The sequence below is a fragment of the Copadichromis virginalis genome, linkage group LG3, assembly GCF_057382275.1.
Source record: "Copadichromis virginalis isolate Kocher_CV1m ecotype Utaka linkage group LG3, C_Virginalis_male_GT1.1, whole genome shotgun sequence".
Classification (NCBI taxonomy): Eukaryota; Metazoa; Chordata; class Actinopteri; order Cichliformes; family Cichlidae; genus Copadichromis; species Copadichromis virginalis.
The window spans coordinates 8,101,608-8,173,696 of NC_140620.1; the positions used below are offsets into that span (position 1 = coordinate 8,101,608).

At 41.8% G+C, this 72,089-nt stretch overlaps 4 protein-coding genes and 1 long non-coding RNA gene across 6 annotated transcripts in view; 1 reads left to right on the plus strand and 4 right to left on the minus strand.

Moving 5' to 3' along the window:
• Positions 1 to 15,350: 15,350 nt before the first annotated feature.
• Positions 15,351 to 20,082, plus strand: LOC146712564 (zinc finger BED domain-containing protein 4-like). The gene is made up of 8 exons (XM_085436653.1): positions 15,351 to 15,433; positions 15,520 to 15,649; positions 15,774 to 15,907; positions 16,050 to 16,212; positions 16,635 to 16,945; positions 17,052 to 17,649; positions 17,845 to 18,063; positions 20,012 to 20,082. The coding sequence occupies exons 1-8, from the start codon at positions 15,362 to 15,364 to the stop codon at positions 20,080 to 20,082; spliced, it is 1,698 nt and encodes a 565-aa protein (XP_085292779.1). The 5' UTR covers positions 15,351 to 15,361.
• A 10,463-nt stretch (positions 20,083 to 30,545) lies between these two features.
• LOC146712565 (uncharacterized) lies at positions 30,546 to 43,762 on the minus strand. Its single transcript, XM_085436662.1, has 9 exons — positions 43,726 to 43,762; positions 41,862 to 42,218; positions 38,949 to 39,065; positions 38,268 to 38,612; positions 37,189 to 37,527; positions 31,757 to 32,098; positions 31,347 to 31,682; positions 30,931 to 31,015; positions 30,546 to 30,601 (listed from the first exon to the last, which is right to left on the minus strand). Exons 1-9 carry the CDS (start codon positions 43,760 to 43,762, stop codon positions 30,559 to 30,561), a joined length of 2,001 nt encoding a protein of 666 aa, XP_085292788.1. The 3' UTR covers positions 30,546 to 30,558.
• Positions 43,763 to 47,605: 3,843 nt separating this feature from the next.
• Positions 47,606 to 48,532, minus strand: LOC146712566 (uncharacterized; the record flags this gene model as incomplete). The annotated part of the gene is made up of 2 exons (XM_085436672.1): positions 47,606 to 48,133; positions 48,253 to 48,532. Coding segments are annotated over 2 exons (564 nt in total), but the record flags the coding sequence as incomplete, so codon positions are not given.
• Positions 48,533 to 56,673: 8,141 nt separating this feature from the next.
• Positions 56,674 to 58,401, minus strand: LOC146712567 (uncharacterized). The gene is made up of 3 exons (XR_014919066.1): positions 57,481 to 58,401; positions 56,908 to 57,303; positions 56,674 to 56,824 (listed from the first exon to the last, which is right to left on the minus strand). It is a non-coding gene; the product is annotated as an uncharacterized LOC146712567 (long non-coding RNA).
• An 8,278-nt stretch (positions 58,402 to 66,679) lies between these two features.
• The window catches only part of LOC146712568 (uncharacterized), a 12,872-nt gene continuing 7,462 nt past the window's right edge, over positions 66,680 to 72,089 (minus strand). The window contains exons 2-6 of one of the 2 annotated variants that reach the window (XM_085452205.1): positions 69,004 to 69,045; positions 68,646 to 68,915; positions 68,315 to 68,554; positions 67,134 to 67,409; positions 66,680 to 67,027 (exon numbers count right to left, since the gene is read on the minus strand). In XM_085452205.1, coding sequence (XP_085308331.1) covers positions 67,162 to 67,409; positions 68,315 to 68,554; positions 68,646 to 68,915; positions 69,004 to 69,045 — 800 coding nt within the window. In that variant the 3' untranslated portion in view covers positions 66,680 to 67,027; positions 67,134 to 67,161. Of the gene's footprint in view, positions 67,028 to 67,133; positions 67,410 to 68,314; positions 68,558 to 68,645; positions 68,916 to 69,003; positions 69,046 to 72,089 lie in introns of both variants that reach the window. The other variant, XM_085452204.1, reaches the window with a different exon arrangement.

Below are 72,089 nucleotides of genomic sequence, written 5' to 3' on the forward strand. Positions count from 1 at the left end.
GTGTATAAAATGTTTTGTTTTTAAGAGTAGCTGGCAAAGAAGTTGGTAAGAATTGCAACAAATATTACATCAGTTTTGTGAATATATTTTAGGACTAGACTGATTATACCCTAGGTACAATAACGCGACTACTTCCTGATAAAACGTGTTGTAGAAAATGTAAATAATTATCATGCTGATGATAAATGTTTTAACCCTCATATATACCTCTGTGACACTGTTTCTGAATTTCCCAGTTTAGCTCACTACCACTGGCGCCACTTTGAGTCTCACCTGCTCGATTTTGTTGTTGAGGTCTTGAAAGAATTTCTTTTAGAAATAAAATGGTATAAGCAGCGATAGCCTTCAAGTTCCAATCCCCACCTCTCTTTCGCTCTTTCTGTTTGCTCTCTGTTTGTGCCAGCACTCGGCAAAGCACCTCCCCCTCCACCCCCCAGCTAAACATTTAATCACTTTTAGTACGCAAGTTAGTGGGTGTCAGGTTTCTTAGTAGGCAGGGCAGAGCAAAATGAAACTGCAAATCTATTTCGTCAAAATCACACTGACTCGTGAGATAATTAACAACTAATAAATACATCTGTATTTGTACAGTCAGTGGGAGACTCCTTGCTCTAAACAGTTTCAGTCTTGTAGAGAAGTTTCTCTCTCTGTGAGCCTGTCTGCTGCATAGGAGGACCTGTGTCTGTCAGACCTAACACAAAGCACCGCCCCAGCTTTCAACTCTGCGCTTAGCAGGTTCCTCATTTCAGATACTGATGTAATCACAACAATTTTAGTAAAGTTCTTTCACTTTCGTTACATATAAGAAAGAGGAATGTGCTGATCTTGGCCCATGAGAAGTCCGTTATATAAACCATGAATGTATCAGTTAAGATAGATTTTATGTTGTTGGTTGTTAAGATTAGGATTGTGAGTTTAATTGAATACTTTGACCTCAGAAGTTTCCACCTTTCACGTGACCGAGACTTTCCCACTGACGGGAATCCTGCAGGGATGTATGCCAGGCAGGTACGTCAGAGCAAGGCATACCTGAGGCGTTGTAGCAGGAAGTTCTGTGCCGATAACTCAGCTAAAGGGATAGGTTTGTAAGACCAGCCTTTACTTTGAATCAGTGCAGTAATTTAAGCTTCTTACTGTGGAGATTAACGTGGTAAAAGGTACATGTCTGTGCCTCTTACAATTATCGGCTTGCAATTTTATCTGTGAACGAGGGGTTAATGAAGACAGAGTTTTATCACATGGATTTATAATTTATAACCTGGTGTAGCTGCTAAAATGATGACTCAATATGTTCTTTTGCCTGAACTGTCTGTATTTTGAGTGGTTGCAGGGCTCTGAGACAGAACCTGCCACTGTGTGCATGGATGAAGTTTTTATGTGTAATGGTTTACTCTCTCACTACCACTCACTTAACCTTTTCTCCCCACTAAAACAGTGTGATTCCCAAATTTTGGCTCAATAAACAAACAAAGACTCTAAAGTCAGAACAGAAAGATAGAGCAGGATCATTAAAGATTAATGATTGTGTTTTATGATGTGTAGTAAACTATCCTCTTTTTCTCTGTCCTGGTGTGTGTGTGAGTGTGTGTGTTTGTGTACCTTAGACAAAGGTCAAACTAGGAAAAGTTGCATTTCCTGTGAAAATGCAGTCTGAATGCCGTGTAATGGAATGTGCTAAAAAACAGATGAAGAAGCAGAAATATCTGCTGAAAAGAGTTATAGAAGCTGAAGTGTTTGCTTAAGACAGCTTTATTTGAAAGGGTACACTGAAGAGTAAAACCGTATTATAGATAGCAGATAGTTGGTTTCGTAAACCAACAACACCAACTGTCTCCTATCTATAATCCAGTTTTGAGATCCTTCCCAGACGCCTTAACGCCCACTCACATCCTGGGCCATCTGATCTCAGGAATTCGCATGATAAGGTGGGGCCAGGTTTCACAATGAACTCACCCGAAACTCTGGCTGATTGGGACCCACACCCGGTTTCACACCTTGGCTCAGGCGATTAGAGGATCATCAGGGGGTCCTTTTGTCCCTCTGTGGGGGGGTCACTCCCACTAGGTTTATATCTGGGACTCTCCACCATTTGACCTTAGAACTGAAGAAGCTTCTCGGATGAGAGGTGAAACGTCTTCAAGTAACTTAGAGAAGTCCAGACGCTTTTCTTTCCAAGCTCCCTTAGACTGTTGGATCTGTATGTGTTGTGATTCAATATTGTGAAATGCCTTGCAAAACAAAGTAAGGTACACTTATTTCATGTTCTTTAAATAATAATGAAAGTACACGGTAAAAATGCTTCAGAAAGTCCTTCCTACTGTTCTCTACATATCTGGATGATGACTCTTGTCCCGAATTCTTTGATGTTGGGCTGAGAACAAACAACCAATACTCAGAGCAGGTCCAGTCAACAACAGTTATTTATTAAGCACATATATGTGGGCGATCCACACGACACCACCCAAAGCGCAGTCCGGTAGATCTCAAAGAGCAAGCACTTTGATACACAGTTTTATATGTCAGGGTTCATGCGTAAGCAGATAACATAACATGCATCAGTTACAATTAGTGACAACTAGATACGATTCCTTTTTTGGTGATCTTCTACAAGTACTTAGAAATGTATTTTCCTAACACTCTTCAGTCTGTCGCAGGTGAACTCACCTGTCAGCCACAATAACCCAAACACTCTTTGTATTTTCCCTTCATGCAGCTGTATTTAAAGTGTTCATATTATTCATTAATGCACTCTGCACTTGTCTCTTATATCAGTCTGACCTAGGGATGGGTACCGGTATCCGGTGCCATGATGGCACCGGTTCTGACACAAACTGTAGTAAACAGACAGAAAAGCAGCGCACATTTCGGTGCTTTATTTCGGTGCTTTTTTTTTTCCTGAGCTGTGATACACTTTAGATTTTAGCCAATCATTTTACATTTCCAAGGATAGTAGGCGGGTCCAGGTACGTACGTTCTTTTAGAGCAGAGCAACAGATTAAAAATGCCCAAGGCTAAGCAGTCAAAAGTCTGACTATTTCACAGCAAAAGATGCAAACTCAGCAGCCTGCAACAAGTGCTTTAAGCTGATACTGTGCAAAGGAGCTAACACCTCGAATCTGATGAAACACCTGGCGACGCATAGCGTTTTGTTTTTTTTTTTAAAGCCGAGAAATGCACCATATTTGATGGCAGCAGCAGCCGTTCTTCTCTGCGTGAGTAGCTTAATGTTATTCGTGTGTAATTTACGTTTAGTAGGCTAACCACATTATTACATTAATGCATGTAAGATGAACTAGCAAACATCATCATAGCTACATGAGGCTGTCTTCTTGTTTGATGGCAGATACTCCCTTCACCCTGGCCAAAAAGGCTAAAATGACCAAAGAAAAAGTGGAAAACAGTTAAACATGAGAGGCTTTTGGACAAAGTTTGTGTTTTTTCCATTGTTTAAGCACTGCTTCCAGCCAAGAGTGATACCATATATGCCCCATAGCTGCAGAAAAGGCTAACATTGTTATCTTTTTACCAAAAACAGCTGAACATGAGAGGTTTTTGGACCAATTTTGTGTTCTCCATTCTTTAAGCACCGGCACCGTTTCAAAAGTACCGGTTTGGCACCGGTATCGGATAAAACCTAAATGATACCCATCCCTAGTCTGACCCTTATTGTTCTTACCAACTTAATTTTTACATTTGTTTTTTTTTTATTAACTGTTTATTGTAGACTGAACTGTTTTTACTCTTCATCATGCTGCTGTAACACAAACATTTCCTTTGTGGGATCAATAAAGTATCTATCTATCCATCTGCAGTGACTGTCGTGTTCATGGGCTTTAGTGAGATAAATGTATTAGATCAGGGTCTTAGCATAATTTATACTTTTTGAGTTTGCCAAAGTAAGAATTTACCAGTTGTAATGTGAAAATTGAATGTGAAGATAACTAAATTATTACTATTACAACAATTACCTACCAGGACATTCTCCGTCATAGATGCAGTGCTGAGCAGGCCTGGTCTTGCCTGAAACCGAGCAAAAAAACAACACACACAAAAAAATCAAACCCCAGTCGAAAAATAGCTTTGAAGGTTCAAGGCACAACGTTTATGTATTTGGGCTGATACATGAGTTACAAAACCAAAAAGCAACAACTAAGACCAGACTATGAAAGTGAATATAACTACACTCAACAAAAATATAAACGCAACACCTTTGTTACTGCTCCCATTCCCCATGGGATGGACGTAGAGACCTAAAATTCATTCCAGATACACAATATAACCATCCCTCCCAAACAGTGGTCACAAATCAGTCCAAATGTGTGGTAGTGGGCACATCTGCTATATTGAGATAATCCATCCCACCTCACAGGTGTGCCACATCAGGATGCTGATCTGACATCATGAGTAGTGCACAGGTGTACCTCAGACTGCCCACAACAAAAGGCCACCCTGGAATGTGCAGTTTTGTCTCACAGCAAGATGCCACAAGCAATGAGGGAGCGTGCAACTGGCATGCTGACAGCAGGAATGTCAACCAGATCTGTCGCCCGTGCATTGAATGTTCATTTCTCAACCATAAGCCGTCTCCACAGGCGTTTCAGAGAATATGGCAGCACATCCAACCGGCCTCACAACCGCAGACCTCGTGTAACCACACCAGCCCAGGACCTCCACATCCAGCAGGTTCACCTCCAAGATCGTCTGAGACCAGCCACCCAGACAGCTGCTGGAACAATTGGTTTGCACAACCAAACAATTTCTGCACAAACTGTCAGAAACCGTCTCAGGGACGCTCAACTGCATGCCCATCGTCCTCATCGGGGTCTTGACCTGACTCCAGCTCGTCGCCGTAACAGACTTGTGTGGGCAAATGCTCACATTCGATGGCGTCTGGCACGTTGGAGAGGTGTGCGCTTCACGGATGAATCATGGTTCACATTGTTCAGGGCAGATGGCAGCTGAGAATGTCCCAGTTCTTGCATGGCCAGCATACTCACCGGACATGTCACCCATTGAGCATGTTCGGGATGTGCTTGACCGGCGTATACGACAGCGTGTACCAGTTCCCACGAATATCCAACAACCTCGCACAGCCATTGAAGTGGAGTGGACCAACATTCCACAGGCCACAATTGACAATCTGATAGACTCCATGCGACGATGTGTTGCACTGCATGAGGCAAATGGTGGTCACACCAGATACTGACCGGTTCTGGGTCCCCAGACCCCCAATAGCGCAAAAAACTGCACATTCCAGGGTGGCCTTTTGTTGTGGGCAGTCTGAGGTACACCTGTGCACTACTCATGATGTCAGATCAGCATCCTGATGTGGCACACCTGTGAGGTGGGATGGATTATCTCAATATAGCAGATGTGCCCACTACCACACATTTGGACTGATTTGTGACCACTGTTTGGGAGGGATGGTTATATTGTGTATCTGGAATGAATTTTAGGTCTCTACGTTCATCCCATGGGGAATGGGAGCAGTAACAAAGGTGTTGCGTTTATATTTTTGTTGAGTGTATGTGTTGCCCCCCTGGTGTGACAGGTGCCTGGGAGGGGTGCGATCCTAGATCCTGCAGCTGTGTATTGAAATAAAGAGGCACAGATCATGAACTTGTTTACGTTTCAACTGCAGGATTTATTCTGCAGATTTGCCTCCCAGGGGGGTTTACGCTCCTCCTGGCCGCTATGCGCCACCTAGTGGTATTTTTAAGTAATGCCATGGAAGATGTAAAGTGTAATTAGAAAATACTGATTTAACACTGAACGATATAACAAAGACCAAAATATAACTGGGGTGTTCCCTTTATTTCCTTGTATGAAGACATAAACTGAACTAACATCCCCATAAGTCTTTTTATCTCTTAATTTTTTAACTATTAGTGTAATCCAGATTTACCAGCCACACATTTCAACTTAAACACATATGTTAACCTTTTACATATGATTATAACTATGACCAAAACTGTGAGCTGTCACGGTCCTGGGTCGGTGACCCAGTGTTTTGGTTTTTGTAATGTTATTGTTCTTTGTTTTTATTTTTGGTTTGATTTTGTTTCTGTTTTGCATTTCTAGTTCTTAGGTTTTGGTCATTGTACGCAGGAAACACAGAACACAGGGATCATCCCTGTGTTCTGTGTTTCCTGTTTTACTTTGAAGGTCCATGTCTTCCTTACTGTCTTGTCATGTTTAATTGGGTTCAGCTGTGTCTTCCTGTGCCATTTTCTTGTTACCTTGTGTTTATATTTAGATTGCGGTTATCTCTGTTCTTCTTCGGAGCATCTACATGTCATTCTGCATATCATGCCTGTTTGTCATTCCCAGTGTTTCGTCTGCCACCCTCCCGTTTTTCAGATTTTGTTCATTGTGTTATCATATCTAGCTTCACCCAGTTTAGGTTTAGTTGACTTCTCTTGGTTTTGCCATGCTTTTGTTTCTCTGGTGTTTCATCAGCCAAAATAAAGGTTTGTTTTCTGTTTAATTATTTAATTAGTTTTCTGTTTAATGCATCTATGTCTGCATTTGGGTTCAGGTCCAAGTCACAAAGTTTATAGGAAAGCAGTTCTGGAGGTCGACCTGGAGTTCAGCAGCACAAAAGTCCATAATCTGTGTTCAAGGGACCTGGAGTTTGGCCAACCAGGCATCCAATATTCCTTGGTTCAGGAGGTCAACCCCGAGACTGACAACATAACCGGAGCCGGTGTAGGCTTGAGTGAGAAAACTCAGTAGGCTGGTGGCCGGCAGTGACATTGGTGTGTGTGAAGACCCTCCGTGCAGGCCTGGACTTGGTTTGGCAGGCACGCTAGACATGGCCATGCAGGACCAGACAAGGCAGGACCACCCGACTGCTGGAGCGAGTCCTTGGACCATCCAATAAGGACAGAAGACAGCTGAAGTGATCCTTCAGATCCAGCAGGAAACGACGGCTGGAGCATATCTCCAGAACCTCCACTGGAAACACGAGGAGGCTGTATGAGCTCAGCTCATTTCACAACTGACGCAAGTAGTTGCTGGCTGGGTCGTCCTAAACCCCCAGCTGAAGCAGAGCCAGGAGATGCAGAGACCTCAGGATGCACTGAAGGCTGAGCTGCAGGCTGCACTAATGATTGAGCTGCAGGCTTTGATAATGGCTGAGTGGACATGGAGTAAGTGGTAGAGTCAAAGCCTGAACAGGTGGCTGAGCTGGCTGAGATGGAAGCTGAGCTGAAGCCTAAGAAAAAAAGAGTCGCTTGAGGCATAATTCCACGCTCTGAGAAGGCAGGTGAAAAACAGTCCTTAGTGCCCAGAGCTTTTAAACAAGTGTCCATGAAGTGAACAGTCTTAATGATCCAGATCCAGCAGTTTTTGAGTTTTCAGAGTCTGAGTCAACAGTCTTAGACTTTTCAAAACCAGAGTTCATTGTCTCAGACTTAATATGAGTTAAGATGGCTATATGAAAGACATTTACATTGTTGCCCATGAAAACATTTTCTAGAGGTACATTAGTGGTTTCAAGTTCAGTATCACATACAGTGTATAAAAGGTTAAAATAACTCTTGCTGTAAATAAGAGTTATGAAAAGGGGAATACATGAGCACTGTGTCTGCAGGCAGATCATAATCTCTCTGCCCGCCTCCACTGCCCAAAAGTGGTGAAAACCTCTTCCTTAACAGATACAGTAGCCCACTTCTGTCAGCAAAACACGATAGGTTGTCAGGAGGATTAATTGTGTTTACTCTGCAGTCTGTTTGATACCTGTAGTTTTGTGTCCTTTTGGACTCATTCTGACCATAAAACTGTCCAAGGAACCAATCAAACATGATGGAAGATGGGAACACCGTTCAGGAAGTTACGGAGTAATGCTAGAAAGTTATGTAACACAAGTGTCGGTGATTGAAAAAGAACAAAGTGCAGATTGACAACTGATTGGGGAAAAGCATTTACAAACATATTACATTGATAACTGAGATAATATTGACATTTGTAGAGTTGAGTAATCACTTATCAGTTTAACTTTAAAATGGATCAAATAAAAAACAAGGAATGAAAAAATACACAACAGCAGTAGGAGGCGTCACAGACTGACTAAAGAGGAGGGTCAGCTATGCCCCGGGTTGTTGCTCCCCCCTTGTCTGTCATTTTGTGTGTCTCTGCTTTTTGTGCTTTAAGGCACTACACCCCTGGGTTCGCGCTGCTTCTCCTGTGTGCTCAGCTGTCTTAGAGCAGTTTGATCCCATCTCCCTTAAGGACTTGACCGCGGTAGTTAGTAACCTAAGATCATCACACTGCCCCTCTGATTGTCTCCCTCCAAGCTTGCTTAAAAGCACTTTTAATACCATTGGGCCTTTTATCCTGAGATTATTTAATATGTCCCTTGCTACAGGCTGCGTCCCATCATACTTTAAACAAGCTATAGTTCAGCCTCTTCTTAAAAAAAATAACCTCGACCCAACTTTTCTGTCCAATTACAGGCCTATCTCAAAACTTCCTTTTCTATCTTGGAGAAAGTGGTCTACCTACAGTTGCAGGCCCACCTTGATTTTACACTCAACAAAAATATAAACGCAACACCTTTGTTACTGCTCCCATTCCCCATGGGATGGACGTAGAGACCTAAAATTCATTCCAGATACACAATATAACCATCCCTCCCAAACAGTGGTCACAAATCAGTCCAAATGTGTGGTAGTGGGCACATCTGCCATATTGAGATAATCCATCCCACCTCACAGGTGTGCCACATCAGGATGCTGATCTGACATCATGAGTAGTGCACAGGTGTACCTCAGACTGCCCACAACAAAAGGCCACCCTGGAATGTGCAGTTTTGTCTCACAGCAAGATGCCACAAGCAATGAGGGAGCGTGCAACTGGCATGCTGACAGCAGGAATGTCAACCAGATCTGTCGCCCGTGCATTGAATGCTCATTTCTCAACCATAAGCCGTCTCCACAGGCGTTTCAGAGAATATGGCAGCACATCCAACCGGCCTCACAACCGCAGACCTCGTGTAACCACACCAGCCCAGGACCTCCACATCCAGCAGGTTCACCTCCAAGATCGTCTGAGACCAGCCACCCAGACAGCTGCTGGAACAATTGGTTTGCACAACCAAACAATTTCTGCACAAACTGTCAGAAACCATCTCAGGGACGCTCAACTGCATGCCCGTCGTCCTCATCGGGGTCTTGACCTGACTCCAGCTCGTCGCCGTAACAGACTTGTGTGGGCAAATGCTCACATTCGATGGCGTCTGGCACGTTGGAGAGGTGTGCGCTTCACGGATGAATCATGGTTCACATTGTTCAGGGCAGATGGCAGCTGAGAATGTCCCAGTTCTTGCATGGCCAGCATACTCACCGGACATGTCACCCATTGAGCATGTTCGGGATGTCCTTGACCGGCGTATACGACAGCGTGTACCAGTTCCCACGAATATCCAACAACCTCGCACAGCCATTGAAGTGGAGTGGACCAACATTCCACAGGCCACAATTGACAATCTGATAGACTCCATGCGACGATGTGTTGCACTGCATGAGGCAAATGGTGGTCACACCAGATACTGACCGGTTCTGGGTCCCCAGACCCCCAATAGCGCAAAAAACTGCACATTCCAGGGTGGCCTTTTGTTGTGGGCAGTCTGAGGTACACCTGTGCACTACTCATGATGTCAGATCAGCATCCTGATGTGGCACACCTGTGAGGTGGGATGGATTATCTCAATATAGCAGATGTGCCCACTACCACACATTTGGACTGATTTGTGACCACTGTTTGGGAGGGATGGTTATATTGTGTATCTGGAATGAATTTTAGGTCTCTACGTCCATCCCATGGGGAATGGGAGCAGTAACAAAGGTGTTGCGTGTATATTTTTGTTGAGTGTAATATGATCTCTGAAAAATTTTAATCTGGTTTTAAATCACTACATAGCACTGAGACAGCACTTTTATGGATTTTTAACGATATTCTTTTATCTCTGGATTCTGGCAGCCCTGCTGCCCTTTTATTGTTGGACTTGTCAGCAGCTTTTGACAATGTCAACCATGACATCCTGTTATCACAGTTAGAATTTCATGCGGGCCTAAAAGGATCTGCCCTCCAGTGGTTTCGATCCTATTTGTCAGAAAGGTCTTTTCATGTCAATATGGGCCCCCACAACTCCAAAATAGCCCCTCTTTAATACGGTGTACCTCAAGGCTCTATTTTGGGTCGTGCCCTGTTCGCACTCTATTTGTTGCCATTGGGCTCCATCTTCTCGCGGTACAGCATTTCATTTCCCTGTTTTGCTGATGATTTGCAGATTTATCTACCTTTAAAAGCAGGGTCAGACCATCCCCAGCTCCTATTACGCTGCCTTGATGATGTCAAACAGTGGTTGTCATTAAATTTTTTAAAGCTAAATGAAAATAAAACTGAAGGTGTCATTTTTGGCAACGTTAATCATATCGACAGCACTCTGGGCGCCATTTCCTCGTATTGTAAAACACATGTAAAAAACCTCGGTGTCTACATTGATGGTTCTTTTAAATTGAATAAGCAGGTGAGTGCAGTAGTTCAGTCCTGCTTTTTTCAGCTAAGACAGCTAGCCAAGGTAAAGCCATACCTCCCGGCTAACGTCTTTGAGCGTGTTATTCACCATTTCCTTACTTGCAGATTAGACTACTGCAATTCATTGTATTATGGTCTAGGTCTATGGGCAGAAACCTGTGCCATCAGAAACTGAATTTGAATTAGTCTAATTTGAAATTGAATTTATGGTTTGAAAATGATCATCACTAAATTGAAATTGAATTTTATATTTTGAAAATGAATTTATTTCCTTTGAAACTGCATTTTATCCTTTAAAAATTAGCTCTCGAATAATTTCAGATTCACTTCTCACCATTCAGTTTCAGTTCCAAAATTCAGATTAATAGAACTACGTTTTACTGGCGGACCGAAAGTGTTACTGACAGGAATCTACAGCGTCTTGAGCTGAATTAAGACTTCAGAAGTCATTCGTCATGTCGAATGACCAGCGGATGAACTCTCAGGTTGGTAATAAATGTATTACATGTATAAGAACAAGCGTCATGTTAACAAATGATAGCCGTACACTAACTTTTATGCTTATTGTAGCTGTTAGCTAAAAATGCTAATTTAACGTAGTTTGCCCTGATTTCAGCTTTGACAAACAAATATGATCGACTGTTTCTAGTAGAATTCCAAAGTTGTCATCTTGGACCCTCTCAGAGTACCCCCTCTGTATGCTTGCAGAGACCCCTACAGTAGGGAAACATGCAAAACGGTGCCCAAACCTTTGTGTTTTAGCTTTATTTACGTCTTGCACAGCATCCCAACTCTTTAGCTAACTTAATAACTTTAGCTAAAGTGAATAGTTAGTCTAATTCATTAGTGCAGCATTACTGGATCACCTCTGTTTGAAGTGATATAATATGATATACAACTATCACTGAAACAGCAAACTTTGTAAATAAGCAAACAACACTTCTCATTCTCTAAACATTTGGCCACAGCTGTAGATTACACTATCAGTGCTTGTTCACTCTTGACAATAACAACATTTCTAAATTTACTTTGTGCATTTACAGGTAAACAATATCTAATATTTTATCTAAATGACTGCTTTGTCTTTGAAAAGGGTGAAGAGCCTGAGGCCGGTGACAGTCCAGTTCTACTCTAAGTACATCCTTACAGTGGCTCACAGGACAAGGCCACATTCCTGTACTGCCAGAAGAGAAGAGAAACTTCAGTCTTCATGCAGTTCAACCACACCTGTCATATTCCATATGACAGGGGCCTCAAACTCCAGTCCTCAAGGGCCAGTGTCATGCAACTTTTCCATGCCCTCGAGGACTGGAGTTTAAGACCCCTGCCGTATGGTGTTCATGCTGTTTTCTACCCCACAGTTACAGCATGTCTGACTGCCTGTTCAGCATATGCAAAAATATATGATGAGTTTAAGCATGTGATGACAAAGGCCTTCCATTATGGTGTTTGTCATCACATGTGACAGACATCTGGATGATCATTTGGAATAAACAAAAAACTAAAAACTTGTTACTTCATCCTTTATCTTTATTATTATTATTTTACACTTTTCATTGTTAGGCATTAGGTTTATTTGTAGTAGTCCTTTCCAACGTCTTTCCCTCTTCCATGTTACTGTGTCAGCATCTATTTGGGTTTGGAAGTGTAACAGAAAGTAAAGAAATCCAAAGTGCCATTAAAACCAGGAGAGGTTCTTATATTTCAGAAGAAGGGATTAATTCAAAAGAAATGACCTCAATGCCATATTTTATTTAGGAACCCTAGAGAGCACTTTGCAAAATAACACATTTGTTGCGGCTCCTCCAACCTATGGCGGCGGCAGACTAAACATGAGGACACAGATGAACAACAGATGACTTGTAATTACGAAACTGGTTCGCTGTGTAAGCGCTTACTCCACAAACAAGATACGTGAAGATATCGGGGTAGGACAGTGGCGGCAAGTCGTCTGGGTCTTTACTCCACTGCCGTATTTCATATGGGTCCAGATTTGCGATGCACTCTATTTTTTTCAAGTACCGCTGCTTCGCCTCTGGACGCAATCGGTCTCTATACTGTCCGTTTTCTTTTGAGCTGCTTTTAAGCATGTTTCTTGTCGTCGTCGTTCCAACACAGTGTGTTTGTTTTGATTCGTAGACCCCGAAAATGGAGCTGCGCTTTTTATAACTTTTATAACTTTTTTATAACTGCTTGCATATTAGCAGAGACATCCAAATCGTGCAAGGACTCAACGTCTCCCATTGCATTGCAACATTGCCTTAATAAAAACCCATATTCCTGCAAAGCCTTCACATCATCAGATTTTATAGGTGGCCATTTACTGACCCTTTCAATGTAGGCAGCAGCAATTTTCAGCGAATTGCCAAAGTTCTCTTGGAGCAAAGATTTAGCTTTAGCATATCCATACTCAGCAGGCATATACTGACAGCTTCTGACCATTTCTCTTGGATGGCCTCTAGTATATTGCTCGAGAAAATATAAACAATCCTTAGCACTGTGAGCTTGACTCTCCACCATGTGCTCAAAAGCTCGCATCAGTGTTTGATATTGCAAAGGATCGCCATCAAATAACTGAATGTCACGTCTTGGTAACAAAAACAGAGACTGCTGCTCAGCTAATAAAGTTGTAATTTCATTTTGTTTCTTCAAAACTGTGACTAAATGATCATGACCCTCACCACCTTGCACTGTATGTGTGAGAGGTTTTGATTGTGCTTGAGACTGCGAAATCATCTGAGTAGTTGAAACTTCACCTGGAAATACTTGATGTAACTTCGTCTCTGACTTTTCCAACGAAACGACCTTGGGCTGAAAAGTATTTTTAACCTTGGGCCTTACATCCAATACCTGCGCTTGATGATCACTTGCATCAACACCCTGATATGGTTGATCTGGTAACAGGTTTGAACGTCGGAGCATTGGGATTTAAAATGCCTAAACTCCCCTGTTCTCGCTCTAAATACGAATTCATTCCATCTGATTTAACATTAACAGCACTTGAGACTCGGGACATTTCAGAAGCTTTTAAAACATTCACCTTTGCTGCTGAGGCTGCTATTTCAGTTTCTAAGTCAAGCAGCTCCTTCCTTTGCTTAAGCTGTATTTCTTGTTCTTCCAAAGCATGCTTTTCTTTCAACAACCTCTGTCGAACAAGAAGGGCAGCCATGTCAGCTTCTGCCATTATGCGTGCTGACAAGGCTGATGAAACCATGGAGCTACTGAGTGATTATTTACTTTTCCTACAACTTTTGTTTCCAACATTAGAGATGCTATCACTTGGTTTAATATCATCTATCGCAGTGTGACGTTCTGTTTGAAGCCTTTCAATCTGATTCTCCAGAGCCTTAGCAGTCGGTTTCGGCTGTATTTTCTTTCCATCCACATCACCACATTGTATTAATTGGTGTGTCTCCATTTTTCTTCAAAACATTACAAAATCCAAACGTTGAACTGCACCTATGCCACACAGCTTCATTCCAACACATCAACTTGATGACATTCACTTCATAAACCCTGGACACACACAATTAACAGGAGCAATATCCCCCACTATCTGCCTATTAAACCTAACTAACTCAACCTAGTCTTCCGTACATACTAGCGGTGGGTATTTATGTACCTCCATACCGTCAGATGTGAGGAAGACAAACTGTCTTAAACACAAACTGCGGCGGTACTCCCAAGGCAATGGCTTCAGCCGCCTGATGCACAATAACTAGAAAGCAAATCAGTACAACGCCTTGTGCAGCTGTACTGGTAAAACCTAACAGGGGAATAAAACTCCTGAACAAAAGGTGCTTGTGTAGCCAAAGGCTTAATCTAAAAGCGGGTGGACAAAGGCAACAGCAAACTATAAAACTCTCATCAATAAACTCATCTATATATGAATAATCCAATAAAACCTACAAACCTTTCTGTTGACAATTTGTTGCGGCTCCTCCAACCTATGGCCGCGGCAGACTATACATGAGGACACAGATGACGCGCAGCAATAAACACATAAAATACACTTTGTACCATTTGCTCCTTTATTTCCACATGTAACTGTCCAATATATAAATCAGCACATGGGATTAACTATTAAACAAATGCACAGATTGCACAAACAAATAACTGCAACTCACCAATAACTGCACCAATTACAATGCCAACTTACAATTTGGCCTATGGTATCAATTAGTGCACAAATATACAAAACCTAGTGATGGGACGTTCTGTATCGAGGCTTCGGAGCGTGTGTCGAGTAATGGAGGGGGCGTTTCCGCGAAGCGTGTATCGAGGCTTGCTTCATTTATGGGAGGAGCTGAAAATGATGACATCCGAAGCCTCGCTGCCCGGCTGTACCACGTGACTGGTTCATGAAGCGGTTCGAACTTTGCCGCGAGCCATGACAGCGATATAAACCCCTCAGACCCCATTCAAAATGTGGGTGTTTGATGGAGAGTTGCGGTTAGTGAGAGTTGGAGACAGTTTGGAGAGAGTTGGAGACAGTTTGGAGAGAGTTTGAGACAGTTTGGAGACAGTTTGGAGAGAGTTTGAGACAGTTTGGAGACAGTTTGGAGACAGTTTGGAGAGAGTTGGAGACAGTTTGGAGAGAGTTGGAGACAGTTTGGAGACAGTTTGGAGAGAGTTGGAGACAGTTTGGAGAGAGTTGGAGACAGTTTGGAGAGAGTTGGAGACAGTTTGGAGACAGTTTGGAGAGAGTTGGAGACAGTTTGGAGACAGTTTGGAGAGAGTTGGAGACAGTTTGGAGAGAGTTAGAGACAGTTTGGATAGAGTTTGGAGGTTTAGGAGAGTGAGTAGAGAAAGTCAGGAGAGAATGGAGCCAGCTAAGAAGAGGAGGATGTCCTCCCCTGTGTGGGAACATTTTGATCTTATATCTCCCAACAAGGTATGTAAATTTCCACAGAAGATGTATTTTCATAATACTGATGGTGCAATAAAACCTATGTTAAGCTGTCTGTACTTTTGTACAAGGTGAAGTGTTTGCTATGTGCCAGGGAGCTGGGATATAACAACAACACCTCATCCATGCTTAGGCACTACAGAGCTTTGCATGAGAATAAGGGGAACACCGATTGTGGAGCAAGACCAGGTGAGCCATCAAATGCAATGATAATATAGCATGCTGTAATGTTACTAAATGATATAACAATATCATACAATGCAATAAGTGACGTGAGTGATATTTATATTTGTGCTTTGTTCTCCTGAGGAAAGACAATAAAAACAATCTCAAATAGATGAAGACCTGGTTAGCATGGTGATTGAGGACTCCCAGCCATTTAGCATTGTGGAGGACAAAGGATTCAAAAGATTTGTTAAATCATTAAATCCTAGTTATGTTCTCCCCACTAAAAAGGACGTAAAAGCAGTGAACATTTAGTTTCTACAGAGTTAAATGTGAACAGGCAGGACTGAGGCTCAAAGCCTCAGTGTGTAGCTACACTACACACTGCTTCACAGCCACGTCGTACTTGTGAACAAAATGTTTTACTTTCCTTTAGGCCCTGAAAGTCATGGTGGAGGCCAGGTACCAGGAGATAAAGGAGAAAGCTAAGGCCAGCATTGAGAAGGCAGCAGCTGTGAGTCTGACATCAGATATGTGGACCTCCATCAACACAGAGGCCTATCTTGCAGTCACCTGCCATTTTGTTGATGAGTCCAGCACATTAAACGGCACATTTATAGTTTCAACATTATGCACTCCACACTGTATATAAATGCCACTTGTTTTGCACATATTCAACTCTGTATATTTTTATATATTTTATTTATTATTTTTTTTTTACTATTTAATTTGTAAAAATGTGTATACACACACACACACACACACACACACACACACACACACACACACACACACACACACACACACGTAGGAAAATATTTAGTATACACATCCAGAAATGCATACACTATTATATATTGTACATATATTTATTAGTTTCAGATTAGCCATTCTTGTATTTTGCTCGTTTGTGTTTTGCACATCTCTGTTGCTTGTGGGGCTCGCACACAAGAATTTCACTCGCATGTGCTGTGCCAGTGTGCCTGCACATGTGATGTGACAATAAAAGTGATTTGATTTGATTTGATAAACACCGTTGTTTTAGGAGTGCAATATTTTCCTAATGCACACACTGCAGAAAACATTGCACAGGTGAAAGGCTCACTCATGGCAGAATGGGCAATTACTGACAAAGTCACATGCCTAGTAACAGATGGGGCTGCCAACATGGGGGCTTGTGCAAGGGAGCTAAGACTTAAACATGCCATATGCATAGCTCACACCCTGAACTTAGTGGTGAAGAAGGCCCTTGACCAGACCCCTGAGCTCTCTGACATCCGAGCCAAGTCCAGGAGGATCGTGGGATATTTCAGGAGCAGTACCTCTGCAAAGGTAAGTTCTTAAGTGGCTTAATTACAGTTTCTTTAATTCTACTTATGTGTATAGTTCTGCTCCCTTGACAATCTAATGTATGCTTTTTTAAATTGTATTTTGTAAGGAGAAGCTTTCAGTCGTGCAGGAACAACTAAGGAAGCCTCAACACAAACTACTACAGGAGGTGGAAACCCGCTGGAACAGCACTTACAATATGCTGCAAAGACTTTTCGAGCAAAGGGAGCCAGTGGGTGCTGCTTTGGCAAGTCTCACAACAGACATCCCACCTCTGTCATCTGAGGATTTTGGTATAATTTCAGAGTGTCTGGTTGTCCTAGCACCATTTAACGATGCAACCACTGAGCTCTCTCAGGAAAAAAGGGTGCCTGGGTCAAAGGTCATACCTTTGCTCACTATGCTGGATCATTGCCTCAATGAACAAATGGAAAAACCACCATCCATTGGATCTTCTCTGGCTCAGAAGCTGAGGATGCTATTGAGAGAGAAGCTAGATAAAATACAGACCATGAGCATTATGTTCCTTGTGACACTGCTGGACCCAAGGTTCAGAAAACTCGGGTTTCTCAGCCCTGCAAGAGCTAGCGAAGCAGAAAAAAGACTGAAAGCAGAATGTGCTTCCGTAATGAGGGCCTCCACCACCTCTTCCTCCGCACCACCACCACAGCCATCAACGTCACAATCTGTTGAGGCTGTTTCCCACGGTACCATTGTTATTGCATTTTAGTTGCATTTATATAAAGTGAATATTGGGTTTTCCACTGTATCTATTATTGTATGATCTACTGTACAATATAAAGCGCCTTGAGGCGACTGTTGTTATTATTTGGCACTATAGAAATAACATTGAATTGAAAATTGAATTGATAGTATCTCATAAGACTCTCCTTTTTGTTTAGGTAACAACCTGTGGCGTCGCCTGGATGAGAGTGTCAGGCAGACACAGACACAAAATGTGACAGCAGACGCAAATATTGAGGTCCAACGGTACCTGATGGAGCCAAATATTGGAAGGCTGGAGGACCCCCTTAAATACTGGGAGAGACAGAAATATGTCTACCCTCACTTATATAAGTTAGCACTGACATACCTGTGTACCCCTGCCTCATCTGTGCCCTGTGAGCGAGTGTTTTCAAAGGCAGGGGAAATATTGTCCAAAAAAAGAAATCGCCTACGACCTGCCACAGTGGAGAAACTGTTGTTTTTAAATAAAAACCAATGATGTGTCCCCTAAACACTAATCACTGTCCTTGCCTCAATGTTACAAAAGCACAACCACTGTCCACACCTCACCTCACAGTAAATGATCATTTCCATCTTAGGCATTTCCAAATGATCATTTTCCATACTGCCAGTATAAATATACACAGTATACTGCCATGACTACAATATAGATGTTTTACACACTCCTTTTGTTGTTGACATTTACAGGCTGTGTGCAAAATGCCACACTCTTCAAATTCATGCCAGCTATTATTTTTACGTCCAGTAGGTGTCCTACTAGAGCAAATGAAGCTTCATGAAGCTTCGCGTTGGGGTGAACCAATTGGATGAAAAGCTCCAGTGCTTCATGAAGCTTCATCTGCCCATCACTAGCCAGAGGCTTTAATTACAGGACTTACCCTCACAGTGCAAACGCGCGCTGTGAGGAGCGGAAGCCTTAGCAGCTTCTAAACGTTAGAGTGAGATCCGGTTTCTGGGTTTTCAAAATAAAATACAATAAAAAAAAAGATAAAATTCACACTTAAAATGATAATTAAGAACAGGTAAGTGCATGTTTTTCATATGTATTTTTAACTCCGTTACACATGTTCAATGGGCAGATCCGAAGGGAAGGGAATGAGGAAACACATTGACAGAGAGGAGGTGCTGTGTTTAAGAGCAGGAAGAAAAGGGAGGGTTATCAGGCTGTGCTTCACTCCAGGAAGAGGAGCGGTTTGAGAGCGACACTGTGTGTTTAACCCTTTTATTTACCACTCACCTCAACTTTTAACCCTTTCTTTTATACAAATAAATTTCACTTTAGAAACGTCAGAGTTCTCACTGAAGTTAGCAAACAGTCTTTCAGTTTTAGTGAATGCAGGAGGATAATGATCCTAAACATTCAGTCTGGAAAATAACCTGACTCTCAAAATCAGCAAAACTAGAGAGATGATAGTGGACTACCGGAAACGACCAGTCAGAGAACACCAGCCCATCCACATAAAGAGTGTCAAGGTCGAAAGGGTCAACAGCTACAAAGTCCTTGGAGTCAACATCACTGAGGATCTCTCCTGGACCCTGACCATAATATTGTTTTTTATGGTTTTACATTCACCGGGCCCCAATATGCCCGTATATCAAAGAGAAATTAAAAATGCATGCTGTGGAAGAGTTCAGGTCTTAGGAGGTTAAAAGTATATGATATAACACAGATTATTAATTAGATTATAAAATTATTAAATATTATATTATTACATTACTGCCCACACCGTTTTAGCAGATGAACTGAAATGTGTGAGTACATGGGTACATGTACTCACACAGTACATCTGTTTTGAAATTTACATCTGGTTCTTCTCTGGTGTTCATGCAGACAGCTCTGCAGTAAATAGCCATCTGTACTAACACACTCTCTCTGTGTACTCAGTATTTGAATATGAACATTTCCCCCCCTGACTCAAAGACACAGTTATAAAAGGACTTGTTTATATTTTGCTATCTAAAAAGGAAACACTGTGGACTGTCCAACAAGCAGAAACAGGAAGTTACATTCTAACATCTAAATATGACTTCCTTGTTTGTTTGGTGATGCGAGCACAGGGGAGGGCTATGACAGCAGAGGTGCCCCTGAATAGGTCACCATTCTGTGACAGTGATACACTCACAGGCTGGCAAGTTTTTAAAACCAAAATTTGAAAAAATATCAGTAGCCTCTGTTGGTCATTAATGTCAGACCGTGTTTGGTTTTCTCAGGTAAACATTAACAAAATACAGACACATGGTTTTCTCAGAGCTCTGTTTTAGTAACTGTGGCTGAAGTAATCTTTAAAAACTCTCAAAGACTTTTTGTGTGTCCTGATGCAGCAGTCACACCTGTTCACGCCCGTCCTCCACCATCATCATCACCAGGTCGTCAGCCAACATTGAGGTTGTAGAGCTCAGGCCTCGTCTCCTTGTTTGTGCCAGATAATCAGCTGCAGTACCTAAAACAGTTCAGTCACAACCGTCTGCCCACTCTCACCCAGCGACTTTCTCCTGCTTGGTCATAGATTCAGAGTGCATCCTCCGACACTTGTCTGTGTTTGACTTTGTTGTGGAAAAATTAATGGAGCACTGAAACTACACTGGTTTGTTTGTAGAAACCTGCAAAGGGATGAGTCCAGCACAAATATTGATTACATCTCCTTCATGATCACGGTGTGGAGACAATCTTTGTTCATCTGTCAGGAGGTTAGCTCCACAACTCCCATAACTACAAACCTTACTGAACCTTTAAGTCCACCAGCCTGGCTGTTTAAACACGTCTGTGTTCCTCGTGGGTGACTCAGACTTCCACTCTACACTCACTGGTTGGACAAGGGAGACTTGCTCTGCATCAGAAAATCCACAAGGACAATGTCTGACCATCAGGTCTGAAGGTCAAAGCACTCAGAAAGCAGGAAACACAGCAGCAAGTCCACCTCCGAATGGCTCAGAAAAACCAGTGGCCAAGTCAAAGTGTGGAATTTATTTTATTGGAAAATTTATTTCCAATAAAATGATGAGTTGAAGGTGGTGTGACTGTCATTTTGGGGGGGAGGACCCCTTTCTGCAAGCTGCACTACATGAGGGACATCTCCATTAGGAGGCAAGATAAAGATCACTATTTTACATGTTTATAGTGAAATAAATGTATATTAAAAAATACTTGTATGTGCATGAATATGTTAAGAAGCATATTTGATTGTTTGTTCTACTTTTTAAATTTATTTATACAGTAAAACTGTTAATTTTCATTCGTTGCCTCAAGGCAACACTGCGCAGTTAGCCCAATTTTTTTCAGGCAATATAATGCAGAAATATAACTGGCCATTTTTGACTCCTTTTGATTTTACATTTGTGTTTCACCTTCAAATTGTGCCATTTTTTTTCCTGCCTTGCTTGGTATCATTTTTTTCAGCTCAACCTCACTGTCTGAATTTAGCTGTTTTTTCATTGACATACTGTTTTAATATTACTGATCTGAAATCACTCAAATAACTTCCTAGTAATCCTAGTATTTTTTTTACTGTCAAACAACAGACATGTTGAGGAAATTATTTTTATAACTTGAAATGCAAATATAAATTGTACACTTGAAAACATTTTGAAAACATTTGTAAGCATATTCAACTATTTATGTAAAAATGCAGCTAATACACCTGCCGATTTTTAAATTTTGTACAACCATTTAAAAATATTAATAAAACTAACATAAGAGAACAGTCAGCTGTCACAATAAGATGTCCCACAAATGATGTGTCCCAGTAAAAAAAAATTGTTAGTCCACCACAAGACAGAGGAGAACAGCACAGGGATAAACCTGTAGGCCTGACAACAGGAGGTGTATCACTCCGCTGGTTTTCTACTTAGTGACAGTGTTTGCATTGCAAATGTGCCTTTATGACATTCATCAGTGCCCTCACTGACACACAAAACAAAATGACTACACAACACACTAACTATGCAATCTATGATTAATTGGTTGACATGGTACACCACCGATAGGAAACAGGTGGCTTTATTTCCCCCTTCTTTACTGTTTTCGCGATGTCCTTAGAAAACGCTTGAAAAAACCAGTGACGACAGTATTTAAAACAAAGCATGGCTTTATATATACATATATATCCGCCCCTGCATGACTGGAGAGTATGTGATGGTCTTTATCCACAGTATAATAATAATAATAATGACAGGGTCTTATTTCCCTAGTAATAATTAGAAGCGGTAGCATCAAAAATTCAGTGAAAACTAGTGAACTGGGTGTCTGGACGAGTGTTTCGTAATGTCTTTACCTGCACAGGTCTCTACCTGTGCAGTAGTGAGGAAAGAATGCGGACGTCAGAGACTGTGCCCGTGCCTCAGCCCCATTCAGTCCAAACTGTATGAAGACATACAGTTTGTGGTCAAACGAGCTTTTATTCTGACGGTCCAGAATTCGCGTGAATGCAGGGGTGAAAACTGGAGTTCGTTCGTTCACGGGTCAGTCTTTGCGTGTGAGTCCAGAGCGGCTCAGCTTTTTATGAGGACGAAGATGTTGCTGACGTTCTTGCTCCTCGGACTCGGTAAGAACCCGCTCTGTTCCTCTGTGTGTTTGCGTGTTTAAACAAGAAAACTTGTTACAAGTCTTAACCGTTTAAAAGCATGTTAATCATTGGGAGTAGCAGTTTTTGATATGGGCGGCATCATGGCTTTGGCAAAGAAGTGTCTCATACTGATGCTACGTCATGCCAGCACATTTTGGGGATGGGTTGGGCACCGATCGGTTTTCTATCGCCCATTTGAGGGTAGTAAAGGCGCCCTCCGTTTGCGGGGTGCGCCTGCTGCTTGCTGTACAGGGAGGAAAAGGGCAGGGCGGTGTTCCAGATTAACTGGCGTTGTTGAACAGATGTGTGGCAAACTTGCTTTTTAGGAGCTGCTACCGACAAACCAGCAAATAAACACCAAATCTTTCATCTGTGACCTTTGTGAGGTTACGTCAAACACACTCTGTCAGTCTTGTTGCTGTTTACTTGTAAAATGTATAAAAATGCATTACCTGGTGATATTCTCATGTACGAGGCTACAGCAAACTCCATTTGAGTACACACAGTGGCGTGTCTAGAAAATGTTTGTTGGGGGGGGGGCAGGTAGGGGCACAGATTTGGAGAAGGGTGGCAGATGTAATGTTAAAAAAAAGAATTTTAAATTAAATTCTAAAAGTCTACCAAGCGTTAACTATAATTCAATAATCCTATAAACCTAATAACCGAATGCGCTTTTAACTCTTATTAGAATGAGATTTTAACCACTACGGTGCAAAGTTTTTAGATACTGCGTTGATAAAGTACAAGAGATACAATCAGTGCTTTGTCAGTGTTTACTCAGCATTCAAGGACAGCAATATTTGCATAGTGTTTTTACTGACATGTAGTGCACATATGTTTTGGGCAAAAACATTTTTGAAAATTAAAATACGAACATTTGTAACAAACAATTGACAAATTAGCCAATGTAAAACTTTATCTGCCTGTTAAAAAAAGAAGATAATCTTCTCACAAACTGGTGTTTGATTTTGAAACAGGAAAAAAGTGGAGAAACAACTGAAAAGACTAACATTTGAATAAAACCTGAAAGCAAGTAAATACTTTCTATGCTGCCTTATGGTAAACTTTGGTAATATTGATAAAGAACAACACTGGCTGATGATGAAATACAGTCAGCTGGCATGGTGACACTGCTAGTATTAACCTGCAGGGCTGGACTGGGACAAAAAATTGGGCATTTTCACTACAGACCGGCCCACCAGGTAGTAAAGCCATAAAGACTTTGACTGAAAACAAACGCTGTTGTGACAGTGATGTACAGTCTTGTTGGTATATGTATGATTTCTATACATTTTACGTCAGATAAAAACTTTGGTTGTAAGATTTAGATAATTATTTAATAAAAGCTAGATATTTTAAATGAGAATAAGAAAGAAAAGTATTTCTTTGTGCCCCCCTCTCCCTGTTAATGTCCTACCTGGCCCCCTGGCAACACTTTGCTAGACCCGCCCCTGCACAGTTACCAGCTGTCAGCTACTTAGAAAAGGATCCTGGTTTCAATCCAGTTTCATGATTGAAGTAGCAACAGGAGAGGGTGGGGAGAGAATGAGAGAAGAAGAGGCAGCTGTGCAGCATAAAGACAGAATAAATCCAGCTTTGTGTCTTTTTCCATTCTAGCTAAAGTTCGGGACAAACTGCGTCTCTTCTCAGCTCAATACCAAACGTGTAATATTTTCTCTGAATGAGGGACCATTCCATTTTTTAAGGAGCCGTTGGCAACTCTACTAACTAACTTTATGAATAAAATAAAGTTCACTATCAGTAACATCATAGCACCACCCAGCTGTATAAAAACTCCGTCATGCTAGCTCACGCAGTAGCTATGAGTTATTGCAACTGACTGTAAAAAGTCAGCACAATGAAAATAAACTCCACCTAAACTTGGTTCATATGTGACCCAGAGAGACTGCAGGTCATAACTTCTTGCCTGAAGTTCAGTTCACCTGACACTCGGACCAGCGGCCGCTTCGGGTCTCTCCTCCTCCTGCCTCCCCTTCCCTCATCCACCTGTTGCCTCTGTGGAAGCCCCGCCATAGCCACCACCAAACAACTGAGTTATTTTTACACATCGACCTGCATCTGGCCAATCCACCACCTCTCATTGTTCATGCAATTACAAAAAAAAAATAAAAAATAAGTCACTGGGGATATGCCCGGTATGCCCGATGGCCAGTCCAGCTATGTTAACCTGCAACCAAATCTGCAGCTCCATACAGCAATGTTACGACTTAGATTACATCTTATAACTCATAACTCTTATGCTAGCTGCCCTCAGTAGCATACTGTCTGAAATATTCGAGGGCTGCAATAATTCTTTAAGTGTTATTTTTTCCTTGGGATTCTAATTTCACCGAAGTTTACTGAACTCAACAAACTTAATATTACTTACCGGGACATTTATTCTGTCCTCGTTTTCTTTCACCGAAGAATAGTTTCCTGCGGTGCCGTCTTTCTGCTTCCTTTGCTAACGCAAAAATGGCAAACAATTCCAAGGAATTGAAGCAGTGAGAACCGGTTCTTTCGATACCCATCCCTAAGTGGGATACAAATAATATCAGGCTGATCCTGCCACGATTTGTATTATATATAAGAGACAAATATTGTTTGTTTAATATGTTGGCATTACTACATTTGTCTCAATGCTTACATATAAGTGTAAAAGGAAAATGTACAAGCTGTGTCTGATAGAATGAAGAGTAGACTGATATATGAAATATTCCTTTATTGGGTGAGAAAATCAGACCCTGTCATAACTGCTTTAAGTCACACAGAATAGATATCAGAGCCTTAAACAGGCTGACTTCTGCTAAATGGGTCAAACTGGGCAGAAAGTCTACAAACACATAACATCCTTATAGAATATGATGTAACACTATAGATCAACTTAGCTCAGAATATATAAAGCATATAAACAGTTAAAAAAGTCATCACATTCTCTGTAAGATTAAGGTCGAATATTGAACGTATATATTTTAAAGTAAAGGCTTTGAAACCAAGCTGATGCTGAAAGTACAAACATCACTAATGTCACATAACATGTGGCCAACAGTAATGTTTTAATGTTCTTTATTATTAAACATTTGCACATAAATAAGTGACATCATATTCAGTACTTACTTTTAAAAGTTTACTCTTCGTCATTTTATTCGGAAAGAATTTCCCAAAAAACACCCACACTGTGCTATAAATTCTGGGATATGTTGGGCCACGAAGGATACACCTGACCCATCCTTCAAATTGAAATGAAGGATGCATTTGGAGCAGCCTTCAAGGTGGCCCTCGTCGTGTCGCAGTGACGTAATTGGCCTTCAAATGCGGCCTTGAAGGATGCAGACCCTGAATTGGAACATGAATATGAACATATTACACACATAACATGAACATGGAATATGAGTATGTCTAACACCAGTTTTCAGTTGTCTTTTGTTTGAGCACCTGTTTCCTCACTTGTCCTCCTGTTTACCCGTCACTTGTGTGTCTTGTTTCTGTTTAAGGTTTTTGTTGTTTATGGTCTTTGGCATTAAGAGCCTATGTTTTAGTGTGTGTGTCTGTATGTGGGTCTGTTTAGTATATTGTCAAGAAACAACAAGACAATCAGGTGTTATGAGACAAAGAAAGTAAAACCTTCCTCACTTTCCTCACACTCATACCTAAGTTGATAACCAGCTGTATTAATAACCAGTTTTATGTGAGTGCTAATTACCATTGTTGGGGTGAAGTGAATCCAAGTAACCTAAAGACACTCTGGGTATGTTGGACGTGTTTCATCGTACAGGGCACTGATGCGTTCACTCTGTTCACAGGAAACACAAATGTCGTTTCCATGGAGATGAGCCACCAGGTTGGGCAGAATGACCGTGTTGCTTTTGATGTCACCACTGAGCGTGACTTCTCCGAGTGATCCGAATCAACATTTCAGTGCAGCAGGGACCTGAAACATGTCACTCTTCTTGAACTCTGGTGAAAATTTATCACACACAAGCAGGGAGAGCGAGCATCACACAGGAAGCTTCAGCTTCTCATTTCTCAGAAGGGAAATGTAATTCTGGTTTCCCCTCTTTCACTTCCTGAAAGCCCACTGAAGCTGTTTCATCAGAGCCTCACTGATACTTGTAATAACTTGTTTTATATACTTTATGTTTATCATTAAAAACTATGACTAAAGATATATTTCCCACACTGACCCGACCCGATATATATATATTATAAATCAATTAAATATGTAAATGACCCGAACTTTACTGAGGTACACATTAATCAGTCATGTTTATATGAATACAAAACTGTTTATGAGGCATAAGTAATGCACGTATGTAAAAAATCATAATGTTCTGAACATCACTGAAATAAAATGATGAAGCAATAAACTGTTAGAGTCAGCTTCCTGTCTGTAAGGCAGTTTGTTGGTGCGGGTGATTCTTTGGTAACTGTGTTTTAAGACAGGTTTGCAACCCACCACCTATTTCTTATACAGACATTAGCAGTGACAGCAACACTTTAGGTAAAAGTCTACTTCAAAGTTCAGAGTTTGTAAAAAAAGAAAGAAATCAAACTAAGTACATATGATACAGACAAAAAGTCACCTGACAGTAGAAAGCACCACTTGGTAGAGGTTGGCTGGTTCATGGGTCATAATGGCACAGTACAGTTGTTGGGTTTCCAGTGTCCAGAAACCCAGCTGAGGGGGTTGCACAGATAAACCATGTGCATGTTTTGCTTGTTTCATATTTCATTCATTCACAATATTTTCAGTTTACAAACATACATTTAAATAAATAAACACAGAGTACTATTTATAAACTGCTTCGTTAAAAAAAAACAAAAAATGTCACCTGACCTGTGGTGGTCATTTTTAACACTTTGTTTTTATTTTTGTGTCTCTGGTCTGACCAGAATCCTGAACTGAGTAAATCAAGCTTGTTTCCTCGTATCCACTTCTCTGGGAAGTGTCTCAGTTTCACTATCGGTCATTGTCACATCTTCTTTGCTTCAGCATTAATGGTCATTTCTGATAACCTGCAGTACAAACATGAGCTGCAACTGTGAATGTGCAGAAAGATGAAAGTAAAAGTCAGGTTCATGCACTGCCGGGTGATCAGTGGGCGGAGCCTGTGCCAGAGCATATGGACTGGATTGATAGCCAACTTTTGACAGGGCGGATTTCTCTAAAGTCTCTCCTTTTTAATTAAATAAATCCATGAAAATAAATTAAAACATTAAATACTAAAAGAGCTAATCTAACGAATCTGTATTGTATAAACTGGACCATCTTCAGAAGCCAGACAACAAAGTCACTCTTACACAGGTTACTTTAAACTGCATCGTGAACTGCTTTGTATATTTACTTCACAGACAGCAACAGATATAAGAATGTAAAAGTATGGCTCTTACAAGTCACAGTGTAATAAAGAGGAGACACTTTTTCTCCAGGTGCAGACTTGATCAATGAACTCCCCTCACACTGGAGCATGTCTGTGAGCACACTGAAGGTCTACACATGTTCATTTGCATTGACAAGCAGGAAAGCTAGCCTGACCTCTTTTTAGCTCCAACAGGGACATGAAGGGTACCTGACGAGGTCGGTCAGACAATCAATAAAGAAAATCAAAAGAAAACGTGTCAGATGTATGCACTAGGAACTCTCAAAGCTCGAAAGACAGACCATCTTTAAACTTCTAATCAAATCGAATCACTTTTATTGTCACATCCCATTACTGGTACACTGGAACAGCACATGAGAGTGAAATTCTTGTGTGCAAGCTTCACAAGCAGCAGGTGTGCAAAATAAAAAAACATAAGAACAAAGAAAAATGTAAGAATGGATAAATGCATGTACAAATATAAGAGTGTATGTGCATTACTGAATATGTATTCTAAATATGTATATCTACGTGTGTGTGTGTGTGTGTGTGTATACATATATATAAAATTAAATAAAAAGAAAATATACGGAGGTCAGCAGTTGGAAATGTGCAAAACAAATGACATTTATGTACAGTATGGAGTGCATAGTGTCGAAATCGACAATTATAGGAATGTCGACCTGTAGATGTCCTGGAGGGAGGGAAGCTCACCTCCAATTATCCGTTCAGCACACCGCACTACTCTTTGGTGAGCTTTGCAGTTGTAGGCGGTGCTGTTGTCATTCAGGTGGCGATGCATCCAGTGAGGATGCTCTCAGTTAGGGGTGGGTTTTTATAATCGATTCATCGATTAAAATCGATTCTGGCTTGGATAACGTAAAATCAATTCATTAAAATCCTGAATCGATTTTTTAATATAAATTTATTTTGTCCGAAATGCCAGAATCTCTGGTGACATCTCACAAAATTTCAACAACCACCAAACAGTAAATGAGAGCAGGTACAGGGATTCTGCACAAAGACTTAAACACACAGCGCGACCCGCGGATCAGAATCAGTTAGATGTCGCCTTTCTCACAGTCGGGGCTGAAAGCCGACAGCTCGCTGATTCTGATCTGTGGGCGGGTCGGCGCTTTGTGTTCACGCCCTTTATGCGCTGATTCTAAAGCTGTTAGTTTGATGTCTCTCCAAACAATATTGACCGAACCAGCAGCAAAAGAAGATCCAAATGCTTCACATAAACATCGTCATGATTCACTCTGACTTTTACTGTTTTGCTTCCACCACGATGTACAGCTCTCTCTCTCCCTCTCTCTCTCCCCCTCTCTCTCTCTCCCTCCCTCTCTCTCTCTCTCTCCCTCTCTCTCTCTGTACTTCAAGAACAGTTTCGCTTTCTTCATTATTCGCTTGCTTGTTACGCACAAGTCTACTGTTGCTTACAGCGCTGTCGGCCGCTGTTTTTTCCCTTTTACATTCTTCCGAAATGAAAACCTCATTTCTGCCGTTCAATACTGAACAAATTTAAACTTTTTAAAATTATTCAAAATGCAAAACGCTGTGTCTGTAATAAAACCGCTGTAACGTCAGAGGTAATGTTCATAATGTTGATTAATGGTTTTCTTTCGTTTTTGATGTACTGCAGAATATTTTTATAAAATCCCAGAACAGGAAAATCACCTTCATGTTTTTCTGTGTTTTATCTTCAGCTACTTTGACACAAAGGCCTCTGCTGTGACGCTCACACCTGTGATAAAGTGTGTCAGCTTCCTTTTTATTGATACAAAAATATGTAAATGTACTGATCTGAATTATATTTCTGACTGTCAAAATTTCCCAGATTTAAAACGAATTGAATCGAATTAAATTGAATTGTGGATCGAATCGATTCTAGAAATCAGTGACGATACCCAGCCCTACTCTCAGTGGCACAGCGGTAGAAGGTCCTGAGGATGTGGGGGCTTACGCCAAATCTTTTCAGTCTCCTGAGAAAGAAGGAGACGGTTTTGTTTTGGGGTGTGTGCTTCTCTGCACCTCCAGAAGTCCACTATCAACTCCTTTGTTGTTGCAAAGTTGAGGGTAAGATGGTTGTCTCGGCAACAGTGACCTCCTCCCTGTAAGCCATTTCATCACCTATCACTGTCCCTCAATGGCACAGTGATAGAAGGTCCTGAGGATGCGGGGGCTCATGCCGAATCTTTTCAGTCTCCTGAGAAAGAAGAGGCGCTGCTGCGCCTTCTTCACTGTTTTGTTTGTGTGTACTGACCACGTAAGATCCTCAGCCAGATGTACTCCAAGGAACCGGAAGCTGCTCACTCTCTCCACAGCAGCGCCGTTGATGGTGATGGGGGTGTGTACTTCTCTGCACCTCCGGAAGTCCACTATCAACTCCTTTGTCTTTGCGACGTTGAGGGTGAGATGGTTGTCTTGACACCAGTGGGTCAGGGCGCTGACCTCCTCCCTGTAAGCCGTCTCATCACCGTTGGTGATAAGACCCACCACTGTAGTGTCGTCCGCAAACTTCACAGTGATGTTGGAGCTGTTAGTGGCTGTGCAGTCGTAGGTGTAGAGTGAGTACAGGAGAGGGCTCAGTACACACCCCTGTGGAGCACCAGTGTTCAGTGTGATGGGGGATGAGGTGATGCTGCCCAGTCTGACCACTTGGCGTCTGTCAGACAGGAAGTGAAGGATTCAGGTGCAGAGAATGAGCAGGTGTCCATCCGAGATTATGTTTTCTAAAAGTGGAACCAAAGAGGAGTATACAGGGAAAACTAAGTGGCCCCAATATAAAGGTAATCCAAAAGATCGTCCTTTTCCAAAGGTGAGAGAGAACAGTCAGTCAGAGATACACACTGGATCAAACACAGATCTGCATGTAATTTGAATCAAACATTTGTGAGAAGGACGGCTGTGCACAATGACCTACCTGCCAGCTCTTCTCCTCCATTTAACTTGCTTCTTTAGTAGTGAGTGGAACAGATTCATGAATCCTGGTCCAGAGAAGACAGAACAGTCAGCCAGGAAGAAGCAAGCGAAAGATCAACATATGTAACATTGCTATTTCCAGTTTGACACCAAGTTCCAAATAATGAGTCACATGCTTACACTTAGATATTTAATATAAATAAAACAAACTTGATCAGTAAAGAAGACTGAAAGAAGGATGAATGATTCAGGTTCTGATGTGAGTTGAGGTTTTAGCAAATATTGGATTTAAACCTGCAGGATGTGCGCTGAGTTAAAGATTCATTATAAATGTTCCAGCTCCAGTCTTTACATTTCACACCAACTTTACAACAGAAGAGGAAGAGGACTTTACACAGTGGAAGAAGGTCCATCAGTCATGGATTTTTTCTTATTTCTGAAGCCTTGAAACTGCTCTGTAAAGCTTGCACCATGTTTTCCTGCAGAGGAAACAGACAACATTGATTCAGAGTCTCATTTAACTTGTCTTCAATCTCTGGTGCGAGTTATCAAGAATATTTGAAACATCGGAATCAGGACTGCAACCATTACTCAGTGATATCAAAGAAAACTATGGGAACCTTTCCTCATTTCAAGACAAAGCAGAACCATGAAATTACACTAATGGTTAACATTTAAATATTGTTTCAGAATGACTGTATTAAGTGAATCTATTTGGCATCTGACACTCAACAAAAATGGACACTTGATGTTTTCACAGCAGTTCCTCAACTAAAAGAGCAGTAGGTGGAGGAAGCTACATTCACTGACCTCTGACAGTAAGCATCACAATTTTCTGTCTAAGGATGTCTTCACCCTGGGAGACTGTGCACATGTAGAAACCACTGTGGGTGTTTTGGGGGTCTTTCAGGGTCAGACTGAGGTCTCCAGTCCTCAGTGGCTCTTCATTCATCTCTGTGCGACCTCTATAATCCTGTCCCTGTTCTTCTAGCAGGTTTTGGCCGTGCGGATAGGTGTGGACTGTGTCTCTGGAATCACCACGTCTCCACTCGATTGTGACATCATCGGGTAAATCAAGAGTGGTTTTAAAGGGCAGCAGCACAGACTTCTTCCCCTTTGTTACTTCAACTATTTCCACCTTGTAGCCTGATAAAATACAACATGAGCTGTAAATACAGACACAAGTTATACATTTACTGACCTCAGATGAGTTTACTGACCTCTGATAGTGAGTATCACTACTTTCTGTTTCAGGATGGCTCCATCATTTTTGTAGACGGTGCAGGTGTAGACTCCACTGTCAGTAAGTCGAGGGGAATTCAGGATCAGACTGAGGTCTCCGGTTCTCAGTAGCTCTTCATTCATCTCAGTGCGGCCTTGATAGTCCTGGTGTTGCTCTTCATGCTTGTTTTGGCTGTTCTCATAAACAAGGACCTTCACATCTTCAAGGTCTGAACGTCTCCACTCCACTCTGATGTCCTCAGGCAGGTCAGCTGTGGTTTTGAAGGGAAGCAGAACACGCTTCACCCCCGGTGTCACCTCCACTGTCTGAAGCTCGTAGACTGAAGAAAAGAGAGACAAGTTGTACAGACAGGCAGAAGTTATGTGCTGCAGTTAATTCATATCAGTTTGATTTATGTAGCGTCAGATCCCGACAAAAGTACATCCGAGTGCTTTACAATGAAAAGAACTCTAAAATACCAAAGAGAGAACCACACTGATCAGGTAATCTCATTCATTTTAAAAGAAGATACTTCCAATAGAAACAGGATCAAGGAGGTGTAGCCATCTTTTGGGTGGTGAGGGGGTAGAGGAAGAAGATCAGAGAGACCACACATAACAAACAGGACAAATAACAAACTGCAGCAGAGAGAAGACAAAGTTCAGGACATGAACTAGTGGCGTATGAACATACGGGGAGTGAAATATGGGCATGAAAAAAATTGGTTTAGTGCATCATCGGAAACCCCCAAAGCCTGTAGGAGGAGCCTGTATACAGGGAGTGCAGAATTATTAGGCAAATGAGTATTTTGTCCACATCATCCTCTTCATGCATGTTGTCTTACTCCAAGCTGTAGAGGCTCGAAAGCCTACTACCAATTAAGCATATTAGGTGATGTGCATCTCTGTAATGAGAAGGGGTGTGGTCTAATGACATCAACACCCTATATCAGGTGTGCATAATTATTAGGCAACGTCCTTTCCTTTGGCAAAATGGGTCAAAAGAAGGACTTGACAGGCTCAGAAAAGTCAAAAATAGTGAGATATCTTGCAGAGGGATGCAGCAGTCTCAAAATTGCAAAGCTTCTGAAGCGTGATCATCGAACAATCAAGCGTTTCATTCAAAATAGTCAACAGGGTCGCAAGAAGCGTGTGGAAAAACCAAGGTGCAAAATAACTGCCCATGAACTGAGAAAAGTCAAGCGTGCAGCTGCCAAGATGCCACTTGCCACCAGTTTGGCCATATTTCAGAGCTGCAACATCACTGGAGTGCCCAAAAGCACAAGGTGTGCAATACTCAGAGACATGGCCAAGGTAAGAAAGGCTGAAAGACGACCACCACTGAACAAGACACACAAGCTGAAACGTCAAGACTGGGCCAAGAAATATCTCAAGACTGGTTTTTCTAAGGTTTTATGGACTGATGACATGAGAGTGAGTCTTGATGGGCCAGATGGATGGGCCCGTGGCTGGATTGGTAAAGGGCAGAGAGCTCCAGTCCCACTCAGACGCCAGCAAGGTGGAGGTGGAGTACTGGTTTGGGCTGGTATCATCAAAGATGAGCTTGTGGGGCCTTTTCGGGTTGAGGATGGAGTCAAGCTCAACTCCCAGTCCTACTGCCAGTTTCTGGAAGACACCTTCTTCAAGCAGTGGTACAGGAAGAAGTCTGCATCCTTCAAGAAAAACATGATTTCCATGCAGGACAATGCTCCATCACATGCGTCCAAGTACTCCACAGCGTGGCTGCAAGAAAGGGTATAAAAGAAGAAAAACTAATGACATGGCCACCTTGTTCACCTGATCTGAACCCCATTGAGAACCTGTGGTCCATCATCAAATGTGAGATTTACAAGGAGGGAAAACAGTACACCTCTCTGAACAGTGTCTGGGAGGCTGTGGTTGCTGCTGCACGCAATGTTGATGGTGAACAGATCAAAACACTGACAGAATCCATGGATGGCAGGCTTTTGAGTGTCCTTGCAAAGAAAGGTGGCTATATTGGTCGCTGATTTGTTTTTGTTTTTGAATGTCAGAAATGTATATTTGTGAATGTGGAGATGTTATATTGGTTTCACTGGTAAAAATAAATAATTGAAATGGGTATATATTTGTTTTTTGTTAAGTTGCCTAATAATTCTGCACAGTAATAGTCACCTGCACACACAGATATCCCCCTAAAATAGCTAAAACTAAAAACAAACTAAAAACTACTTCCAAAAACATTCAGCTTTGATATTAATGAGTTTTTTGTGTTCATTGAGAACATGGTTGTTGTTCAATAATAAAATTATTCCTCAAAAATACAACTTGCCTAATAATTCTGCACTCCCTGTATGAGGGATATAAGCAGTTCCACGTACAATATTTATTTAATGTGAATGTTCACACAGGCACATTTGTTGGCCCTTTATGTGTATACATATACAAAGAAAAGTACTCCATCTTTTGCTTTACTTTCAATGTACTTGCCAGAATAGACAAACAGACAATATGACAGATGCTGGGTCTGCGCTTCCACAGGCCCCGCTGGTTAGAAACTTATTCTTGTTAACGGCAAACAAGACGAACATCTTTTACTTGCTACCAAGGGAGGCCCGCTTGTAAAACCCCCCTATGGTTACAAAAGACAAGGCACTATGTGTGTATGTGTGTGCACTTGTAAGCATGTGTATGCATGTGATTGATGATCAAGCTGAAGCCGAATGTCTTGGACGCTGTATGCATTGGAGACCTGGCGCACCTAAATATATAGTAAGGTTTCTCTGGGAATGCCTGGCAGAAGTCCTGGTCTCTAAGATCTTCAACTCCCATCACCTACAGCATTCTGTCTGAGACATCAGGCAGAAGAAAGAGTCCTATTGGGCTCTGTTTCCCTGTGGGACTTAGGAGGCAGGTGATGAGTACCAACAGGTTAAGCAGAACGTGGCTTGGGTGGTAGCTGAAGGAAAAACTAGGATGTGGGAGGAGTTCAGAGAAGCCATGGAAAAAAAAAACTGTCTTGTTGGGATTCTGTCATGGGCCTTGTGTGCAGTTGGAGTCAGCAGGACTCCACTCCAAGAAGCAGAGTCTGGTTGGCTTTAAGATGGTTAACCTCCTAGGACCTGGCATCCACATATGTGGACATCACATTTTGGGTTATTTAGACCAAAATACTAAATCTTGCTCTACATACAGTGGGGCAAAAAAGTATTTAGTCAGCCACCGATTGTGCAAGTTCCCCCACTTAAAATGATGACAGAGGTCAGTAATTTGCACCAGAGGTACACTTCAACTGTGAGAGACAGAATGTGAAAAAAAAATCCATGAATCCACATGGTAGGATTTGTAAAGAATTTATTCGTAAATCAGGGTGGAAAATAAGTATTTGGTCACCTCAAACATGGAAAATCTCTGTCTCTCACAGTTGAAGTGTACCTCTAGTGCAAATTACTGACCTCTGTCATCATTTTAGGTGGGGGAACTTGCACAATCGGTGGCTGACTAAATACTTTTTTGCCCCACTGTACCCCTGATATCCACTTACGAGGACCTGAGGGTGCGTTCCAGCTATAGGAGGATCACACTCCTCACCCTCCCTGGGAAAGTCTGTGCCAGGGTGCTGGAAGGGAGAGTCCATCCGTTAGTCGTACTTTGGATAGAGGAAGAACAATGTGGTTTTCTTCTAGGTCACTGAAACTGGACCAGCTCTTCACTCTCTCAATGATACTCTAGCTGCAGGTGAGTTTGCCCTAGCAGATGATTAGAAAAATTCAAATAAATAGTAAAATACCTTTAACAGCAGGATTTAAATGAGTGCTTACAGAGAAACTCAAAGAAATTTCAGCCCTTGCTTTTCAAACCCATTGATTAAAATAAACCACACATTTTTTTTACTCATTACTGAAACTGAAAGATCAAAGTTTTTGGCTTCGATCCTGAACCCACACACACAGAAACCTCACACGGGCTGAGCACACACAATGAAATGTTTCTCCCACTGAAAATGTGACATCCAGATGAACAGAAACAACTTTTTGGGATTTACTATAAACAGTGTTGGGAAGGTTACTTTTAAAATGTATTCCATTACAGATTACAGAATACATGCCCCGAAATGTATTCTGTAACATATTCCGTTACGTTACTCAATGACAGTAACGTATTCTGAATACTTTGGATTACTTAATATATTATCATGTTGTTTACAACTACGTGAATGTACTATTGCTGTGTGATTTATTACTATTACTGAAGGTCCGCGGCTCCGAACTGTAGTAAAGGGACCTCTGACTAATACGGCGGGGTCCGTGTTGGCTCGTAGCTGAAAACTAGCTTTACTTTGTTGTGTGGGTCAACTTTTCTTGCGAGAGACAGAGAGAGGCGTTGAAAGGCTGCTCCAACAGAACTTATTGTTTCGGAGGAAAACACGAACACGGTGTACAGTCGAGTCTTAATAGCTTACTTACAACTGGGCTCGTCAGGCTCTCTTCTTGGCTGAAGTGGTTATTATTATATTTACATGCTTCCAGCTCCCGTTTCTGCTCTGTGACAGCTCGTACCTTTCCTTTTTCTCCCTCCTCGCTCAAAGACACATAACGTGTATGGCAGTCCATTTTCCCTGCAGCACGGACTACACTGCCCATCAGGCTACATGCTTTAGAGCTATACCTGTATCATTCTGCCTGTTAGCTTAGCACAACAACAACAAAAAGTCTTCTCTCACCCAGGAAACATGCAGAGAGAGAGCATCACCTGTAACCATGGCAACCATAACGCTGCCCCCTGGAACAACAGAACGTAGCTGTCAAACAAAACCCAAACAGTCCTGACCCGCCACAATATGAAACAGGAAAGTACCGCAGTGTAATCCATTTATTTCAACAAAGTAACTGTATTCTGAATACCACCTTTTTAAACGGTAACTGTAACGGAATACAGTTACTCATATTTTGTATTTTAAATACGTAACATGTATTCCGTTACTCCCCAACACTGACTATAAACATGTTAACTCTAATCGAGGCAGAACAACTATTAAATATCTAACACACAAAGTAATGAAGTGCCACTGCTAACTGCTTATTTACCTATATGTTAAGTTTAAGATGGTTATGCTTGGTCAGATGTACTACCTGTCAAAAGTTGTAGAACACCACAGTTTTTTATTGAAAATTATGTCGTAAAATTGCACTTTGAAATGAAAGTATTGTACAAACTAGAAAGTGAAGATTTCTCTGGCAGTTCACATCTTACCTTGGTACCATTTCAAGCTATTCATTGGAATTGAACAACTTGTATTCCAATAAATACCTGGAAAAAGTGGGGTGTTCTAAAACTTTTGGCCAGTAGTGCAGATTTCCTTTTTTCATGTTTTTCATACAGTCAATGGAGACCAGAGTGTTGACAACAGGAAATGACAACATACGACAGCCTCTGTGATGTGCTTACTGACCTCTGACACTGAGCACCACCACCTTCTGTTTCAGGACTTTTCCATGCGTGCAGACAGTACAGGTGTAGACTCCACTGTCAGTTAGTCGGAGGTCTTTCAGGGTCAGACTGAGGTCTCCGATTCTCAGCGCCTCTTTGTTCATCTCTGTGCGACCTCTGTAAATCTCGTCCTGTTCACCTGAAAGGTGCTGGCTGCTCTGAAACATGTGAACTTTTTTGTGTTTGGAGTCTGAGCGTCTCCACTCCACTGTGGCGTCCTGAGAAAGGTCATTTTTGGTTTTAAAGGGCAGCAGGACAGACTTGTTCCATTCTGTCACCTCCACCGTCTCCATCTGGCTCTCTGAGAGGAGAACACAGCAGAACATGAGACAGACAGACATCAGTGAGGTTGATCCTCCATCATGTCCTCTGCTGTGTAACCAGCAGCTCCTGTTTTCAGCGTTTCTCTGACTTTGAGCTCGACTGCTTGTGTGTTGATGTGTAAGGCTGCACAAAGCGCTGCTTTGCTCTGCTATCTGCTGCTTTCTTTAGTCTTCTGGATTTATTCTGTCACACCTGCAGAAACTTACAGCATCTACCCTTCAGCATGATGCTGGGGAATTTGTGTTTTTAACAAAGCAGTGAGTCAGCAGGAATCACAGCCTCTGCTACACAGCATGGATCAAACTTTTGTTTGGACTCTGGTCCTGTGTGTGTCACATGTGGTGTGATGGACCCTTATTTTTGTGTTGTTATATTGACAGTGGTAAATTTATTGACAAAAATTCTTGTCATGGATATGTTGCCATGGAGATCTGACATAGTAGAGCCAGATGTTAAGTTCTGTAGAAGAAAGAAGCAGTGTGGAAATTAATGAGTTAATGAGCTGAAACAGGGAATTAAGTGGCAGATGTTATCCCATGTTTTTTTTTTCATTCAGAGGTCTGTGCAGGCCTTAATCGGATTCACACAGCTCCCTCAGTTCGCAAGTTTAATCAAAATGTCTGCATTTATTCATTCAAATAAAAGTGTGTCAGCAGTAGTTTGATTTTGTTCAAATTTGTGGAGGATCCAGAAGACAATCAAAGCTGTTCCACTCACCTCTGACAGTGAGAGACACCACTTTCTGAAGTAGGAGGCTTCCATCCTTGCTGCTGACGGTGCAGGTGTAGACTCCGGTGTCAGTAACGCGGGGCTCCTTTAGTTTCAGACTGAGGTCTTTATCTCTCAGTGGCTCTTCCTTCATCTCTGTGCGGCCTTGGTACACCTCGTCCTGTTTGTCCGGCTGATTTTTTCCACTGTCATACACGTGAACCTGCATGTGTTTGGGGTCAGTAAGTCTCCACTCCACTGTGGCGTCCTGGGGAAGATCCTCTGTGGTTTTAAAGGGCAGCGTGACAGACTTTTTCTCTCCCTCTAAAATCTCCACCAACAATACCTGACTGTCTGTGAGGAGACAGAGCAGAACATGAGGTGTGCACACAACACCAACAACAAACACATCATTCTACCAGGACCTCAAAGAGAACGTGTTCAATTGTTTCAGTGCCCAAGTCATGAAGGACAGAAAAATAAGAACAACTGTATCCACTGGAGATCTTTAGGGCCACAAATCTCAAGTGTTGCAAATTAGCATCAAGCCACAACTGCACAAAGCTCAGATCAAATGAGTGCCCACAAAGGAAGAATAAGAGGAAAATCATTCACTCATTACTTCCTGTCCAGTTCTGGTTTACAACAACAAACCAAACAGCAGCACACGCAGACACAAGGTCATCCTACCTGCTGGGCATTTCATCCTTTTATATCTATAACACATGACGATCCCACTGCTGACAGCCAGGAGAGCCAAGATAGCCAGGATGCCAGAGAGGACCCAGGGCCAGGTCGGAGGACGCTCTGTGGTGAACAGAAGAAACCTGAACATGAAACATTCACAGCAGATTTCCTCACTCGTTCACTACTCTGTGTCCTGATCAATGAGCTCATTCACAAAATAAAATCATTTTAGACGCAATTTTTATTTAATGTAACGAAAGTGGACCGTACAATCTACAGCTCAGCTAGCAAGATGTCAGCAACCTATAAGTGAAAAGATGATAGGTTCTTACTAAGCAGACATTTTATTAGTTACAGCATGCACTGAGCTGCTGCCATGTGATTGGTTGATTAGATATTTTTGTTAAAGAACAGCTGAACAGGTGTGCCTAATAAAGTGGCACTGAGTGTATATGTGTTGAAGTCAGATTGCTCCCCCTGCTGGAGTCACTCGGACATCTGTTTTTCTTTCACACCATTACAGAGCCACTGTCACAGAGCCTTACTGGACACTTTATTAGGTACACTTTGCTGGTATCCTGTTCCTTTGCTTGTTAATGGCTCAGATGTGACATCATCACTCACACGCTGCACATTTATCATGTGACTCTTCTGTTCCAGCACATACCAAGGACGCTCTGTTGGACTGAGATGTGTTACTGTGGAGGCCGTCAGAGTGCAGTAAACTCATTGTCATGTCTGAGATGATCTCAGCTTTGTTACCCTGCAGGAAGCATACACTGAGGTCATTATGGGATGGACACGGTCAGAAATAGTACTCATGGCTGTGGGGTTTAAACAATACTCAATTGGTATTTAAGTGGCCAAAAGTGTCTCAGGAAAATCTCCCCTACACCATCACACCACCAGCTGTCTAAGCCTTTAAGTTAGCATGGATCCATGCTTTCATGATGTTTTCACCAAACTCTGACTCTACCTCTGAATGTTGCAGCAGAAGCCAGGAAACAGATGCTACCCCGCTGTTGTCCAGTGAGTCTGTGCTCTGGTCTTAGCAGACAGATGTGGCTGTAACTCAGGCGGTAGAGCAGGTCATCTACTGATCAGAAGGTTGGTGGTTCGATTCCTGGCTTCCCCTAGTCTGCATGCCAAATATCCTTGGGCAAGATATTAACCCCAAATTGCTCTCCGATGCATCCATCAGAGTATGAATGTGTGTGAATGTTACTTAGAAAGCACGAATGGGTGTGAGTGGGTGAATGCACAAGTTGTGTAAAGTGCTTTGAGTGCTCAGAACAGTACAAAAGCGCTATATAAGAACCAGTCCATTTACCATTTACCAAGGTGTGGCCTTAGCCTGCAGCTGTGTTTCAGACCTTCTCTGTAAACTCACAGATGATTGGAGGGAAAATCCCTGCAAATCACCAGTTTGTGAAGTATTCAAACCAGCACTCATTTCCACATTTAGAGTCACTAAAATCATTGTTCCTTCTCCATCATTGTCCTTCCATACAATATAAAGCGCCTTGGGGCGACTGTTCTTGTGATTTGGTGCTATATAAATAAAACTGAATTTAACTGAATTGAATTGAATCCATTCTGTTGGTTAGTTTGAACTTCCGAAGGTTGTTTTCAGCATGTCTACATGCCTAGGTGCAGTAAGTTGGTGTCATGTGACTGGCTGATTAGATATTTAAATCAATGAACAGCTTACTGGTGTACCTAATGAAGTGTCCCATGAGTGTACTTAATGGCCATGGAACCTGTATAATTCCACGAACCTTTAGTCAGTGTTTTGGAATGTGTGTTATCAGTAGGGCTGCCACGATTAGTCGACTAGTCACGATTACGTCGACTATCAAAATTGTCGACGACTGATTTAATAGTCGACGCGTCGTTTGAAGCTTTGTAAGATCACAAAAGACGCAGGAATAAGTAGCAGGATTTAAGAGTGTAATAACGGACTGAAACAGAAGATGGCAGCACTGCATGTACAAGGATGCCAGCTGCCGTTAAACCCCGAAGAAGAAGAAGCTGTGTCCCAGAATTCATAGCGGCGGCAGCTAGTTAGTTTTAATATTACTCTTATTATTCTTTCTGGGTCACAAAATAAACGTTTAACATATTTTCAGGGAGAATGTAGCTGTGTAAACCTCAAATATCTGCTCAGTTTATCAAGACACCGCATATTTTCAAAAGTGCTCCGACGTTTTCGGAGACGTCTGTTACCCACTAGCTCGATAGCTAGCCGGGAGCAAGGCTCGCTAGAGCCGTGAGAACACCGGACTCCCGGCAAATCGTTTTCAAACCCACCGCCGTCTTTCGCGACTCAGGTTAAACACGATATATAAGTCACTTAGATAACTTAAAATGTTATTGTTTGGCTTTTTTCAGTGATTTATTTGTTCCTGAGTAAATCGGTTTGGCTGAGATTAAAGTTATAGTTTTTGCACAGCTGAATAAACGTCAAGCAGACAGCTGATCATCAGAAGTGTGAGATGCTCGAGAATTTACTCCGGTGTCCTGTTATATTTTAGATAGCAAGGAGCAGACAGCTGAGTTTATTAAACTCCACCGAAACAATCTGCAAATTTCATTTAAATTTAATAAACTATCATCTTGTCTTTATTTGTAGTTGCACCTTAAACACTTACAGCTGTAAGCTAATGATAGTTATGTAAGAGCAGATGCTGCTGGTGCAATAAGCTGTATGTTTTACGTCCAATGGATGATGATCTGATTAGTCGACTAATCGCAAAAATAATCGGTGACTAGTCGACTATCAAAATAATCATTTTTGGCAGCCCTAGTTATCAGCCAGTGGTGATGTGTGAGCTCAGAGTTACAACATCTCATACTCCAGTCACACATTACTGTACACACATCATAACGACAGTACAGACGATTTCACACACTGACCTTTGACCTTCAGTTGCACATGGGTCTTGCTCTGATCTTGTCCATATTTGCGGACGATGCAGATGTAGGTCCCACCATCAGAGACTGTAGGGTTCCTCAGGGTGAGGCTGAGGTCTCCAGTCTGCAGGGCGTCGGCTTTCATCGATGTTCGGTTGGTGTAACGATGGTTCTGATCATTCAGAATATCATCTCCGCTCTGCACACGCATGTGGACTGTTGGGATCTTGAACTCATCACGGTCCCAGACCACTGCTGTGGAGCTACTGGAAACATTAACAGGTACCTGACAGGGCAGCAGGACAGACTCCTCCCCTTCATACACCTCATACACTTCCACCCCTGAGGCATGCTGGGAAACTGATAAGAGAAACAGAGTGTCGTCATTCAGTCTGTCCACAGGGTGGGTCACATGTCGGGATGAGTTCTAACAACAGGTTTTAAATTAGTACCAGTAATGACCACAGTGTGTAACACTAGAAACCTTTGAAAACATACTGAAACCCATCAGGAGCCTCCATCATCGCTCAAAGGTATGGTCAAGAGCCAAAGAAACATCTGCTCCATGCAGACAAGTTTTTCTTGGAAGGCCTTCGTGTTTGAGCAAAGGATGCTAAACCGCAGACTTCATCTATTCCAGCAACACAGCTTCATAAGAGAAGAGTCCGGCTGCTGAACCGCCCCGCCTGCAGTCCGGACCTTTCATCAGCTGACAACATCTGGAGCATCATGAGCTCAACAACAGGACGAAGCAGAGCCAGGACAGCTGAGCAGCTAGAACCCTCCATCAGACCAGAACCGCTGCTATCCTCAGCTCACAGACTGATGTTAAAGAAGAAACATGGACCTGTGCTACTTTAGAGAAATTTTCCATTTTTAAACTCCAGCGCTTCTCTGAATTCCAGATGTTTCATTTTCAGGTTTCTGTACTTGAGCATTTCTCGGGGAGCTCATATTTTTACCCTCTATGTTTTCAAAACTCCACTTTTTACATTTGAAACAAGCTCATTATCTCACGTCACTGCACACCTTCCCTGATTAACCTGACCTCAGACTCGATGTGAAGTTCTCACACATGACACGAGTCATGTTTATTTCCTTAAAAGCAGCTCATTCAGCATAAGCGCTTCTCTGTCTGCTGTTAGACAAATCCTCACACACACATTTTCTGCTAATTGGCAAAAAAATTATTGCCTGTATTCAAATTGCTGTAAATGACTTGTTGGTCTAATCTAATCTAATCTGTCATAAATGATATGGAGTCATTTTAAGCCTGAATGTTCCTGCCTCAGGGTAAATATCCTTTTCAGTCCAGCTAAAAACACACACGGAAACTTCTTCCTGGCACACCAGCATCATCCCCTACTTTGACAGTAAAATCAGTGAAATGCAAACGTTTGATCACTGCAGATTGTGTGGGAGCATTCCTGGTCAGAGCTCAGGGATTATGGTATATTAATGACGTAAAGCTGAGAAGAAGCAGAAGCAACACAAATGTCAACCATTTGTGTTGCTTCTGTTTGAAAGACATTAATAAAAGTTCCTACAGGTCACCCGAGATCAGCCAACCACTTCCTTTACTGTGAAAAGGTTGTGAAACATCCTAATCATGCTCTTAAAAGTAAAAAAAAAAACTGGGTTAACATATAAGAGTTAAAATAAACTCTGCATTCAGTCGGAGACAAAGCTTCATTTGTAAAATACAAAACTACTTGTAAAACCTGGAGAGTAACAGACTAAGCTGTGACTGAGTGTGACTCATCCAGCATTCTGTTATTCACTGAGTTGAAGCAGGGAACGGTAAATACTGAAAACATCCCCCTGTGGCTGACGGCAGCCCAACTATAGACGGGTTCAAAGTTCTTACCGTGCACGAGCAGCAGGAAGGACACGAGGTTCTTCATCCTCCTGTGACAGAGACGAAAACCAACTCTGCTCCACCCGACACCCAAAAACTCACACGGCTCTAACTTTCCAGCTGTAACAAGAAAGTTTTACTTTCGGTTTCAACCTTCAAAGTAAAAGCTCATAGAGACGTATTCAGAGACTTCCTTATTCCATCCGAGGGAAAAGTGCTGCAGTCAGTGACAGCAGGAGCTCAGTAAAAGCTCTATTTTTATTCTCTCCATTATTCTTTTTTTTTTAATCGCTCTGTGTCGTAGTTTGCAATTGTTACATTGTATTTTACAATTACATTGTAAATTACATTACAGTTACATTGTGTATCACAATTGTAATGTAAAGTGTTTGTAGTTTGTAAAGCTCTGTCAGTAGCGGTTTTTGATACGGGCGACACGGGCGGTTGCCCGGGGCGGCATCGTGGTGGGGGGCGGCATCACGGGCATCGGCAGAAAAAAAAAAAAATTGCTCGTACTCATGCTGCCCCGACATCAGCCAGCCATATTGGGAATGGTACAGGCACCGATCGGCTTTCTATCGCCCATTTGCTGGGAGTAAGGGCGCCCTGCATTTGCGAGGTGCGCCTGCTGCGGCGGGGGATTCTCTGGTGGCTGGAGTAGCATCTAATAACCAACTCACAAAATAAAACAAAATAAAAACACCAGACATCATGATACAGACTTATAATTTGCACTGATGTTTTTTCGAAATTCTGTACACGAAAAGTGAGCGCGAGAGCCCTCGGTGCGCCTGCGCGCTGCTGAAGTCAAAGTAAACTTTATTGTCATCTCCGCTACAGACAGTCCAGCATATAGAGAGACGAGACGACGAGGCTGCAGTTACAGCGGTGCAAGTAAACAAACAATAAATATAAGAAGAGTAAGAAAATAAATATGCACTTTAGGACTCGGGGTAAAGGGATCCATGATAATTTAAAATTTATAATTTACAGTTTGATGATTTAAAGTCTCACACACAACCCGTCGAAAGGGGAGGGGCCCTGCTGCTTCCAATTAGACCACATTTCATTCATAATGATGTAAATCCAAGCCCATTATGTATTCATGATTTGAATCCTGGGTTGTGTGAAATCCCAGAAATAAACCTTAGACAAAGTGAATCTGTGAACTAAGGTGTGGAACAGGGGTCAGCAACCTTTAACACAGAAAGAGCCGTTTGGACCCGGTTTCCACGCAAAAGAAAACACTGGGAGCCGCAAATACTTTTTGACATCTAAAATGAAGATAACACTGTATATATTATTTTTTTTTACTTTTATGCTTTGTGTGAACAACTAAGGTGTGTTGCTTATGAAATCCATGAAGTGCTACAGAGAAAATTACATTTTATTTATGTAATTAACACATTTTGAACTAAAATATAACAAAAGGAAAGACACCCAGCTGAACTAAAATGATCCAGCAAACAAAAACTGTTGTCAGCCACCACCCTTATACGATGATACCACCTGGCCAGTTCACCAGTCTAAATCAGTGGAAATCACTGCAAACATTTTAATGTTTAAAATTATTAATTCATGCATTCATTCATTTACAGAGTGGCTTTGGTCATTCTGTGTGAAACACCTCAAAACTGTTGTTCTGTGCTGCCCAACCTTTTTCGTATATGTCCGACAATATTTTCACGGACCGGCCTTTAGGTGTTGTGGATAAATACAACAAAATAAAACCAGTGACAAAAAAAGAGGACTTATTCATAACACGCGGACCCAGGGAAACCGAATTAATGATAAAAACATTTAAAAATGTAACGATAAAGGCCCTGAAAACCATAAATTTCCCATCCGAGCCTCAACTCTCGTGGCCTGGTACCAAACGTCTCACGGACCACTGGTCCATGGCCTGGGGGTTGGGGGCCAGTGCTGTAAAACATACGTGACACACAGATCAGCTGAGTGTTCCTGTGCACTCAGGAACCCTGATCCTCTCCTGTTCAATTCGATTTTATTTATACAGCACCAAATCACAACAACAGTCACCTCGAGGTAAGGTAGAACCTACAATAATACATACAGAGAATCTTATGACCCGCTATCAGCAAGGGCTTTGGTGACAGTGGGAAGGAAAAACTCCCATTTAACAGGAAGAGCTTTTAAGCAGAACCAGACCGGTTGGGGTTGATGGAGTTGTCATATGTTGTTGTCCAGGCGAGATCCTGATTGGCGGTGGGAGCTGTGCATCTCTGATCTTCCTCTCCTCATCCTTTGAGATGTCCAACTTTTGGGTCGCCCTCGCTTCCTGCTTCCTTTTTTGGATTTGCACTGACTTTGTGCAATTTAAGATTTGGGACCACATTTCCACTTGCCCTTACACTTGTAAGCTCAGATGGTTAAAGTTCACAGCTAAAATAAAATAAATTGAACTGATCCAGCAGAACTAACATTTTGTGTTTAATGTTAGTGAGCACAGAAGCTGTCTCTAGCTCCCCCTACAAGCTCAAACAGAACATGTAATGTCAGGTTGAGGTGATTATTTTGCTGATGGCGTTTGATTTCAGGAGTTGTTGTCAAGGTTACCTGTCAACCCATCAGATTTCTTCTTTTTTTTAAAGACCACCTGACTATAACTGACCTGAGCACACCCTGGGGACAGAAATATGAGGGAATAATATCAGGTAGATGTGAAGGTGAACACTGAATCACCACCATCATCATCAGTTTTTGCTCATGTTTACCTGAAGGGTAAGACACACACACACACACACACACACACACACACACACACACAGTGAGAAATTGTGTGTTGACTGAAACTATAAAGGATGGTGTGTGTGTGGGTTGTTTTGGTGACACACACCTGTCCTGTGTGAAGGAGACATCAGCATAGGTGACATCTGAAAGAGGAGATGAGTCACTCCTTCCTGATAAATGAAGCAGGAAACAAAAACATATTCTAGTGATTAAACTGTTCATTTGAAGTCCTTCTTATCTTCGTGACCTTATAGTACCATATGACCCTATTAGAGCACTTCAAATCCTTCCTTAGTTATACTGCAGTTATACAGCAGATCTGGGCTCCAGGTTCTGCTCAAGGTTTCATCCTGTTAATTATGATGATGATGATAATGATGAAAATGATTATTATGATTATTTTTTATTGGGAGGTCAGTCAGTAACACATGCCTGTAAAATATGTTGGTTGGATGAGGTTATGTTTAATTTAATGCTTTCATGCTGAGCTGACCAAGCATCAAACACAAAGAGTAGCAGCATAAACACCACATCCTGTCACAGACACAGGTACATATAAGGTATGTAGACCACAGGATATGAAGTTTACACATGGGCTGCTTCCTGTTGACAGAGATGAGAGCTCATAAACTTTCACATTATAAAGTATGTCAGAAGCAGATGAAACCACACAGGTCTTACTTGTTTAAACTCTAATGCAAAATATATTGTAGAGCCCAGAGTGGACATTAACACTCAGCTAAAGATTAATTAAATAATCACTTAATTCTTAAAGTACAAGAGCAAGTAAACTAAACAGTACTCTGGTCCTGCACTGGTTTAAACTCTAACAAGTTAACAGAGTGAACCCTTTTATAGGCCCGGGCACTGATCATGACGGTAGAGGAGAAACAGCTCTCACATCATTTTTATTTTTATTATTGTTGTTATTATTATTATTATTATTGTTGTTGTTGTTGTTGTTGTTGTTGTTGTTGTTGTTGTTGTTGTTGTTGTTGTTATTATTATTATTATCACAAAGCATCTGAAGCACTGTTAAAATGGTTTCCCACTGCCTTTCAGAGGATGGTTTAGGAATGTGACACTGCTGCACTCTTGTAGACTCTTATATGATCCACACTGATCTGACTGCAAACTGTTAAATCTAAAAGACTTTATACCTTTTAATTTCCTATAGAGGAGCAGAGCTCCAAGCAGAACTAGAACCAGAAGAATCACAGAAACCAGACCGGCTATCATGGCAACGATGGAGGAGGAGGAGGAGGAGGAGAGAGGAGGCGATGCTGTGCCAGTACACGGACATGCAGAAGTATCGGGAGAGTTAACAGGAGAGGTGCAGGCTGTGGTGAGGATGAAGATGGTTCAGTCAGTTCATTATCAGGTCAGCAGGTCATTAAAACAAAAGTGATGTCAGTGTTCTGACCTCTGACCCGCAGAAAGCTCTGATGAGATTCTCCAAATGTGTCAGTAGAACATGAGTAGAGACCTTCATCAGACTGCTGGACATTTGTGATGATGAGCTCCGATTTAGATTCAGACCCAACATGACTTCCATTAATGAAGAAATAAGCTCTGACTGTGCCACCATTCCTCTGTCTGCAACACAAGGTCATGTTACTTCCTGTCCTCACAGGAAGTGCAGGAATCTCCAGGATCACATGTTTATCTAACCAACAGAAACACAAACAGAGCATGACACAACGTCTTTGGAAAAACAGGAATTTTACATCCAACCTCTGGAAACATCTGCACAGAGACACAGCTGGAACAGCTGACTGTCTGTACCTGAAACACTGATGGACACTTCATCGCTCTGCTGTCCAGATGAGTTCTCACAGAAGTAACTTCCCCCAGAGGAGACGGAGCGATCCAGAACACAGGAGGAACCATGAACCCTCCCAAAGCCTGCAGCTGCTCCACAGTCCTCAGTGGGTCCTCCTCTGGTCCTCTTCACTGTCCATCCATCAGCTGTCTGTCCATCATCAACACAACTCAGAGACACTGAAGAAGATCCTCTGAAGACCTGCTGAAGGTTTGGACTGACAGACAGAGACACTGGAGGACACACACACACACACACACACACACACACACACACACACACACACACACACACACACACACACACACACACAGAGTAAATGTATTTGTGTTCTTGTTGGAGTCTCACTGATTGTTATCATTTCATCAACTCACCTGCAGAAACAGTCGGTGCAGACAGCAGCAGCACACACACACCTGTAACAGGAGGACAAAGGTCAGTAAAGGTCAGAGGTCACTGTGTGGGAATTACTATAATTCCTGAGAATATAGCCTCATCAAATACTGTGAACTAACATCAAAAACGTATAATAGTGAAACTGCTCCATTCACTAACCGTCTGAAAGTTGTTAGAAGCTACTAAATAAAACTGGATGCAAAACTGATACATTACTGCTGGAAAGAGAGACTGAACGCCTAACCAGGGGCGGAGCGTGGGGGTGGCTTACTGGGCTTAAGCCCGGGTTGTTTTGTCAGAAGCCCGGGGTCTTTTGGAGTGTAATTTTTTCATAGTTAGATGCCTGGCTGACAACTGTATAAAACAAAAAGTACACACAATATTCGAAGCACATAGTGCACACTGTGGGAATTTACGACTGTGCGTGAATCCCCCCCTGATATTGGTATGATCCGAGCTCAGGCACTAAGCGACTGAGCGAGGGGGCGGGGCAGCTGCTGCCTGGAGTGCGCTGTTGGAGAGACGGAGCCAGCCATACTAAGGAGAGCTGAAGTTTGACCAGGTACCAAAGAAAATCATTCATACCGTACAAATAATGTAAATATGACGGTGTATCACGAAAGATTGATATGAAACTGATCACTTGACCAATATTACGTTACTTGCTCTTCAAGTGAATCAACAAATGGCGAAACAAAAAGCCGAAAAAATGCTATTTTTTTTAGAGAGTCTTAGCTTACGTGTGTTTATTTCATATTTTCAGTTCTTACCCTCCCCGACTAAATCGGTTTCAGTTATGTACTGAAATATAAGAATGGACATTAGAGGCTTCTTTCAAAGAAAAAACTCAGGTAAATGTTATTTTATATATTATGCTTTGTATGTTGTTCAGTATATTTCTATGCAAAACAAGAGGGATTTCAGTACACAGCAGGATATTCACATTTGTAACCAGATATTTACACTTTATGGAGAAAACATAAAACATTTTTACTGTACAACATCAATTTAGAGTAAACTTTTGTTTTAGATAAATATTGAAATATCTTTTGAATTAGTTAAATGTCAGAATAAAGAGAGACAGAGCTTTCTGTTTTTTATCACTTTGATCAAATTTTGGAGTACATATACACTAAGTTTGTTAATTAATAAGAAACTCCAGACGAGTCCATTCTGAGCTGAAGAAGCTTCTGATTGGTTAGTAGAGTCCATGTGAGTAAACTGGTGGCACAGCTGTGGATGCATATAAGGCAAAACACAGAGCCTGTTTCTGTGACATGGGAACATCAAGAGATGTTCAACCAAAACACCAGGAAAAGAACTGTGGAGCTCCATAAGTGTGGCTCAATTTTGAATACAATTTGGTGCCATTTGCAATTAAGAAATACAGATAGTTTCTCTCTTTACTCTTAAAGTTAACAAATATGTTTTTTATATTTATCAATCTAAAAAAATAAACATTTAGTCTGGTTTGATGTTACAATTAAAAAAGTGTTTTGATCTGAAGAGTTTGTAAATATCTGTATATTTGATGATTGTCAGCACAAAGAGGGAGAGAGAGAATGAGGACAGAACAGAGATGGAACAAGAGCAGGGCCCTATTTCAGGAAGCCGGTTTAGAAAACTCAGAGTGAAAAACGATACTCAGGGTTGAGTAACCCCGAACTGTCCAACTCGGAATATTCGGTTTCAGAAAGGCTGATAACAATTAGTTCAATCAACGCGGAGTTGCTTTAACCCCAAGTTAAGCGCGCGCACGAGGATACATAAAGCCCTGATTAGTGGAGCACAGATTAAGCGAGTCACCATGGAGACGGAAGGAAAGAAGGCGCGGTCAATGTATTTTACAGCGCTTGAGGCCGAAATTCTGATGGCAGCATATGCCGATAACATGCAAATTTTGCAGAAAAAAAGTAACACAGCCTCAGCTGCAAAAGAAAGAGAGCATGCATGGCAAAACATAGCCGACAGAGTCAATGCGTGAGTGTTAATATAAACATTGATCGAGGGATTTCCACCCATTTAACACGTTATTTTATTTTATTTTATTTTATTTTTTATTTTATACATTTTATTTTGTGATGTGATGTGAGCGCAGGTGCAAACCAACAGGCCCCAAACGTTCCTGGCAGCAAGTAAAAATGAAATATAAAAATATAGTCCAAACAGGTAAGGTGTAATTGTATTATGAGCCATAGTGCTTGGTCTGTTTGTCCCATGTAAATCAATTGCAGTTAGAGGCTACATTAATTTTCTTTCTGTAAGCACTTATTGAAATTATCTGAGCACATTACAAGTACATATTTGCTTACTCTGTATGCTCAAATGTGACCGTTATAGCCAACAGAAAAAAAGCGGAGGCCCGAAAAACAGGTGGGGGTCCTCCACCACCACCACTCACAGAGGCTGGCCACTTGGCTTTGTGATAATGTTGGCAGCATCACATATGATCTTCACAGTGCAGAGAACACAAATTAGCATCCATTACTATAATGAAATGATTTGTTAGTTTGAAATGCTACAGGGAGCTATGTACCTGTACATTAATGCTGTGGAAAGACTTCCTGTTCACATAGTCTCCTTCATTTACTGAAGGAGCAATGACTGGAATGTGAGTGCCATCTGTACAGCCAATCACGCCTGGGAACCCTGAAAATAAATGTAAAATTTAAGTAGTAGTTCAAGTATCACCACATCATGAATTAAGTTTTGTTCATCCTGCTACCTGCAATTTTGTGGAATCCCTCTTTGATAAATCTTGTGGGTCTATGACCGGGGAACACCACAAACGAGTGCAGGAGACGTTTCAGTGCAACTGTAACATTCCTGACTGACCGACAGACGGTAGCCTTGGAAACGTGTTCAGCGTCACCAATATTATACAGAAAGCTCCCGTTTGCAAAAAACCGAAGTGCAATACAAATAATATGTAATGAACTGAGAGGATGTCCGCGATGTGTCACATGAGCAATATTAGGCCTGAGGATGTTATTCAAATAAATTATAGATTGTGCTGAGAAACGGTGACGTTCACACAGGAAATCATCAGGAAATGATAAAATGTCCAAACGCGCTCTAATCACTCTCTCCCGGCGGAGAGCTCTGCGGAGAATTTGGGCTTCAACATCTACTGGCTCTTCAAGGAAGGAGCACGCCATGTCTGACACTTCCTACAGTCAGGTTTCCGACACAGAGGCGGAGAAAGTCAGGGTTAGTTGAAGTAAACCTGCTAGGGGGCAGGTTAGCTTCACGGAGTGTGTCGTCATAGTGACTCACTCAGGATTAATCTAAACTCGCTTTGTGAAACTGAAAACCCAGAGTTTTCGTTAACTCAGGGTATACTTACTCAGAGTTTGCACTAAACCGGCTTCCTGGAATAGGGCCCAGGTGAGACACACATGTTAGTCAAATGGTTGTTTACCAAAAGTATCACCGTATCATAGGTCCTCATGTATCTCGTACCTAGTGTTTCTTTTTAGGTTTGCTATTTTTCAAATTCTATATTTATTAAGTTATGCAGGCTTGTTTGCACAACAAGGCTAAATAATTATATAAACTTTTCTCAATCTAAATATTGTACTTTGGTAGAATTAAAAAAATAAGTGTAGTGCAGGTCTATGATGATTTTTAGTGCTGCTATCATCTAGTTCTGATTCTGGTTCTGTCTTGGTTAAATCCTCAGTAGTCCTGATTTTGAACTGTTGTAGTCCTGTTTTAATTCCGGATCAGTTTTGGGTCTGGTTGAATTGGGGTTAGTCCTCGTGTCTTGATACAGGCCTGACTTTGTTCTGCCTCGCTGCTTAATTAAAAAACTAGTTTAAGGTGTCCTGCATATGTGATATATATTTTTCCCTATATGAAGTCATTCTTTTTTGAACAAAACTCAAAACAGAGCCAATTAATCTTTCAGTCATTTCTACCCCCCCCCAAAAAAAAAAAAAAATCCCATATGCATACTACCCTTTAGGGCTAAGCCCCGGGTGTTTCAAATGTCTGGCTCCGCCTCTGCGCCTAACGTTGCAAAATCACCTCCACCTCAAAGCAGGCACCAGTCTTTTGGTGCCTTATGGACACAGAGAACTATAAAGGTAGTGATTTTGGGGGGTCTGCTATTGTATAGAGCACTTTGAGTAATCTGGGAGAGTAGAAAAGTGCTATATAGGAATCAGTCCATTCACTGTCTGAACAGAGTTTTGTCGTGTTTCTTTTGCATTATAATGTTCTGGCACATTAAGGTGATTAAGATACACATTAGGCTGACATCTGGGGCCAGAATCAACTGGCTTTGTGCTGGCCCATGTGTGGGCCACCTCTGGCAAACCAGATCTGGGCCATTGAAGGGCCGTCATTCTTTGCAGTATGTGGGCCATGTGTAAGCACATTGTGTGGGCCAGTTCGGGGCCATACCAATTTTGCTATTTGGGCAGATTCAGATTCATGGCACAACATAGATGGGACAAGACTCGGCGGTCTAGCTGCATCTAAGGGGCAAAGGTCACTGTGTGTGGATGCCAAAGTTCACATTTTGGACAGAGAAGATAGATGGTTTTAAAGAGGAGTGAAAAAAGCCACAGCAACTGTCTGCTATCTATAATCCAGTGTTGAGATCCTTTCCCAGAATCCTTAACGCCCACTCACATCCTGGGCCATCTGACCTCAGGAAATCACATGATAGGGTGGAGCCAGGTTTGACAATGAATTCACGTGAAATCTTGGCTGATTGTGACCTACACCCATTTTCACACCTTGGCTCATGTGATTAGGTAGAGGATCAACAGGGGTCAATTGTCCCCGTTGAGGGGGGACACTCCCTCGGGGCTTAAATCTGGGACTCTCCACCATTTGACCCTAAAACAGAAGAAGCTTCTCGGATGAAACCTCTTCAAGAAACTTAAAGAAGTCTAGATGCTTTTCTTTCCAAGCTCCTTAGAATGAATGATGCAAACCTCAATGAGATGAAGCAAAACTATAAAGTATTGTGGGCCTAAATTCAATTTTCAATTCAATTCACTTTTATTTATTTATATAGCGCCAAATCACAACAAAAGTTGCCTCAAGGCGCTTCATAGGTACAGAGAAAAACCCATGGCAGATGATGATGGCAGATACTCCCTTCACCTTGGCCAAAAAGGCTAAAATGACCAAAGAAAAAGTGAAAAACAGCTGAACATGAGAGGTTATTGGACAAAGTTTGTGTTTTTTTCCATTGTTTAATCACTGCTTCCAGCCAAGAGTGATACCATATATACTCTATAGCTGCAGAAAAGGCTAACATTGTTATCTTTTTACGAAAAAAAAACAGCTGAACATGAGAGGTTTTTGGACAAAGTTTGTGTTCTCCATTCTTTAAGTACCGTTTAAGCACCGGCACCATTTGAAAAGGAACGGTTTTGTACTGGTATAGGATAAAACCTAAATGATACCCATCCCTATGTGGAAGTACTGACCTTACTTTGAGTTTGATTCCATAAAAAGTGACAAAAACATTAGTGTCCGTTGTGCGTGGGAAGAAAACTTCTTTTTACAGCAAACCCCCCCCGCCCTCCTAAACCTCCAAGCAAGCACCGGGAGTGCGCTACCAATTCACAGAGAATCTCGTGGATTCTTCCACTGACCGCCGCGGCACACCTGCACCAGGGTAAACCTCCGCCTACCCCACTCCTGCTTTACAGGTAAAAATAGAGCAACAGGACCGCTGAGTCTTTAATTTTATTTATTTTCTGCTGTGTTTCACTTGCATGTATTTGAAAGAGTGAGTGTAAACACAAAAACCTATTTTATTTTATGTGCTGGAATGTGCAGAAAATAGGTTTAAATGTTAAATAAATTTCTTCCAGTCAGAGAATGTTGCATATAACTGATAAAACAAGTTAAAAAAAAAGAGACTTTTCCATTTGATTACATTTTGTATGATGGATTATACAGAAAAAGTAGAATTGGGCTGAAAGATCTATCACTTTATCACCTATTCAGGTTGTAAATCGTGTTTTTAAAAAGTAACTAAGTAATTAATTACTTTTGAAAATAAGTAATCAGTAAAGTAATGGGATTACTTTTGGGGGGAAGTAATCAGTAATTAGTTACTGGGAAATGTGAGTAACTGTATTCTGTTACAGTTATCGTTTAAAAAGGTGGTTTTCAGAATACAGTTACTTTGTTGAAATAAATGGACTACACATCGTTCTTTTCCTGTTTCATATGTTAGGCTGTCCCCTCTCTATTTGTGGTTATTTCATGCCGGTGGAAACTCAAACAAAACATGCATTAAGAGGCTCAAATGTCTGTGTCTCAATCTTACGGCCCATGTCACCTCTACTTGCGGCCCGCATAAATGATGTGAAGAAATATTTGTAAAAATCATTATTCAAAAAATTATATGGAGGCAATTGAGAGAGTCTTACAGGTATATCATGTATGAAGCATGTAAATATAATAATAACCAAAGAGTGCCTGACGACCCCAGTTGTAATTGAACTATTAAGACTCGACCTCTCTCTGTCTCTCGCTTGCAAAGTTGACCCAGACAACAAAGTAAAGCTAGTTTTCAGCTACGAGCCCGACGTATTAACCAGAGGTCCCTTTAATACGGCTCGAGCCGCGGACCTGCCGCTGAATAGTTTTCTATACAAGATCGCTGCAAAAAGTGCAGCCTTACCTAATGTCCACCTACTGTTACTCATGTATATTAAGATTTAAAAATCTAGTTTGTATTGATATGGCGAGTAGCCTTCAGTAATAGTAATATATCACACAGCAATAGTACATTCATGTAGTTTTAGGAAGCATGATAATATATTAAGTAATCCAGAGTATTCTGAATTGAGTAATGTATTCTGAATACATTACAAAATACATTTTTGGGCATGTATTCTGTAATCTGTAGTGGAATACATTTTAAAAGTAACCTTCCCAACACTGGTTAGAGCTGAGAGTAGGAAGTGTGTGATGGACTCACCGAGGAGCAGACAGACACATGCAGTCTTCATGCTGTCTGGATGACGACCGACTGAAGTGCGACAGAACAAGGACTTCAGCGACAGCACCGTCACTTCCCTGTTCACACCTCCAGCGTCACTGACCAAACCTGCTGCTGTGACAGATGTTTAAAGTCATGTATGCTTTAAAGCAGCTGAGATGTCGTTTGAGTTTCTGTAAGAGATTTAACACAAAGTGCAGCTACACTGTTTCCCTTTATTATCTATTTTTAATATGTTTGTGTGGGTTGGGGTAAAATTTTGCTGCCTCACATAACCTTATGATGCCATTTATTTAATGTCATTGTGTCATTAGGCTTAATTAGGTCATTTACATTGTTATGCAAGATGGTGCTAATGCTTTGAGTTCCTTGACAATTAAACGGATTCACTGTCTCGATCGTGACATCAGCTTTGTGTTTGACGTGTAAGAGTTTAACTTCAGGGATGAATTATTGAATCCTGTTAAGCTCCACGCCCCTGGTACCGGGGCCAAAAGGGGGCACGTTCAATCAGTTATAACACAGGTCAGAAATATAAGTTCCACAGAAACCTCTGAATCTCAGCTAAAAGCTCATAGAAACCATTATCTACAACCACCAAACACAACAAAAACAAGCCATGATTAAGCGCTTTTGCAGGTGTGAGCCGTGATGTTGAAAGGGTAGCGTGAAATAGAAAGGTTCATACAGTGAGTGTTAATAGATATCTTATCTACTGTAATATTGATTGATGCTAGGTGCTAAGTGTAATTTTTTCAATGTGATTTCAGATATAATTTTCCCCAAAATAACAAATAAACCTCAATGAAACTCATTAACAGGGAACAGCTTACAACTTACAAAGACAATTATGGAATTATGGATGGAAACTCTTAGCAGGCAGAGTTCATTTGGACAAAGACTCAGACAGGAATGTTTGTGGTGAGAAACTTTAATAGTTTATCACTAAAGCAGAGAAACTGTGTAATACATACACAGTCACATCTGTCATGTCTGAAAAAAAAAAGACAGAATGAAGAAGAATTAAGGACGAGGTTGTTCATCGGCATGACTTCCATTAATGAAGAAATGAGCTGTGATGATGTCCCCATGCACCCGTCTGCAAGGCAGAACCACATCATCGCCTGTCCTCACTGCAGGGGTCTCCTGGACCAGCCCTTTATCTGAGGAACAGACACAGAAACAGTGATGCAGAGACAGAGTTAATGATAACGGAGACACAGCTGGAACAGCTGACTGTCTGTACCTGAAACACTGATGGACACTTCATCGCTCTGCTGTCCAGATGAGTTCTCACAGAAGTAACTTCCCCCAGAGGAGACGGAGCGATCCAGAACACAGGAGGAACCATGAACCCTCCCAAAGCCTGCAGCTGCTCCACAGTCCTCAGTGAGTCCTCCTCTGGTCCTCTTCACTGTCCATCCATCAGCTGTCTGTCCATCATCAACACAACTCAGATACACTGATGAAAATCCTCTGAAGACCTGCTGAAGGTTTGGACTGACAGACAGAGACACTGGAGGACACACAGAGTTCTCTCCCTCGTGCACAAGTAACAAAAAGAGCTCTGGTGACTTGCGTCTTGCTTTTCCTGTTGTTGTAGAATTGTCTCATTCCAGTGAGGGGTTGTGCTAGACCAGACCTTCCCAAAGGGGGGAAAAAACAAAACCAATAAACAAACGCTTGGACACTGCCAGCACGGGTGCCTACACAAATGCAAAGCAGGAGATGAAGCATAGCTGAATATGTTTTCAAACCAACTTCATTGTAAGGCAAAGACTAGAAAATATGGTGAAGCAAATCTTCCCCTTGGTTTCACCTGCACAAGTGCCGAGGTAGGTCTCCACTGCATAATTGGTTTTCCCGTCGTCAGGAGCAGCACTGGGCTGTTCAAATCACAGACAAACAGTATCCCACAGCTGTTTATGTTTTTAAACCCATTTTGCACAGAGAGGCATTTTTTTGAAAAATGTATTGATAGCAATGTTGAATATTATTACACAGGAAAAAACAACTACATGTAAAATAATCACACCGTGACGCCTCTGCCTTTCTTAATAGACAGTAACTGCGTGTGTATATGTAAGCGTGTAAAACCTGAAGATCAGTGTTGGGTAAGTTACTTTAAATTAGTAACTTAGTTACATTACTAGTTACTTTCATCAAAAGTAACTCAGTTACTTCAAGTTACTCGTTACTTTCAAAGTAACTAGTTACTAGGGAAAGTAACTTTGGTTTTACTCAGACTTCTCTTGTTAATGTGTTGCTTCCGTAACTGGATACCCAGCCAGACTGCCAGTCTTCTAGCTTGCTTACTTGCCACAAGTGCACTGTGCCACCTACCAAGGAAAAATAATGTGCATATTTTCACGAGAGAAATCCCACGCCTGGACCGCCGTTGACCACTGCCATGATACTAGTCTACGTCACTGCTTCATGTTACATCCAACACAAAAACTGCAGTCGTGGTGCTTTCGATTGTACTCAGAACTCGGAAATTCTGCCTTCTGAATAGGAAGATGTTGGTAACACCAGACTGCAGATGAGCTGCATACAGAGCTGGACTGGGACAAAAAAACCGTCCTGGGGAATTTGAATAGAGCCCTACCTGGCCCCCTGGCAACACTTTGCTAGACCCGCCCCTGCATAGTTACCAGCTGTCAGCTACATAGAAAAGCATCCTGGTGTTATTTGTCTCTCAGAAACAGTTCATAACTTCCCTTCAACTCATTCATGTCACCTAAAAGGTAAACCTGTTTCTCCATCACAGCTCTGATGATTCAGTAAGGACATCTCCTGGTTTCATCTTCATGTTTCCCTCTCACCAGATATACAAACCATATCATGACCAGCAGCTTTACAGCTGTGGCTCCAGCAAACATCAGCTGATACTAGAAATTAATATTAAATAAATTCTAACAACAGCTGATCAAACGTGCTGCTGTTGTTTAACGTGACATCCGCTGGTTTCCTCTTTCTGGCACGAAGTGGGCGATAAACAAACAACAGAGAAAAGCCGATCAGCTGATCATTGATCAGTTTCATGATTGAAGTAGAAACAGGAGAGGGAGGGTGAGAGAATGAGAGAAGAAGAAGCAGCTGTGCAGCGTAAACACAGAATAACTCCAGCTTTGTGTCTTTTTCATTTCATTTCTCAATACGAAACGCGTAATATTTTCTCTGAATACCAGACGATTCCGTTTTTTACGGGACGGTTGGCAACTCTAATAATTAACCTTATGAACAAAATAAAGTTCAACATCAGTAACATCATAGCACCCACCCAGCTGTATAGAAACTCCGTCATGCTAGCTAGCACGCAGTACGAAAAAGTCAGCATAACGAAAATAAACTCCACCTAAACTTGGTTCATATCTGACCCAGATACACTGCAGGTCATAACTTCTTACCTGAAGTTCAGTTCACCTGACGCTCGAACAGGCGGCCGCTTCGGGTCTCTCCTCTTGCCTCCCTTTTCCCTCATCCACCTGCTGGCCTCCACCACTTGCTAATGTTACTGAATCTGTGGAAGCTCCGCGATAGCCACCACACGAAGTAACGAGTAACGATCCTATCTAAATCCCAGTAACGAGTAACGCGTTCCTGATTTTGGCATAATAACTAGTTACCGTGCTCGTTACCACAATAATAACGTAGTTACTGTAACGCGTTACTTAATAACGCGTTAGTCCCAACACTTCTGAAGATAGAGACAAAATACTGTTTATCTGCCATTCAGCAATTCATCTCACGTAAACAATAACGTGGCGCACAGCGTGACGTGAAAAAAAGGACTGATATCTTTGACGTTGCGTGACGAACTCTGTATTCCTCGTCCACACGTAAACGCAAAAAAGGAGTTTTAAAAAATCTCCGTTTTAAAAAATCTCCGTTTTCGGTGATTTGAAACGCCGTTTACGTGTGGACGAAACAGCAGCGTTTTCAAAAATACCCGTGTAGGTGCGGACGTAGCATAAAAGAGTTAGTAGTTTATTTTCTTACTACCTGTAATTTATTGCAATTTACTTGTATTTGCTTAATTGTTTACTAAATGTTTGAGGTGTGAAATAAACCGCAATTGAGCAAAATATGGGCATGTGTGGTTGGAAGATGTGTTCGTGCGTGGGGGGGCGCAAACATTTTTCTTGTAAAACAAAGGGGGGTCCAGCAAAGAAAGTTTGGGAACCACTGGTCAAACAGAACGAGCTGCATCGTCCGTTTGCTTTTCGTCAGACTTGGTGACCACAGCATTGTTTTTTAAGTTTTATGATCCAAAGTTTTGAAACATGCTGGGATATTTTTCCTTCATATATTGAAAGCTTTTCAAAATGTGCTATTTTGAGTAATGGTCCATCTACACCACAGGTGTTGAACTCCGGCCGGTATCCTGCAAGTTTTAGTTGTGTGCTGGACTGAGCAAATATGACCAGCTGTCCCATATTGCCAGAAATATCCACAAATGGTGTAATCGGAAAAGAAGTAAACTCTGAAAGATTGCACTGTCATAATAACTGAAGGTAATTGTGTTAAATGTGTGCTTATTTTTCATTTTGAGCCTTTGTCTACCTACAACTTTGACCTAAAGCAGTCTGATAACTGAAAAATAAAATTCAAATATGCTGATCACTGATCGCTGCTTGCCTGTTGCAGGGTTTGGGGGACGTGTGTTAGGAGCTTTATGGTTTGCTTCACCACAGCCCTTTTTTTTATAGTGGACAGTTTGTAGCACTCTAACAGACTTTAGAGGCTGGAAACGTATAGTATGTTGAAGTCTATGCACACACACACTCTGATCTCGGTTAGAAACCCAAAGCAACAATCCCACTTAAAGCCTTAGATCTGCATCCTCAGTGTGTGACGATCACAGACAGGAAGCTCTTCTTCCTGTGCAGGAGGATCACAGACAGCAGTCCCATCTTCATCCTCACATTCCCGTTTTAGAGCTCCTCACTGCTGCTGACCTCACCCTCCTCCCAGGAAACTCAACAGGAAGTTGCACCTCTCTGACAGGAGGCCCTAGTGATGCGCAAATCATGAACGAATCGTTTAATACTCGAGAATCACTTTACTGACTCGTGAATCATGATTCACAAGCCCAACTGACTCACTGACTCATCCCTATTTCTATTAGCAAACTAATTTCATTAGTAGAAATATATCTTGCTTATAATTAAAATTGTGGGAAGAAAAAAAACAGTTTCTGAACAAAAACATTTCTGCTCTGAACTGGAAGAAAAAACCTTGAGTAGAAGCTCACATCAAGACAATAGCTCCTCGGTTCACAGTAGCATCGCTCAGCTAACATGCTAACAGCACATTTGAGCTACTAATCACAGCACGAATGAATCACTCAGGACTCACCAATCCCCTCCCTCCTGGCTCACAGCTTCTTCTTCTTTTTCTTGGTTGGCAACCAATGTTAAGGCGCTTTACCGCCCCCTGGCTCACAGCTCAGTGGACATTTAGATGAGAAAATATATATTTGACACATTTGAGGAAAATACTAATAAAATACAAATAAAAAGAAATAAAATAAATGTTCCTTTTAGAAAATTTTTTGCTCACTAAAAATAGTTGTTTTTCTTTTTCAATCACTCATCTTAGTAGTAGGATATACATTAAAAAGAAACAAATTAAGTTTGAGTGAAAAAAGTAAATTTTTTGCACTCTCTGGTCAACTGACTTAGGCTACGTCCACACGTACCCGGGTATTTTTGAAAACGCAGATTTTTCTATGCGTTTGCACCTTTCGTCCACACGTAAACGGCCTTTTCAGTCACTGAAAACGGAGATTTCTAAAAATGCCTGCCAGGGTGTGTCACGGCTGCACAGCAGTCATGTGGTGAATTGAGAAAAGGATCCAAGATGCAGGCACTGACTGGGGTGCGAGTGAATGTTTATTTACAGAGGTGATAAGGTGACAAAAACAGGAAGAGCAGAGCGGGGAGAAAACCAAACTAAACTGGGGAAAACTAAAGAACTCAACTTAAGCCAAACACGCACGGGGGGAGGAACAAAATACACAATGAAAGATGGCGGAGAGACGCAGACTGAACACCGGGTTACACAGAATGATGCAGACAGACATGGAGTTAATGTCACGGTTCTGGGTCCGTTGGACCCAGTATTTTGAGTTCATTATGTTTTGGTACTTTTGCATCATGGATTTTCTTTTGGTGTTTTAGTTATCTTGATGTTTTTCTATATTATGATTTATGATCTGATACTGTTGTGATTATGATTATCATTTAGTAGACTTTGGTCAGTGTCAGGTCTGTCTCTGTCTAGTCTGTGTCTTAGTAAAGTGTGTTTTGTTTCCTGTTTTACTTTGAAGGTTCTTGTTCCTGTCTGATGTCAGTGTTCCGGCTTCGCTCTCCCTGTCTCGTTAGGTCTTATTCCTCCCAGCTGTGTCCCCCTTCTGTCTCTAATTCCTTGATGACTCCCTCAGTGTATTTAAGCCCAGTGTGTCTTTATGTCAGTGTCGTGTCGTTAATGTCTGTTCACCCTCAGTTTATGCCTGTGTGTTATTGGTTTCTGTTTTCATGGCACTTCACGTTCATTTCTCATGTCAGCAATAAAGCTGTGGTTTTGATTCACAATTCTGTGTTCGAGTCCTGCACTTGGATCCTCCCCTCCACCTAACAGAGGACGCGACAGAGAGCACAGGAAAACACAGGGCTTAAATACACGGGGAGTAATCAGGGAGTGGGCCACAGGAGGGAGACACAGCTGGGAGCAATTAGGCTAACGAGACAGGGGAGAGGTAAAACTGAACACTGACATGAGACATGAACTTTCAGAATAAAACAGGAAACTAACAGACACAGAGAACCAGACAGGACACTGAACTTGACAGGCAGACTCATGAGCAGACACAATAACACCGTGGACAGACAGAGAAGTGGGAGCAGGCAGGCAAAGAACAGAAGCCTAACAAATGGCAAAATCACAACAGAATACACACTCGGAATGAACAAAAGCATAAGGAAACACAAAACACTGAGTCCTCAGACTCAGGACCATGACAGGGTGGATATTTTCGAAAACTCGCAACTCGTTTTTGCATGAGGAAAACGAAGAAAACGCAGCGTCAAAGGTGGGCGCCTTTTTTGACGTCACACTGTTATTGTTACATTATTGTTATTGTTACGTTATTGTTTCGGTGAAATGAATTTCTACAATACTGTTACTGTTACTTGTACTCTCTGCAGTGTTTAAATGCTTACATATACACACAGTTACTGTCCCTCCACACATACGACTCAGTTCTGCTTCTATGCCCCAGCTTTGTTTACTATTTCCCACCGAGGTAGTGATGTGCAGATCGATCCTGAAATATCGATTCGTCCGATACCAATCATTTATGTTCTAGAATCGATTCTCACATTAAAATATCGATATTTTAGTAATTTAGAGTAAATTTGTAGTTTATCATTAACAGGAACACAGTGGAAAGAAACTATAACATTCGGATTGTCTACATTCAAAGGAACTACTTCCTCTTTCGCCTTTCATAGTCATGTGTGAAATACGGCTGTATAAATGTCTCGCAGCGCTTTGGCGTGCGCACTCACAACAATGGCTGAGCGTAATCGGAGTCATGTGCGGAAAATTGTCATGTGAGTCAGTGTATTTTACCTCCACAGACGTGGTTTGGGATACATGTGGGAAAAAGTGCTCCAAGAGTGAGGTGTTGTGGCCATACTAGGGAGACATTCAAAAGGGCTGTTGGGGGGTAAATACATTTTACAGTGTTTATTTATCGGATAAAATACGTTAAATGTCACCGTTTTCAATGGCCGACACGGAAACAGCGGGGGTGTCCAAATTCAGAGGCTGCTTCCACCTGAGGACCCGGCCTTCGTGGTCTAAAGAAAGCCAGGTAGTACGTCACGAGCTCCGTCAGTGGAGTGAAACTCTGCCGTCTGCTCCTTGCTCTCTAAAATATAACCGGGCACTGATGTAAACTCTCAACCGTCTCACTCTTCTGTTTAATCATTTCCTGTTTGACGTTTATTGAGCTGTGTGAAAACCCCGGAGTAACCCTCCTGAGGGATTAATAAAGTTTAATTTAATCTAATCTAATAACTTTAATCTCAGCCAAACCGATTTACTCACGAACAAATAAAACACTGAAAAAGCCAAACAATAACATTTGTAAGTTATCAAAGTGACTTATATATCATGTTTAACCCAAGTAGCGAAAGACCGCGGGGGTTTGAAGACGATGTGTCGGTCGGCTCAGATATTTGAAGTTTACACAGCTACATTCTCACCTGAAGACATGGTAAAAAAAAATTTTGCGACCCAGAAAGAGAAATAAGAGTAATATTAAAACTAAGTATCTGGAAACTGGAATTGGCTCGGCCACGCTATGAATTCTGCGATATGGTTTTTCAATTTTGTTGTCCGGGTGGAAAATCTGGAGAAATTCAGGAGAATGGTGACTCCGGGAGAATTTCAGGACTTCTGATTGGCCAACATTTCTACACTGTTAGGAGTATATCGCCACCTGTTGCTTTGGCCCGTGTACGTGTGGACGTAGCCTCAGTGACTCAAAAAACCCGATTCACTTTGGTGATTGACTCGTTCAAACTCGATTCAGGAAAAAGAATCAAATTTACCATCACTACCTTCCACAATAAAAGCTGCCCTTACAAATGAGTGATTGGAAGATATCTCATTGATGGTGAACGCTGCCCCCTCCTGGCACCCAAGATTTTACCCGTGTGTGTCTTCAGCAATAACACTTAACTCTGTACAATAACACCCACCTCAAACATGGAGTAGATATTTGAGCAGGTACAGAGTCAGCAGCTGATCTCAGGCTGGTCACAGATTGACTGTCAGGTAGTCACACACACTCCCGCAGGAAGTGACCTCTGTCCTGTAATGATAACATGCTGTTTCAGAAGCAGCAAAGCAGGCGATGAAGAAGAACAGAGGGAAGAGCAAAAGAAGAAGAAGTCTCCTGTAGCACTAACAAGTTCAAAAGAGTGATTAAAAGATTAAATAAAACTTGAAAATGAAAAGCAGAAGCGAATGGATGGATGGATAAAACTTTAAATATTGACAACAAATCACAGTTCTCTGACTCTCATTGACTATGAAAAGAATGAATGAGGGCAAAAAAAAATGCTTCATTACTGTGTGTGCAAAGGTCTCATGATATTCATCAGTACTGTCCTCTCTGAAGTGAACTGAAGAGTCTGATTCATAGAGCGATCATTGGAACTTTTCCACTCAGAGCCACAATTATTCACGCAGCTCATTTAGACTCAGCAGTTAACCTCAGATGCATATCTGTGGACTGTGGGAGGACATGCAAGATCCTCACAGAATGCCCAAACAGGAACCTCTTTATAAAAAAGAAAGTTTAAACCAAGCTTGATCATCTGTAGATGGAAGTGTGATGCTGTAAGATTTCACATTATTTCAATAAAAGAAGGATGGGGCTTTAGGTCACGTATATTACAGGCAACACTGATCATACTACAGTTATGTCCTGATCTACACAGAATCCAACCAATCACTGTTCATGAGTTTCAGCAATGGATCCATGATGATGGTGAACAGTGTGCACAGCAGAGATGCTCTCAGTCCTGTTTGATGTTCAGTGGACAGAAGACACGGGACCATTAGGATGGTGGATTTCCAGGTTCATGCAGACAGATGTGATCTGGTTATTAACGTCAGTGGAACAGAGATGAACGGCGTAAGGAGACAGATTCTTATGTTGCATACACACAACAGCTGGATCCAGTAAAGACGCAAAAGAAATACGCATCCACACCATGGAACTGGACTGTGAGTCCTTATATCACCCAAATATCTTAATAATAAAGCATCTAACAACATTGTAACTTTGTGTGATACAAATCCAAAGATCTAACATTTAGTAGAAAACATAAAAACAAGTGGTGGATGTTCAAAGAATACAAAATGCCTGTAAAAAAGAAAAAACACATCACTTAGAGATCTGATTAAATATCAAAGTAAAGAAGCTGGAGATATAAAAGCAGCATTGCAGTAAATTAAAGTCATGATTTAAGATTTCTCAGATCGTCATGACACCAATATAACATTATTGATATTGTGGTACAGAGTTATCACAGCACCTGTGGACAGTTATACATGTGTCCTGTAAACAGGAGAGGAACGGTTAGACGGGGAGGCGTGGCTTGTCACCATTATCTCCTCCTCCTCATACTTATGCAGTCTTTCGTTACTTGACAGTATTACAGCTGTGCACCAACTTTTCCCAAACACATCTCACATATTCTCTGTTATCAAACAGAGTTATCGCGTATCCCACTGTCACACCTGGACACTGCCAACAAAAGAGCAAACTGTGGTTTAACACTGACACCTACTGGTGCAAAGATGGAATGGCAGCTGCAATGTCCCTGACTTCTAGTTTAAACGACTTAACTTAGGACATTTTAAAATGAAAAGATCAGTCAAAGTTAAAGAAAATGATTTTAGTGAGTATCATATTTACAATGTGTCTTTTGTTTTTTTATTTTATTCAGTCCTCCTCAGCGCCCAACTTCAACGCATCAAGAAGGTAATGTAGCGTAACTTAAAGGGAGACACACATGGCTAAACTCTTAGCTGCTGCATCATGTGGAAGCAAAAAAGGTGATCTGTAAGTGTGTGCAGTCCTTATATAATGTGTGCCAGATGAGTGCAATTGAGGGCAAACTAGAGCCTTTCAAAGGAGAGAAATGGAAACAATGTAAGTCTGGTGAGGTGAGGGAGAGTAAGGGGAAAAGGGGGCAGGAAGAAACAGGAACCTTTGTAACATTAACTTTAAAACATTTGGGGAGCTGAGGCAGTGTGGGCGTGGTCGGCGGCTGGATTAACATCCGTTTAACAGTCTTGATCACATATCATCCCACTGATGAGCAGGAACATCTTCTGTTTTTTCTACTGACTGCAACCCTGTCATGGTGCTGTGCTTGGAGACCAGCTGTTCTCCAGCAGTCTTGAACAAAGACTCGGACATTAATGTGTTTGTGGTGTGAAACTTTAATAGTTTATTATTACAGCGCAAAACCTGTGTAATACACACACAGTCACAGCTGTCATGTCTGACAATACAAGTCATTGCAGAGCTGCAGGAAAACCTTTAAACGTCCCAAAATATTTTACTTAAAAGCATTTTTAAAAAAAACACAAAGTGCTGCATAATAAGACCAAACATGTAAAATCACAGGCCCACAGTAAAGATACAACAGCAAAGCTGACACACCCCCTGCTTTTATACTGGAGCTTCAGGAGGGGCCAATGATGTCACAGAACAGCAGCCAATCAGAGACAGCAGGATGAAGGTCCTCCATAAGGCAGAGTGCGTCCTCACTTTCCTGTTCAGAGACAAACATCAGTGATTTCAGCTCGAAGCTGGTGAACTTTGACCTTCCCTAACACACACATGTATGTGCTCTGTGACTCAGCCGACACACGTCTTACCTTTTAGCTTCCTCCAAAGGAGCAGAACTCAAACCAGAACCAGGAGAACCACAGAAACCAGACCTGACATGATGAAGGCTGTGAGAGGAGGGCCAGAGGATGGGGACCAGTACCACCCATCCTCCTCATCTTCCTTTTTTGGTTTATTGTTACCACGAGGGTTTTTTTTATTTGTGTCTTCAGGGTCTTTTTTACTGGTACTTTGGGGGCTTGATGTTCTAGAAGAGTGAGTGATTGGGGTAGAAGAAGGAGCTTTTACATTAGCAGGAGGAGGATCTGCAGGAACAATGACAAAGATGGTTCAGTCAGTTTATTATCTGGTCAGCTCATCAGTTCCAGTAGTCTGTGGAAGCTTCCTCACTGATAGACAGAGCTGTCTGAATTCTTGAAAGACTAAAGAAAGGATCTTCAGGTTACACTGAGGTTACACTGAGACTGTCTGTCATGAAAGTCTTTATTTATGGACTTTATCAGGCACAGGATGGAGAGGAGTGCAGTGACGGTCTGGGCGTACCCATCTTCTTCTCTCATATTCATCTCAAGACCGCAGACAGAAATCAGCATTATAGAATAAATGAGTTAGATCAGGATCAACTGCAGACGATTGGATCGAGGGATTCTGCCTATCCTGAGTCCTCTCCTGTACTGTCCTCACACACATGACTGCAAGCCTGCCTACAATACCAATGGACAGGTGTGTCAACTGTGGTGGGCCCGATCAGCAGAGGAGATGGTCTCATTCCAAACAGACTCCCTGCATCTTTCACAGCAGCAATGAGATGTGCTTTTCTCTGTGGTTAAACCTTAGTGACTCACATTTATATTTATATTAAATATTCTCCTCTTGAAAGAGAAACATGGGCCTGAAAAGAAACTAATGTTCACATCTGTCAGTCACAACCTGACACTGAGTCTCTTTAGTAAATCCAGCAGAGTTTTAAAGTCAAATAGAGGTTTTGTGCCACCACAGTGAAGATGGACTTCTTTGTTCCTTCTTTAATATTCCAACCTTTGTAATGATGGGATAATTTTCTCTGGCTGCTCTGTTTATGTGACCTGAATACATTAAGAGAACATGTATCGATAAAGTAAGATATAACCTACCACCTTTCATTGATCTCTATGACATTTCTACTAAAGTCCAGGAAAAGAGGTTGAATAAGAAAGATCATTGCACTGACCTCTGACTGTCAGCCTGAATTCAGGAGACTTCTTATCAACACCAGCTGAGCACGAGTAGAGACCTTCATCAGACTTCTGAACATTAATGAGAATCCACTTTCCTTCAGGATCAAATCCAATCCTTTCAACACTTTTATAAAAATCAGAGTTCCCCTGTTTACCGTCTTTGCTTTGACAGAGCAGAGTCACATTACTTCCTGTCCACACAGGAGATGAAGGGATGTCCAGGATCAGGGAACCTGCTTACCAACAGAGACACAAACAGAGTGATACAGAGACAGACTTCCACCAATACACAGAGTCATACAGACACAGCTGGAACATCTGTACCTGAAACAACGATGTTGACTTCATCACTACGCTGCCCAGATGAGCTTTCACAGAAGTAAGCTCCATCAGAGGCTTTGTCCAACATGAGTTGACAATGAGAATTTTTAAGAACAAATCCTGCAGCTGCTCCACACCTCTCAGTGCGTCCTCCTCTGGACCTCTTCACTGTCCATCCATCAACTGTTTTTCCATCATCATCATCACAAGTCAGAGCTGCTAGACCACTACCAGTGAAGAGCGTTGTTGAATTTGGACTTACACTCAGAGAGACTGAAGGGCAGACAGATACACAGACAGAGTAAATGTATTTGTGTTCTTGTTGGAGTCTCACTGATGGTTTTCACTTCCATCTACTCACCTGCAGAAACAGTCAGTGCAGAGAGATGCAGCACACACACACCTGCAACAGGAGGACAGCGGTCACTGAAGGTCAGAGGTCACTGAAGGTCAGAGAAAGTGTGAAGGTGTACTACGGGGTTGGCCAACTCAGGCCTCGAGGGCCGGTGTCCTGCAGGTTTTAGATGTGTCCTTGATCTAAAACAGCTGATTTAAATGGCTAAGTAACCTCCTCAAGATGTCTTGAAGTTCTCCAGAGGCCTGGTAATGAACTAATCATCTGATTCAGGTGTGTTGACCCAGGGTGAGATATCAAACCTGCAGGCTCTCGAGACCTGGAGACACTCCTGGTGTACGAGCTTCATTCTCTTATAGGGTGTGTAAAAAAAAAAAAATTGCATAAACCCTGCATGATTCATCAACAGAGGTGGGCATTACCAAAGTACAGATACTTTGTTACTGTGCTTAAGTGGTAAAAGTGGGCGGGGCAGTAAGTCACACTACTTCAGCATCTAGCTAGCCCTGCTGAAGAGGAGTGAGCATAAAGGGAGTAACGGTTTATTATATGTCAGGTCATTTCAAATGCAGCGTTTCTATGAGCACAACAAACATCAGCAAACACACAAACTATTTGTGTGCAGTTTGTCTCACAGTGTGTTACAGTTAACGGTCCAGCTGCTGTATTTCAAAGAGAGGAAAGAAAGAGAGCTAACGTCACTCAGAGATGGAGAAAGATAAGAAGATAAGAAAGAAGCACATGAGAGGCCGTAGAGAGCTTAGATTTAAAGAGAAGGATCGCTTAGTGTGATGTCATGAACTGGAAATGTAAACAAGCCATGATTTTAATCACATATTGGACCTGTATGTGAAGATCTTTCATGTTGTCAAACAAAGTAAAGTATACTTAAATCCAGTGTTGGGAAGGTTACTCTTAAAATGTATTCCACTACAGATTAGAAAAATGCATGCCCCAAAAATGTATTTTGTAACGTATTCCATTACGTTACTCAATGTGAGTAATGTATTCTGAGTACTTTGGATTACTTTATATATTATCATGCGTTTTATAACTGCATGAATGTACTATTGCTGTGAGATATATTACTATTACTGAAGGCTACTCGCCATACCAATACAAAATAGATGTTTAAATCTTAATATACACGAGTAACAGTAGGTGGACATTAGGTAAGGCTGCACCTTTTGTAGCGATCTGGTATAGAAAACTATTCAGCGCATATATAAAACAGGTGCACGGCTTGAACCGTAGTAAAGGGACCTTGTAAGGTAAGTTGTGTTAGCGCTACTTCAGCATCTAGCTAGCCCTGCTGAAGAGGAGTGAGCATAAAGGGAGTAACGGTTTATTATATGTCAGGTCATTTCAAATGCAGCGTTTCTATGAGCACAACAAACATCAGCAAACACACAAACTATTTGTGTGCAGTTTGTCTCACAGTGTGTTACAGTTAACGGTCCAGCTGCTGTATTTCAAAGAGAGGAAAGAAAGAGAGCTAATGTCACTCAGAGATGGAGAAAGATAAGAAAGAAGCACAGGAGAGGACGTAGAGAGCTTAGATTTAAAGAGAAGGACTGCTTAGTGTGATGTCATAAACTGGAAGTATAAAGAAGTCAGGATTTGAATCATCTGAATGTAGGGCTTCTACGATTAGCTGACTAGTCACGATTACGTCGACTATCAAAATCGTCGACTAATTTAATAGTTGACACGTCGTTTGAAGCTTTGTAAGATCCCAAAAGCCGCAGGAATAAGTAGCAGGATTTAAGAGTGTAATAACAGATAGAAACAGAAGATGGCAGCACTGCATGTACAAGGATGCCAGCTACCGTTAAACCCCGGAGAAGAAGAAGCTGTGTCCCAGTTGCCAACAATGGCGGCAGCTAGGTAGTTCTACTACTTTTATTATTCTTTCTGGGTCACAAAATAAATGTTTAACAGGCGAGAATGTAGCTGTGTAAACCTCAAATATCTGCTCAGTTTATCAAGACACCACATATCTGTGAAGGTTCTCAGTCATCCAGGTCATCGTAGTCAAAGGAGCTTGCAAAGAAAAGCGTCTGGACTTCTTTAAGTTACTTGAAGACGTTTCACCTCTCATCCGAGAAGCTTCTTCAGTTCTAAGGTCAAATGGTGGAGAGTCCCAGATATAAACCTAGTGGGAGTAACCCCCCACAGAGGGACAAAAGGACCCCCTGATGATCCTCTAATCGCCTGAGCCAAGGTGTGAAACTGGGTGTGGGTCCCAATCAGCCAGAGTTTCGGGTGTGTTCATTGTGAAACCTGGCCCCACCTTATCATGCGAATTCCTGAGATCAGATGGCCCAGGATGTGAGTGGGCGTTAAGGTGTCTGGGAAGGGATCTCAAAACTGGATTATAGATGGCAGAGAGTTGGTGTCGTAAACCCCCGCCTCTGTTCAAAGACGGTCGCTCACAGTGGACATAGATGCTTCTTTCACTCCTCTTTCAAACCATCTGTCCTCTCTGTCCAAAATGTGAACATTGGCATCCTCGAAAGAGTGTCCTTTATCCTTAAGATGCAGATGGACTGCTGAGTCTTGTCCCGTGGAGGTGGCTCTTCTATGTTGTGCCATGCGCTTGTGAAGTGGCTGTTTGGTCTCTCCAATGTAGAGGTCTGGGCATTCCTCGCTGCACTGTACAGCATACACCACATTGTTAAGTCTGTGTTTTGGCGTTTTGTCTTTCGGGTGAACCAGTTTTTGTCTGAGCGTGTTGCTGGGTCTGAAATGCACCGGGATGTCATGCTTGGAGAAAACTCTCCTGAGTTTTTCTGATACACCGGCTACATAGGGGATGACGATGTTGTTGCGTCTGTCCTTCTTATCCTCCCTAGCTGGTGTCTGGTCTTCTTTTCTGTGCCTCTTTGCTGACTTTAAGAACGCCCATTTAGGATAGCCGCACGTTTTGAGAGCTTCCTTTACATGTGTGTGTTCCTTCTTTTTTCCTTCAGGCTTAGAGGGAACATGTTCTGCCCGGTGGTGTAGGGTCCTAATTACTCCAAGTTTGTGTTCCAGAGGGTGATGGGAGTCAAAGAGGAGGTACTGGTCCGTGTGTGTGGGCTTCCGGTAAA

Excerpts from the sequence above, each read along its gene's own strand:
- LOC146712565 (XM_085436662.1), bottom strand. The coding sequence starts at position 43,762 with ATGAAGAACCTCGTGTCCTTCCTGCTGCTCGTGCACG. Across the intron at positions 37,528-38,267 it reads GGTGTCTCTCACTGTCAGAG|AGAGCCAGATGGAGACGGTG; the intron begins GTGAGTGGAACA and ends TTCTCCTCTCAG. Across the intron at positions 32,099-37,188 it reads GGTGGTGCTCAGTGTCAGAG|TCTACGAGCTTCAGACAGTG; the intron begins GTCAGTAAGCAC and ends TCTTTTCTTCAG.
- LOC146712564 (XM_085436653.1), top strand. The coding sequence starts at position 15,362 with ATGGAGCCAGCTAAGAAGAGGAGGATGTCCTCCCCTGTGTGGGAACAT. Across the intron at positions 17,650-17,844 it reads TGTTGAGGCTGTTTCCCACG|GTAACAACCTGTGGCGTCGC; the intron begins GTACCATTGTTA and ends CTTTTTGTTTAG. Across the intron at positions 18,064-20,011 it reads CCCTGCCTCATCTGTGCCCT|CAGTCACACCTGTTCACGCC; the intron begins GTGAGCGAGTGT and ends GTCCTGATGCAG.